General features: G+C 44.4%; 1 non-coding gene across 1 annotated transcript; it reads left to right on the top strand.

Moving 5' to 3' along the window:
- Nucleotides 1–42,121: 42,121 nt before the first annotated feature.
- Nucleotides 42,122–42,201, top strand: TRNAF-GAA (transfer RNA phenylalanine (anticodon GAA)). Its single transcript is given in 2 exon segments — nucleotides 42,122–42,158; nucleotides 42,166–42,201. It is a non-coding gene; the product is annotated as a tRNA-Phe (tRNA).
- Nucleotides 42,202–72,089: the final 29,888 nt, after the last annotated feature.

Below are 72,089 nucleotides of genomic sequence, written 5' to 3'. Positions count from 1 at the left end.
AAATGATTTTCAGGTTGACAGCTATTATACCCATTCTCTGAGATTCTGCCAGTTTAGGGATTTATTCCAGCTGACAGGGGTACTGTGGCAGCCAAAGTCCACATGACTGGTTCTAGAGTTTATACAAGTTTATTTTGTTGGGTAAGGGGAGGAATCACTGTTCTTACAGCACATTATTCTCTGGCTATTTATAGACATGCTAAACAAACATGAGAACATTTCCTTATATGAATGGTGCATATTTCTAGAACATAATTCCTGTTTATCTACCTAGTTATATGTTAATGGTTAACAAAAAGCATGTGCTGTAGATCTGTGCTCCTACAGGTGTGGTCAATGGAGGAAAGCCCTCTTTGAGCTTGATTCACACTAATGCGTTTTTTTTATGCATTTTGCAGAAATGCAGGGAATTTTTTGAACATGGGTTCCTATGGAACATGTTCACATCAATGCATTTTTGTGCCTCTGCGCTTTTGGAAAGGGTCGGGAAAAGGGTTGGGGACTTTTTTCCCGCAAAATGCAGCATTTTGCATGTAAAAGAATTCAATGGACCCGCATCCAAAACGCAAGTACCGCATTTTTACCGCAATCTTTTTATTTCTTTTTTTTACACTGTATATAGCTGGTTGCTAAGGAGGGGGCCGGGAAGCAGGCTGCCGCGTCCTTAACAACCGATGAGTCATCAGCTAGCTTTCCGCTCAATTTAAAAAAAAAAAAGGTGGCTAAAAAAAAATTGTGAAAAAATAACAACGTGGGGTCCCCCCCAGGTCCATACCAGGCCCTTTGGTCTAGTATGGATTCGGAGGGGACCCCCATGGCAAAATTTTTTTTTTAAAATGGCGTGGGGGTCACTCTAAAATCCATACCAGACCCTTATCTGAGCAGATCAGCTAGACACAGCATCGGAGGAGAGTCGTCGGTGGGAGCGGCGGCAGAGGAAGAGCGGAACAAGAAGACAGAAGAAGAGCAAAAGAGGAAGCAGGGGGAGATGGAGGAAGACCGATGGAAGAAGCAGAGAAAAAGAAGATTTTTAATAAAAAGACTTGTCAAAAACTGTTTACTGTATTTTTTAACACTACACTACTTTTTTTTAGTGAATGGGTAGGGGTACAATGTACCCCATACTTATTCACATAGAGGGGGGAGCTGGGATCTGGGGGCCCCCTTGTTAAGTGGGGCTTCCAGATTCCGATAAGCCCCCCGCCCGCAAACCCTGACAACCACCGGGTAAGGGTTGTCGGGAAGAGGCCCTTGTCCCCATCAACATGGGGGCAAGGTGCTTTGGGGTGGGGGGGCGCCGAGCCCCCCCCTGCCCCAAAGCATCCATCCCCTAATGTTGAGGGCATGCGGGCTGGTATGGTTCAGGAGGGGGGGTGCGCTCGCTCGTCCCCTCCCTTTCCTGACCTGCCGATCTGCATGCTCGGATAAGGGTCTGGTATGGATATTGGGGAGACCCCCATGCCATTTTTTTTTAAATTTTGGTGTGTGACGGTCCCCTCCAAATCCATACTAGACCCAAGGGCTTGGTATGGACCTTGGGGGGGGACCCCACGTCGTTTTTTGTCTCGATTTTTTTTTTTAGCCGGCAATTCATGCTCTGATAAGGGTCTGGTATGGATTTTGGGGAGACCCCCATGCCATTTTTTTTTTAAATTTTGGTGTGTGGTGGTCCCTTCCAAATCCATACTAGACCCAAGGGCCTGGTGTGGACCTTGGGGGGGGACCCCACGTCGTTTTTTGTCTCGATTTTTTTTTTTAGCCGGCAATTCTTTTTTTTTTCTTTTTTACATTGAGCAGGAAGCCCGCTGACAACTGATGACTCATCGGTTGTTAAGGACGCGGAGGCCGGCTTCCCGGCCCCTCCTTAGCAACCAGCTATAAAAAGTGTAAAAAACCGCAAATCGCTGCAAAATCGCAGTAAAAACGTGGCAAGCACTGCAAAAAGCACTGCAGAAACGCTCTAAAGCAACATGCATAGATGTGCATCGAGCCTAATAGTGGTGGTCAGAATTCCATCCTAAAGCCTCGTACACACGGTTTGATTGTTGTACAACCGAGCTTCTAATTTTTGTCAAAAGGGCATGTGCATTTTGTCTAGCATACTAACTATCCGCAAATTGTCTTTTTGTTTATAGCGCAAAAAATAGAAACCGCAGAGGTGATACCATCAAATACCATTAAATATTTGTGGGAAAAAAAGGACGTCAAGTTGAGTTCACATCCGAAAAAAAATGTATAGCCTGCACATCCAGCTTTTGTCCGACAAAAAAGTCAAATCAGCTGTTGAAAGCACCGTACTAACAATCCGAAAATCTGCAGACAGCTCGTCTTACGAATTTTCCCTTCTAATTTTCGTAAAATAAAGCCCCATACACACTATTCGATTTTCAGCAGATTTTTGTCTTCAGATTTACCAAAGCCATATAATATGAGGTCAAACCTTAGTTTCAATTTGTATGCAATCAGGCAGACCCTCGCACTACATGGTTTTGGTAAATCTGAAGACTAAAATCTGCAGAAAATCTAACAGTGTGTATGGGGCTTTACAGACAGCTAAAAAGATTATGGGTACAGTGCCTTGAAAAAGTATTCATAACCCTTGCAATTTTCCACAAGTTTTCAATCAAAAACATAAATGTATTTTATTGGGATTTTATGTGATAGACCAACACAAAGCGGCACATAATTGTTAAGTGGAAGGAAAATTATATATGGTTTTCAATTTTTTGAAATTTTTTGGCACTGTATATAGCTTCATTTTTTGTATAAGGCACAGACACAGGAGCAGATTACATGATTAAGCAGAGACCTCTGCAGTTTTTATTTTTTGCACTATAAACAAAAAAGACCAACAATTTTGAATAAAAAACAATATTATTTATTTCCTGCTATAAAACATTCTCAACAAAAAAATGTAAAAAATCTAATTTCTTCATCAATTCAGGCCAATATGTATTCTACTACATATTTTTTGGTAAAAAAAATCACAACAAAGCGTATATTGATTGGTTTGCGCAATAGTTTTGACGTCTACAAACTATGGGATAGATTTATGGCATTTTTATTTCTTTTTTTTTTTAACTTGTAATGGCAGTGACGGACAAATTGGACATTAAGTGACATTTTTTGGGGACCAGTGACACCAATACTGTGATCAGTGCTAACAAAACATGCACTGTCACTGTGTAAATGACATTGGCAAGGGGGGGTTAACACCTGGGGTGATCAAGGGCTTAAGTGTATCTCCAGGAGGTGCTTAGTGTGTGGGGACAGATACATGGAGAAAAAGAGAAGTCCGTGTTTCAGCTTAGCTGAAACACAAGGTCTCTATTTTGCCCCCGGGCAGATCAGCGGTTTGCCTTGTTTACTGAACGATCGGCGGGTCGCGGCGGCCATCGCGAGTATGTGATTTTTCACAGCTGGGCCGCCCTGCTGCAGTATATATGTGGTGGTCGGTCCAGAAGCGGTTAAAGGAACAGGACCTTTTTTTTTTTGGGCAACAAGCACTTTAAGGAGGGCCGCAGGAGCACTTTCAGTGCTCCTTGGAGAGTCTAATGCAGGTAATTGATGCTGCAGAGTGGAACAGGTATCATCGAATGGAGATACATTAAAGGGTAACTCCACTTTCATGGGGAAAAAAAATAGCAAACAGAAAAAGAAAAAAAATAATATAGCGTATACAATTGAGACTCAAGTCATAATGTAATTAATTGTTATTAAGACCCCTTTCACACTGGGCACTTTGCAGGCGCTATAACGCTCAAAATAGCGCCTGCAAAGTGCCCTGAATGAGCTGTTGCTGTCTCTCCAATGTGAAAGCCCCGAGGGCTTTCACACTGGAGCGGTGCGCTGGCAGGATGCTAAAAAAGGTCCTGCTAGCAGCATCTTTGGAGCGGTGAAGCAGCGGTGTATACACTGCTGCTTCACCGCTCCTGCCCATTGAAATTAATGGGGCAGCCCGGCTATACCGCCGACATAGTGCTGCTGCAGCAGCGCTTTTCGGTGGGTTTAACCCTTTCTCGGCCGCTAGCGGGGGGGTAAAAGCACCCGCACTAGCGGCCGAATAGCACCGCAAAATTGACGGTAAAGCCCTGCTAAAAATAACGGCGTTTTAGCGTTGACGCACCCACCGCCCGAGTGTGAAAGGGGTCTTAATATTACCTTTTCCTTTTCAATCTGCAGCTCTGTAACTTTCTGAAAATGCAAAATGGCTACCTGGAGGTGTTCTGTACATAGACATTACCAGACGTCTACACTAAGATACAAGTCAGATTTCAGGCATCCCCTGCAACAAAAATGTCATTTTTAGTGAGATACCCCCAAGAGGAAATCACTGGTAAAGGGATGCAAACCCTGCTACTTTCCTCAGTAGATTAGGCGCAGCAGCTGATTGATAATTATGAAACCACTCCCATTAGATTCACTTTCCCACAGGGACACAGACTAAGGCATACATGTTCAATTTTCTGTTAGATTTACCGAAAAACGTATAATATGAGGTCAAAAGTAAACAACGCTTTCAATTGTATCCAATTAGGCAGTCCCTTGAACTACATAGTTGAAGGTAAATCTAAAGAAAATTGTACAGGAAATTGTATGAAAATTGTAAAATGTATGGCCAGCCTAACACACAGTGATTTCTTCAGAATGACAAAAGGTAGGAATCTGCAACAAAGTTTGTTAAAATCCTTGTAATGTACATAGATCACCCAGAAGGGAATGTTTTTTTCTCAACAAAAGTGGAGTTACTCTTTAAGGGACTGGTGGCCAACACAGTGGGGAGAGGTGAGTCGGGCTGATTCTGGATCCTGCAGTTCAGGACTCACATACTCACTCAGCACTCCCACTTGGAGACTCTCAAAAGTTAGGACCACTAACTTCCATGGCTTCCACAAATATTTGAAAATGTTTGCAATTAAAACCTCTGTTTTTAAATTGTTAGTGCCAATTTAGGTTTTTTGTTTTGCAGGCTAGCTAGTAAGTGTGCTTGGAAATCTTTTGTACTCTGCAATGTGCACCTTACTTAAAAAGCTAGTTATAAATTGGGGTGGTTGTCATTTTTGTATAGCTTGCTTGCTGGATTTGGCATTGAGGCACATTGGACACCTTTAGCTACTATTGTACTCTTGCAGGTCATCCAATGTGTCCCTGTGCCTTTAACCGGTTCTGGACCAGCCGTGGCAGGTTGGTCCGGCTGCGCGGAGCGTCGTAGCCAAACGTTGCGCACGTGGCCGGCTGAGGGGCACGCGTGCGTCCCCCCTCCGGCCGCGACCATCAGATTTGTTCAGGAACTGATCAATCTCCAGGCCCAGGCCAATGATATCTGGCCTGGACCTGGTGTAAAAATAATAAATGTGCCTGCGCTGAAAAATGTACTAAAATAACGTGCATATATAGTAAATTAATCCACTATAAATGAGGTGTGAAATCATATATGTATACTATAAAAGTGCAAAATTAAGCCTCAAAGTGCATATAACATTGTGCAAAAAACAATATAACCCATTGAAAGTGCACCATGCATAAATAAAAACAACAACAAGTGCACAGGTAACCTGTGTATTGCAAGTGTCCAGCTCAATCCACGGGTTAAAATCCAAATAAATGTATGTAAACAGTGTCCATAAGAAAAAAGTTCCTCCAAGATCTTCTAAAAAGGTGCTCAAATCACAGCAAACAATACGTGCTCTCCCGTGACACCCCACATGTGCTTGCGCTCACCTCTACTCGTGTGACCCAGTATTTAAACTGTGTCAAACACGCAGTGGGGCCAATCCTGGGCTCCCTCAGGATGGAATAATAAGAATACAATCCTCACAGGTGCAGTCAGTATCCACATGTATAGGAGAGAAGTAAGAACTCCATAGTGTAATAAAGCAGGGATATTTTATTAAACCAAAAGAAAATCCTCCAGGAGGGTACTCACATTCAGTGGGTGCTTCAGTGCACCAAACTTAACAAGCGTATAAAACAAGCTGCGATCCAGATGGCGTGCGGTGTGGTGTGTAATGTCTCCTCCACTGCTGACAGCTCCGTCCTACCCCTCACCTGGTGATCGGTCCTGACGAATGAGATCCTTCCCCTGTCGTGTAAGTGTAAACACTGACAGGGGAAGTGATGTCATCTCTCCTCGTGATGGTCTTTTCCGTTCCAGACCGAGGAGAGAAGACAGTGAGTTGCACAGCACTACACTGACACCAGGTCACGTAGGCACACAATTCACCCCCCCGTTCACCCCCCCCCAGTTAAACCCCTTCACCACCTGTCACTGTGTCACCCAATAGTTATACTGGAAAGGGGTGGGACTTTGAGTGAGGCATGGGACTGTGCCTCCATCCCAAATACAAGAGAAAGAGGGGGGGCCGAGTGGGACTTTGAATGAGGCCGTAGACAGATTGGGGTGAGAAAAAAAAAAAAATGTCCAAATTTATTGTGTAAAAAACATCCTGGTATATGTCACATGTAAAGGGTTACGTGTGCATGTGCACAGAACATGACCTACATAATTACATGCATATACAGACAGCCATACCAATAAATGGCTGTTACAAATTGCAATGTACAAGAATTAACATGCATGCTGGGAAACACAAGACACATAATATAAAATGAGTATCAGGTATAAAAATGTGAGATGCATCAAAAGGTAGATCAGGGTAAAGTCCTATATTAAAACTCAGTGGCTGCATCCATGGTGTCCGACGCGTTTCTGTGAATACACTTCTTCAGGGGCGGATGCTACAGGACTTCTGAAATAACAAAGGTATAACACCATCAAAAAAATAAAAAATAAAATGAAAAAACCAGAAAAGACTAAATGTCAATTTCTGGGTACTCACAATATAACCAAGCTGTGGAGCATGGTAGGGACTGAGCATGGAGACGCGCCCCTTCTACGGCCTCATTCAAAGTCCCACTCGGCCCCCCCTCTTTCTCTGTGTCACCCAATACAGCATTCAGATTTTTTTTTATCGCTGTACTGGTGTCATTAGTGACACTAATCAGTGTTAGGTTAATTAGTATTAGGCCCAGATAGGTCTAGGGACCCCCCTAACCACCCAATAAAGGTTTAACCCCTTGATCACCCCCTGTCACCAAGTGTCACGGGTGACGCAGTTTAGCTAGATTTTTTTTTATAGCGTCAGAACCCCCCGATCGCCCAGCGGGTAATCAAAGTTATGTTTTAGCGTCAGTTAGGATCTACGTCGCCCCAGGCAGCATCAGATTAGTGCCAGTAGCGCTAACACCCACGCACACACCATACGCCTCCCTTAGTAGTATAGTGTCTGAACGGATCAATACCTGTTCTGATCAGATCTATACTGGCGTCCCCAGCAGTTTAGGGTTCCCAAAACCGCAGTGTTAGTGGGATCGGCCCAGATACCTGCTAGCACCTGCGTTTAGCCCCTCCGCCCAGTATCAATCGGTCACTGTCAATTACAAAATACTAAGCACATAACTGCAGCGCTCGCAGAGTCAGGCCTGATCCCTACGAACGCAAAGTTTTTTTTTGCAGCATTTGAATCAGTCGCTAACAGTCAGGAGCTTTTTTACCTGTGAGTCTCACTAGTGTACCACTACATTTAGAGACCAAAATGGCAAATCAAAGGTACAGTAGTGAAGAGGCCTACACATTTCTGAGCATGACAGATAGTGAAGAGGAAGTCACTCATCTGTCATATTCAGGCTCAGAATACGAACCTGTAGACAGCAGCGGCACCCTGGCAGATAGCTCTGACGATGGAGTTGTGGTCCCTGCCAAGGTCAGGCGTACCAGACCCCGATCTTCTTCTGCTGTCGTTGAGGTGCAAGAACCGCAGGTGCCTCGTATGGAGCAGAGAGCCAGTACTAGTGCTGCTATTTCTTCTGGTGAACTGGCAAGCACCAGCGGCCTAGTACATCCTGGTCATACATCCAGCACTGCAGTAACACTTGGTGACGTGGCGAGTTCCATAAGTGCAGTTCAAGCTGGCGAGGTGGCAAGCACTAGTAGTGTCCTGCTGCCACCAAGAAGACAAACACAGGCCCTTCGAGCCCATAGTGCCCTTCCTGCTGCATTCGCCAATCCTAATTGGGAGCCCACCACTTCTGCAGCACCCGTACTTCCCCCGTTCACTGGCGAACCCGGAATTCAGGTGGAAACAGTTGATTTTACGTCACTTGATTTTTATTCGCTGTTTTTCACCGAAGATCTCTATAGATCTATTGTGTACCAAAGCAATTTGTATGCTGGTCAATTCATCGTTGCTAATCCCCAGCTGACCCTTGCCAGAGATTGGAAACCAATTACGGTTTCCGAATTTAAGACCTTTCTGGGCCTATCCCTCCTCATGGGCATAACCAAAAAGAGTGAGTTGTGGTCATATTGGTCCACTGACCCAACTCACCAGAAGCCCCTGTTCTCTGCCTCCATGACCAGGACATGATATGAGCAGATCTTGCGGTTCATGCCCTTCAATGACAATGAACTCTGTTGTCCTCGGTGTGACCCTGGATTTGATCGGCTCTACAAAGTTCGGCCCCTCGTAAACCACTTGAACCAACGTTTTGCAGCCTTGTTTACTCCCAAACAAGTTGTCTGCGTTGATGAGTCCCCATAAGTTTTATGGCCGCTTGTCTATCAAACAGTATCTTCTCAGCAAGCGTGCCAGATACAGGGTCAAGATGTATAAGCTCTGTGACAGGCTATACATATAGTTTTATGGTTTACGAGGGAAGAGAAAGTCACGTAGAGCTACCGAACTGCCCTGACTACATAGGAAGCGCTGGTAAGCTTGTGTGGGACTTGGTGTCATCCTTATTCGGAAAGGGGTACCACTTGTACGTGGACAATTATTACATGAGCGTGCCACTTTTTGGTCACTTGTTTGATCATCAAATTGGCTCATGTGGTACAGTGCGATCTAATCGCCAGGGCTTCTCCCAACGGCTTGTAGAATCCCAACTTAGACGGGGGGAGAGAGCCTGCTTGAAGTGTAATAATTTGTTAGCAGTGAAGTGGAGGGATTAACGGAATGTTTTCGTTCTGTCCTCGCTTCACGCAGACACGACGGTCCAAATTCCTACGGCGACTGGTGTTGTGGAGAAACCCCTCTGTGTCCATGAATACAACCTTAACATGGGAGGGGTGGACCTCAATGACCAGTTGTTGGCGCCGTACCTAATTGCCCATAAGGCCAGACGCTGGTACAAAAAAGTGTCTGTTTATTTATTTCAATTGGCTTTGCTGAACGCTTTTGTGCTATACAAAGCTTCAGGATGGACTGGATCCTTCCTTAAATTCCAGGAAGAGATCGTCAGAGCCCTTCTGTTACCAGACGGTGCTCTTGCCCAACTTCCCATTCCAAATGCAGTGAGCCGGCTGCATGAGAGGCATTTTCTGCATTGGAACCCGTACCCAAAGAACACCCCACAGAAAATGTTGTGTCTGCAGAAAACGCGGATTTAGGCATGACACCAGCTATTATTGTCCCTCCTGTCCTGACCAACCTGGTCTTTGCATTGGTGACTGTTTCGAACGCTACCACACTTTAGTTGAGTATTAGTGTAGGGTACAGTACCACACAGTCCTAGGCACACTAACACAGGGTCTCGGGGTCTCGAAAGATGTGATGGCCATCACATTTTTAGAGACCCTCATCTGCAACGTTCAATTTAAAAAAATTTTTACAGTTTTTATAAAAGTGTAAAAAAAAAACCACACACACAAAAACACAAAAAAATATAAAATAAAAAATTCAAAAATAGTTGTGGTTGTATTTTTCTTCTATCTCTCTATTGTTCTCTCTCTTATGTTCGCTCTCTACTGTCAGCTCTACTGTTCGCTCACTATTGTTCTATATCTATCACTCTCTCTCTGTTTTATTTTTACTATGTTTTTTTGTATTTGCTTTGCAGGTATGGTATGTTATACTGTAATGTTTGTTTTATTGTTAACCATCATTTGCTTAGCAGGTACGCCATTCAGCTGCAGCATGGGTTTTTTTATCTTGACAGCAACAGCGTTTGCTCCCACGATACATAAAGCCACGACTCCAGCTCTGTCGGAGGTGATTTCACCACCACAGTTAAAAAAAAAAAAGAGCATATATGCCAAAGCATGGGGGCAGGGGTGGAGGAGCGATTTGTTCCTAACATTAGGGGCGGATTGCCCCCATGCTTCGGCATTTTTTTAGGCACAGATTGCAATGTTTTATTTTTACTATGTTTTATTGTATTTGCTTTGCAGGTATGGTAAGTCTTGCTGTTATACTGTAATGTTTGTTTTATTGTTAACCATTATTTGCTTAGCAGGTACACCATTCAGCTGCAGCGCGGGTTTAGTTATCTTGACAGAACCACTGGCTGCACGATACATAAAACTGTGACTCCAGCGCTGTAGGAGGTGATTTCACCACCACAGTTAAAAAAAAATGGTGCATGTATGCCCATCATTAGAAGTGGGTGGATGAAGGGCGGTATTCTAATGGTGGGGATACCCACCAATCAATCTCTTTTTTTCATTCAGCCCACAGGCTGCATAAAAAAAAGAACATTACAATGTATGCCCAACAAGGACCAGCAACCTTCTGGCATGTTGCTGGACTTTGAGTGGTTATACCAGAATGATGCCTGCAGGTTTAGGTATCATCTTGTTATCATTCTCTTCAGCCAGCGGTCGGCTTTCAAATAAAAGCAATCCTAGTGGCTAATTAGCCTGTAGACTGCTTTTATAAGCAGTGGGAGGGAAGCCCACCCCCCCAAACCATCTTCCATGGTTTTCTCGGGCTCTCCTGTCCCAACAGGGAACCCGAGAATGCAGCCAGTGGTTCTGCCAGCTGACCATAGAGCTGATCAGAGACCAGAATGGCTCCAATCAACTTTATGAGAAACCGGAAGCTACGAGCATTTCATGACTTAGGTTTCGCCGGATATAAACAGCGCAATTGGCAAATTGGCAAAGCATTTTATCACACCGATCTTGGTGTGGTCAGATGCTTTGAGGGCAGTGGAGAGAGGTCTAATAGACTCAAATTTTTTCTAAAAAGAGTACCTCTCACTACCTATTGCTATCATAGGGGATATTTACATTCCCTGAAATAACAATAAAAATGATTAAAAAAAAATAAAAATGAAAGGAACAGTTTAAAAATATAATAAAAAAGCAAAATAAATAACTAAAGAAAAAAAAAAAAAAGAAGCACCCCTATCCCACCGTGCTCACGTGCAAAGGCGAACGCAAGCGTCAGTCTGGTGGCAAATGTAAACAGCAATTGCACCATGCATGTGAGGTATCACCCTGAAGGTCAGATCGGGGGCAGTAATTTTAGCAGTAGACCTCCTCTGTAAATTTAAAATGATAACCTGTAAAGGATTTAAAAAGCTTTAAAAAATGTATGTAGTTTGTCGCCGCTGCACGTTTGTGTGCAATTTTAAAGCATGTCGTGTTTGGTATCCATGTACTCGGCATAAGATCATCTTTTTTATCTCATCAAACATTTGGGCAATATAGTGTGTTTTAGTGCATTAAATTTAAAAAAAGTGTGTTTTTTCCAAAAAAATTGCGTTTGAAATGCGTAAATACTGTGTGAAAAAAAAAAAAACCCGCCATTTTAATCTATAGGGCCTTTGCTTTAAAAAAATATATATAATGTTTGAGGGTTCAACCTAATTTTCTTGTAACAAAAAAAATATTTTTTCATGTTACCAAAAATTGTCAGAAAGGGCTTTGTCTTCAAGTTGTTAGAAGAGTGGGTGATGTGTAACATAAGCTTCTAAATGTTGTGCATAAAATGCCAGGACAGTTCAAAACCCCTCCAAATGACCCCTTTTTTGGAAAGTAGACACCCCAAGCTATTTGCTGATAGGCATGTTGAGTCCATGGAATATTTTATATTTTGTCACAAGTTTCGGGAAAATTGTCACTAAATGATGTATTGTTCAAACCAGGCCCGTCGCGACAGGATAGGCAAGACAAGCAATTGCTTGGGGCCCCAGCCGCGCCGCCGGCCACCGCTTCCTATAAGCTGCAGCCTGTAGCGTGGCCGACCTCCTCTTCCTTCCTCCTGCAGTCCACGTGGTACAGGAGATTCAGTTTCCTGTTCCCGGCCGGACTGACAGGAAGTGCACACACTGAGTGCTCACTTCCTTTCAGTCCGGCCGGCCGGGAACAGAAAACTGAATCTCCTGCCACGTGGTACGCGGTAAGGATAGGCGATTAAAAAGAACACGGGGGGGGGGAGTAGTAAGGGGGGGGGGGCAGTCATCAAGACCCATTTAGTAATAAAAATATGGTAGCTTGCTGACCATAAAATTTACAAAGCAGAGAAAAGACTCTACAAATGTTCAATTGTTGAAAATGTTCAAATTTTATGCACATTATATGCAACAGCAGTATTTGCACTGTAAACCTTTTTATTTATAAAAAAAAGTGTTGGTGAACTTAAACTGTATCGCTAAGCTGTGATTCCTGTAGGCTTTGCGTGCATGCGTGCGGGGGGGGGGGGTGTTGGGGGGCCTCCATGTCCATTTTGCTTGGAGCCCCCAAATTCCTTCAAATGGCCCTTGTTCAAACATGGCATGGTTATATGTGGAATTACACCCCAAAATGCATTCTGCTGCTTCTCCTGAGTACGATGATACCTCATGTGTGAGACTTTTTGGGAGACTAGCCTCGTACAGGACCCCGAAAACAAATCACCGCCTTTAGGATTTCGAAGGGTGTAAATTTTTGATTTCACTCCTCACTACCTATCACCGTTTTAAAGGCCATAACATTCCAATATAGCACAAAACTCCCAAATTACCCCATTTTGGAAAGTAGACACCCCAAGCTATTTGATGAGAGGCATGTTGAGTCCATGGAATATTTTATATTTTTCCACAAGTTGCGGGAAAATGAAAAATCTTTTTTTCTTGCACAAAGTTGTCACTAAATTATCATTTAGTGACAACTTTGTGTAATTTTTTTTTTTTTTTGTCATTTATCAATCACTTGTGACAAATATATAAAATATTCAATGGGCTCAACATGCCTATCAGCAATTTCCTTGGGGTGTCTACTTTCCAAAATGGGGTCATTTGGGGGGGTTTGTACTGCCCTGCCATTTTAGCACCTCCAGAAATGAGATAGGCAGTCATAAACTAAAAGCTGTGTAAATTCCAGAAAATGTACCCTAATTTGTAGACGCTATAACTTTTGCGCAAACCAATAAATATACGCATATTGACATTTTTTTTTTACCAAAGACTTGTGGCTGAATACATTTTGGCCTAAATGTATGACTAAAATTTAGTTTATTAAAATTTTTTTATAACAAAAAGTTGAAAATATCATTTTTTTTCAAAACTTTCGTTTTTTTTCCATTTATATCGCAAAAAATAAAAATCACAGAGGCAATCAAATACCATCAAAGGAAAGCTCTATTTGTGGGAAAAAAAGGACACAAATTTCGTTTGGGTACAACATTGCATGACCGCGCAATTATCAGTTAAAGCAGCGCAGTGCCAAATTGTAAAAAGTCCTCCAATCATTGAGCTGCCAAATCCTCCGGGGCTGAAGTGGTTAAAGTGAAGGTAAACCCAATGTCATCCTTTCTAAACTACTGCCATAGGGGTTATCTATAAGGATATACATGCCTCCTGCATGTATCTTTACCTGTCAAATCTCTCCCCTCTGTCTGTTATGAGACCCGAAAAACTGCAGATTCTGTGGGTGGGTCTGTTGTCTGGAGCTCGGTGGGTGGAGTCGTGATGTCAGTAGACTCCCGCCCACCTCTACACTCCCCTTGTCAATATGCATTTTTTCCTGTTTATTTCTAACACTGAACTTCTGCTATGATCTCTAACATCCAGTGAAAAGACAGGAAAGTAACCACATGACTTCAGCATGCCAAATCATGCTGAGGTGTGGAACAGCCAATCCTTGCAGAGCTGTGAAGAAAGGAGTGGGGGTGGGAATTAAAAAATAATGCATTTCTTAGGCTCAGGGCCGTCTTTAAGGCAGGGCAAAAGGGGCAGCTGCCCTGGGCCCTGTCATTGTTGTGGGGCCCAAAGCAGATGCCTCATACTTGCCAACTATCCCAGTTTAAATTCCCTTGTCCTTTGAAGTTTTAGTCCTGTGCTGTGCCCCTATATCTCAGTGTACTAATGCTGCCCAACTCTGCCTTATTGTGTACAGATGACTCACCTGCAGACCCTGTGTTTACATGTAAATAACCGTCATTCATATGTAAATAGCGGCGGCACTGCGGCCGGGGGCATTAATATGTAAATAAAGGTGGCATTCATATGTATATCATGCCCCCCTGCAGTGAGGACATGATGTGCTGTAACCTCTAGCAACCAATCAGTGAGCAGTAATACTGTACAGTAATCTCTAGCAACCAATTAACAAGCAGAAATCATTAATGTAACCTCTAGCAACTAATCAGTGAGCCGTAATGTGTGCTGTAACCTCTAGCAACCAGTCAGTAAACAGTAATGATATGCTGTAACCACTGGCAACCAATCGCAATTGCTGCCTGATCTGATACAGTAAACTGATTTTAAGTCTAGCTGTTATTTATCGTATGTCTCAGAGCAGGTGGAGAGTGAAATTGCATGGGGGGGGCCCCCAAGAAATTTTTTGCCCAGGGTCCTATCAATATTAAAGATGGCCCTGCTTAGGTTAGTGCACAAGATATGTAAATCACCTGTCACTCACAGCAGGGGAGGCTTGAATGGAGGAGAAGATTCGGATGCCGCACACCGGATGTAGTCAAAAAATTTTCACTTTATTGAAAAAATGGGATCATCAAAATAACAAGACTGTCATGCAGAAAGTACAGATAAGCTGACGCGTTTCGCACTCAGGACTGAGTGCTCACTCACAGCAGGGGGGAGGATTTGACAAAGTTTTTCTCTGTTTGTCAAGTTTTATCTCACTGAACAATAAAAGAGGATTGCTCAGAGCTGGAATAACTCTTTGTGGCAAGACTGGGCTCAAATGATAGGAAACCTTATACTCTACATTATGACATCAAAAAAGAAAAAACATTTTTTCGGGTTTACATCCACTTTAAGGAGGAATGGAATCCCTCCATGCACTCATGCCCTAATTTATCCACTGCAATATATGCTCCAACTTGGAGACTTTCAAATTCAAGAGTTAGGATCACACTTTGCAGAAGAACCTTGGCGAGGCAGTGCGACTTCCACATATATATTTGCAAATGTCTAAAACTTGTTTTTAACATAAAATGTTAGTGTCAATTTGTTTTATTCAGGTTAGTTTGTAAGCATGCTGGGAAATCTTTGCACTCAGCACTCATGATCTGTGTCCTATCTTCACTCCAAATTGTAGAAGGTAGCATTCGTTCTCAAGAGAGAGCATTTCACTCCAGTGGGAAAGAAAAATTGCAAGTAAAGAAAATGCCCAGCATTAGTGTCCGTGGAAAGAAAAACTGTGGTAGGGGTTGCATCAGTACACTGGAGGTCAGTGAAGACTGGAGGGGTACATTAAAGGGCAGTTGGGGGTCAGAGGAATACAGTGGCGATCAGTAGGGGCTGGAGGGGCACATTGGAGATCAGTGGGGGCTGAAGGGATAGACTGGAGTTTAGTGGGGTCTGGAGGGGTTCAGTGGGGTCTAGAGAGGCACAGTGGAAGCCGGTGAGGGGGAACACTGGAGGTCATTAGGGGCTGAAGGGATAGACTGGAGTTTAGTGGGGTCTGGAGGGGTTCAGTGGGGTCTGGAGAGGTACAGTGGAAGCCAGTGAGGGGGAACACTGGAGGTCAGTAGAGGCTGAAGGAGTATACTGGTCATTAATAGGGGCTGAGTGATTACATTGGTGGTCAGTAGGGGGCAAGGATACTTTGATGGTTATTGGGGGCCAGAGGACTACATTGGTGGTCATTAAGCACTTACCTTGTAGTAGTCTCTCAGTCTCTCTCTGCCAGGAATATGCAGAGTCTGCCAGGCAAGAGATCACTGGGCTCACAGTTGGCACACAGAGTAGGAGCCTAGTGTTGGAACAAGTGTTCCAGCATACGGCTCAAGGACATGATTCTAATTCACAATGATTGTGTTTAAATCCTATATGGTTGGGCGGTATGATCACATGTAAGCACTGGTATGCTGCAACATTGTATATTTTTGTTCTTGAGTTTAGATATACATTAACGTGTATGTATAGCCCAAACTTTTTTAGTTTTAGTGGTGAGTGGTTAGAATCTCTGTCGGGTTTGTACTGATGTATGTGTCCCGCTAGAGAAATTCACCTTCTCTAATTGCCATGGAAGCCATTTTTGCCAAGACAGAAAGTGATTTGCAGAAAGTGATGGGAAATCCATGTCACCAGAACAAAAAGGTTGGAAAGAGGACACCTGGACACCTGTGAAGGTGACAACTAGGAGTTTAACTCCACCACATTGTAGTGGAAGAAAATTCCCAATAGAGCACAGATAACGAAAAAAAAAATACCGTTTTTTTTTTTTCTATAAACAGAATACAGTTTTAGCTATACAGATGCTGTAACTATTTTTTTTTTGTATTCTAATGACCCCTAGCAGTCAGAATAGGTACTGCAAACACATAATTCCTTTAGATTTCTTAGAAAACTGGACATCCTATTGCTATACTAATGCCGCGTACACATGGCCAGAATTCCCGACAGAAAAAGTCCGATGGGAGCTTTTGGTCGGATATTCCAACCGTGTGTATGCCGCATCGGACTTTTTCTGTCAACATTTCTGACGGACTTAGATAGAGAAATTGTTCTAAATCTTTCCATCGGAAATGCCTACGGAGTTATCCCGTTGGCAAGTCCGACCGCGTGTACGGGGCATCAGAAAAGTTTTCTGTACATAGCTTATTGGTCTTACCCGTGTTCTAAGAATTATTTTTATCTACCTGTCTGGTTGTCTTACTATCTACCAGTGGGGTTTGCTGCCAAGTCTAAGGATTGTAATGTTAAAGTGATACTATACAGAGAAGTGTTAATTGCCATAATGCATTCATATAAATCATATACACTATATTACCAAAAGTATTGGAACACCTGCCTTTACATGGACTTTGAGCTGGAACTTCAGTAATTTTTTTTCAACTTTCCATCTATTAAATCCTCTGCCCTTGTTGTTCTAACTTTGGATAGTAAACCATTTTTCTTCTGCCAGTAAATACCTTATACCCTGTTTCTCCGAAAATAAGACCTAGCGTGGTTGTCAGTGATGGCTGCAATATAAGCCCTACCCCCCAAATAAGCCCTACCCTGTTTTCCCGAAAATAAGCCCTACCCTGAAAACAAGACCTACAAGGACTTTAACTAGGGCTTATTTGGGGGGTAGGGCTTATATTGCAGCCATCACCGACAATCACGCTAGGTCTTATTTTTGGGGGAAACAGGGTACAGACCACTTCCTGTTTCCTGTCTGGAAAAAAGCCTAGGCTTTTTGACATCATGCACAGCTTTCTCTATCACTCTCATGAGAGTTTGCCAGGAAGGGAGAGGGGGATGAGTCATAAGAGGACCAATGACAGCTGCAGAGCTTCAGCTGCCCACAGTTAAAATGATTGCAGCCAGACTCAGTGGAGGGAGATTTCTGCAGCATATTTGGTAAGTACAGAATCACAGTATATACAGTGGGGACGGAAAGTATTCAGACCCCCTTAAATTTTTCACTCTTTGTTATATTGCAGCCATTTGCTAAAATCATTTAAGTTCATTTTTTTCCTCATTAATGTACACACAGCACCCCATATTGACAGAAAACACAGAATTGTTGACATTTTTGCAGTTTTATTAAAAAAAAAAAACTGAAATATCACATGGTCCTAAGTATTCAGACCCTTTGCTGTGACACTCATATATTTAACTCAGGTGCTGTTCATTTCTTCTGATCATCCTTGAGCTGGTTCTACACCTTCATTTGAGTCCAGCTGTGTTTGATTATACTGATTGGACTTGATTAGGAAAGCCACACACCTGTCTATATAAGACCTTACAGCTCACAGTGCATGTCAGAGCAAATGAGAATCATTAGGTCAAAGGAACTGCCTGAAGAGCTCAGGGAATTGTGGCAAGGCACAGAGCTGGCCAAGGTTACAAAAAAATTTCTGCTGCATTTAAGGTTCCTAAAAGCACAGTGGCCTCCATAATCCTTAAATGGAAGACGTTTGGGACGACCAGAACCCTTCCTAGAGCTGGCCATCCGGCCAAACTGAGCTATCAGGGGAGAAGAGCCTTGGTGAGAGAGGTAAAGAAGAACCCAAAGATCACTGTGGCTGAGCTCCAGAGATGCAGTCGGAAAAGATGGGAGAAAGTTGTAGAAAGTCAACCATCACTGCAGCCCTCCACCAGTCGGGGCTTTATGGCAGAGTGGCCCGACGGAAGCCTCTCCTCAGTGCAAGACACATGAAAGCCCTCATGGAGTTTGCTAAAAAACACCCGAAGGACTCCAAGATGGTGAGAAATAAGATTCTCTGGTCTGATGAGACCAAGATAGAACTTTTTGGCCTTAATTCTAAGCGGTATGTGTGGAGAAAACCAGGCACTGCTCATCACCTGTCCAATACAGTCCCAACAGTGAAGCATGGTGGTGGCAGCATCATGCTGTGGGGGTGTTTTTCAGCTGCAGGGACAGGACAACTAGTTGCAATCGAGGGAAAGATGAATGCGGCCAAGTACAGGGATATTCTGGACGAAAACCTTCTCCAGAGTGCTCAGGACCTCAGACTGGGCCGAAGGTTTACCTTCAAGCAAGACAATGACCCTAAGCACACAGCTAAAATAACGAAGGAGTGGCTTCACAACAACTCCGTGACTGTTCTTGAATGGCCCAGCCAGAGCCCTGACTTAAACCCAATTGAGCATCTCTGGAGAGACCCAGAACGGCAAAGATGTTTTTATTACAGATTATGTGAGCAGACTGCAGTTTCTCTTTAATGACATCCCAGTCTTAGTTTGTAGGGTTCAATATTGATTTGGTCCACCCTTTGCAGCTATAACAGCTTCAACTCTTATAGGAAGGCTGCCCACAAGGTTTAGGAGTGTGTCTATGGGAATGTTTGACAATTCTTCCAGAAGAGCATTTGTGAGGTCAGGCACTGATGTTGGAGAAGAAGACCTGGCTCGCAGTCTTCACTCTAATTCATCCCAAAGGTGTTCTATCAGGTTGAGGTCAGGACTCTGTGCAGGCCAGTCAAGTTGCTCCACTCCAAACTCACTCATCCATGTCTTTATGGACCTTGCTTTGTGAACTGGTGTACAATCATGTTGGAACAGGAAGGGGCCATCCCCAAACTGTTCCCACAAAATTGGGAGCATGAAATTGTCCAAAATGTCTTGGTATGCTGACGCCTTAAGACAGGGGGCCTTCTTCACTTTGAGGGCCACATTGTGCATTTTTCACATATTCGCGGGTCAAAAAAAGAAATCCATTATTTATAAATGAATCTGTAGCAGAATAGAATAGAATTTGACAGGCTGCCGGCAGTAGAGCTAGATGGCACATCTGTATCCTCCACCCCCACCTAAAAGTCGTAACCTCATGCACTGGGGCTAAACTTCCAGTGTGCACAGGGCCTTACATCTGTGTTATTGTCACACACGCACCTCTGTACATTTGGTCCCCATCAGAACCCCCGATGCACATTTGTGTCCTCACCCAAGCCCTGCTGCATATTTGTGTCCCTCTTAGAGCCCCCTTTCATATTTGTGTTCCCATCAGAGCCCCCCTGCATATTTGTGTCCCCCTTAGAGCCCCCCGCCACATTTGTGTCCCCATCAGAGCCCCCCGCCACATTTGTGTCCTCATCAGAGCCTGCCCCCCCACATATTTGTGTCCCCATCAGAGCCCCCCTGCATATTTGTGCCCCCATCAGAGCCCCCTTCCATATTTGTGTCCCCATCAGAGTCCCCCTGCATAATTGTGCCCCCATCAGAGCCCCCTTCCATATTTGTATCCCCATCAGAGCCCCCCTGCAAATTTGTGTCCTCATCAGAGCCCCCCCCCCCACATATTTGTGTCCTTATCAGAGCCCCCCCACACACACACGCAAACACATTTGTGTCCTCATCAGAGCCCCCCCCCCATATTTGTGTCCCCACCAGAGCCATATATGTGTCCCCATAAAACCCCCTACATATTTATGTCCCCATCAGAGACCCCCCCAGACGCTGTCTCCCCATCAGACCCCTGCCACACATTTGTGTCCCCATCAGACCCCCGAGGCACATTTATGTCCTCATCAGAGCCCCCTCACATATTTGTGTCCCCATCAGAGACCACTTGAATATTTGTGTCACCATCAGAGCCTACCCCCACACATTTGGGTCCCCATCAGAGCCCCCGCCACACATTTACAGTGCCTTGAAAAAGTATTCATACCCCTTGAAATTTTCCACATTTTCTCATGTTACAACCAAAACATAAATGTATTTTATTGAGATTTTATCTGATAGACCAACACAAAGTGGCACATGATTGTGAAGTGAAAGGAAAATGATAAATGGTTTTCAAAATTTTTTTTACAAATAAATATGTGAAAAGTGTGGCATGTATTTGTATTCAGCCCCCCGAGTCAATTCTTTGTAGAAGCACCTTTCACTACAGTTACAGCTTTTTGTGGATGTCTTTTTGTGGATGTCTCTACATGCTTTGCACATCTATATAGTGACATTTTTGCCCATTCTTTGCAAAATAGCTCAAGCTCTGTCAGATTGGATGGAGAGCGTCTGTGAACAGCAATTTAAGTCTTGCCACAGTGCTACCCACTACACCACTGTGCCGCCCCAAATTAGGCATTGCAAAACTCTGACATTCACAGACATGACTAGGCATGATGGGAATTGTAGTTCCTGAACAAGTGGAGGGCCGTAGTTTGAGGACCCCTGATCTAACTGTTCAGGTGTTTGCTCTGTTGTGAAGAGCAGGGGAGACACTGGTGTCTATTAGACCCCTAATGTCTCCCTAAAGAGTACCTGTCACCTGCCCAGTGCTATCACATGGGCGTTTATTAACCCCTTGTGATAGCAATAAAAAAACAAAAGTTAAGAAAAAAAAAAAATTATAATAAAACATATTTTTACAAAATTGCCAAAGCTCCCGATGCCTCACACACACCAGCAGGTTGTCCATGTGTATGTAAGCCACAGTCACACCACTTGTGTGATGTATCGCCGCAAACATTAGAGGGAGAGCAATAATTCTAGCACAAGAGCTCCTGGTAAAGTGGTTGTAAAGTCAGATTTTTTTTTATCTTTCTATTCTATGCATTAAGAAGGAGTGTCCTGGATGGCTGAGGGGATCATGGACATCACTGGAGATAGATGCATTCTATGCATTAAGATAAAAAAACTTCTGTGTGCAGCAGCCCCCCTCAGCCCCCCTAGTACTTACCTGAGCCCAACCTCCCTCGGCTGTCCGGGACTCTCCTCCTGATTGGCTGAGACACAGCAGTGGCGCCACTGGCTCCCACTGCTGTCCATCAAAGCCGGTTAGTCAATCAGGAGAGAGAGGGGGCTGTGCAGAAATGGGGCTCCATGTCTGAATGGACACAGGGAGCTGTGACTCGGCTCCGGTGCCCCCATAGCAAGCTGCTTGCTGTGGGGGCACTCGACAGAAAGGAGAGGCCAGGAGAGCCGAAGAGGGACCTGAGAAGAGGAGGATCTGGGCTGCATGTTTTTTATTTTTTAAAAATCACTTCAGAGTGATTGTAAAGGCTTGTTTTTTTTAAATAATAAACATGTTATACTTACCTCCTCTGTGCAGTTGGTTTTGCACAGAGCAGCCAGGATCCTCCTCTTCTCGGGTCCCTCTTTGCTGCTCCTAGTCCCTCCCTCCTTTAAAGGCCCCTCAGCCAGCAGCTTGCTACAGGGGGCACCCAAGCCAAATCAGAGCTCAGTGTACCCATTCAGTCACAGAGCCCCGACCTGGCCCCGCCCCCTCTCTCCCCTGATTGGCTGACTGACTTTGACAGCCGCGGGAGCCAATGGTGTCGCTGCTCTACCTCAGCCAATCAGGAGGAGTGTCCTGGATGGCTGAGGGGATCATGAACATCAATTGAGACAGATGAGGCTCAGGTAATTAGGGGGGTACTGCTAACAGAAGGTTTTTTATCTTAATGCATAGAATGCATTAAGATAAAAAACCTTCTGCCTTTACTACTCCTTTAACTCTAAACTCATGAGCTGTAAAGGCTTTTAAAATGTCACCTATGGATATTTGTGAGAAACATAGCTTTTTGCAATATGCATTTGATAAACAATTACATAAATATCATGTAACATACAAATTGCAACTATCCTCTTTTTATTCTACAAGGCCTAATGTTCTGGGGGTTTAAGTGATTTTTTGGCCAAAAATTAAGATTTTTACATGTGTGAAAAAAACGATTACATTGCTTCACAAGTGGATTATTGTTTGGAGGCACTTCTCTATGACACAGGCTTTCCTTTTGAACAGAACAAAAGGAATATTTTTTGCAGGAAAACAAGATCTGTATACCATGCTTATAATCCTGAAAGTCATGTAAGTTTGCCTTAGCCTATCCCTAGATAGAACTGATACTGCTGGTTAGTGCCTGTTCTTGAATATTGAATGGCATTTGAAAAACTGTCTCTTAATGCACTGGACCGCCTTTTGGTTCATTTTGGTGAGGGTTTCCCTTCATTTGGGTTGATCTGCCTGCCTGTTTGATGTTGGATGGAAACCTGTATCACATATAGCATTGTCGCAACAGTTTTCCAAGATGGAGAAGGTTCCTGCAATACCTCCCGATCGTATTTTGGCTACTGTTCGTACTAGTCTCACCATTGGGTGACAGAATTCTTGTCGCTCAGATGCATTCTCCTCCCGAGAAACCTGGTGACCGCTGCTTTGTCCCTGAGAATCTCTGCACTGTTTTGTTCCAGACTTACCATATTCATAAGGTAGCTGGCAACCCAGGGAAGAATTAACTAATTTGGGCTATTTCTCAAGAATTTTGGTGGCCTAGTCTCCACGCTCTTGTGACAGCCTTTTGTAGCTGCTTGTTCTGTTTATGCTCAGAGTAAGACACCACAACACCTTCCAGTGGGCCTCCTACAGCCTATACCCAGTAGAGATAGGCATTGGACCCACCTGTTCATGGATTATATTGTGGAGTTACCCAACTCCCAGGGCAACACGATTATTCTTATGGTGGTTGACCGGTTCTAGAAAATGTCACATTGTATTTCACTAAAGAAGTTGCCCATATCCAAAGAACTGGCATCCATTTTTGCTCAAGAGATCTTTCGATTACATGGGCTACCCAAGGTTACCATCTTGGACAGGGTTAGTCAGTTTGTCTCCAGGTTCTGGCGAGCCTTTTGTGCACAATTGAAAAATCAGCTTTCCTTCTCCTCTCCAGTCCAATGGGGCTTCAGAACGAGACAACCAAGTCTTGGAGCAGTTTCTACGCTGCTATTTTTCGGACCACCACAACTGGTTAGACCTCTTAACTTGAGCGGAGTTTGCTCACAAGAGTGCCGTCAATACTGCTTCCCAATTGTCTCCGTTTATGACGAATTATCGTTTCCAACCATCCATGTTGCCTGACTCATTTGTTCCTCAAAGAATTCCTGCGTTAGAGGAGCATCTCTGTGATCTTCGTTCCACTTGGGTGCAGGTACAAGAGTCCTTGTGATGTGCCAGTGATAGGTACAGACTCCATGCTGACCGCAGATGCCTACCTGCACCTTCCTACCAGGTTGGGGAGTGGGTTTGGCTGTCATCTCGTAACCTCAGACTGCATGTTCCCTCACTGAAACTGGCACCACGATTTATTGGGTCTTTCCGTATTCTCCGTAGGATCCACCCAGTGGCTTACGCATTAGACCTTCCTTCTAACATGCATATTTCGAATGTATTTCATGTCTCCTTATTAAAACCTTTGGTGTGCAACCGCTTCACCACCTTGGTACCACGTCCTCACCCGGTTCAGGTGGAAAACCATGACGAGTATGAGATACAATCATTCATTGATTCCCGTAGCCTCTGTCGGTGCATTCAGTACCTGGTTCATTGGAAAGGGTACAGTCTGGAGGAGCGCTTTTGGGTCTCACCCTCGGACGTACATGCCACTGTCCTCCTCCATGCTTTCCTAGACATTTTCACCTTAAACATGGTTGCCCTCTGAGGGGGAGGGGTAGTTGAGGAGGGGGTACTGTCAGGGCTGGGCTTTCAGCCCTCCCTTCTCAGCTGTCAGGTTGCTCAGTTGTTGGTTAATTGCCAGCACTCATCATTCCACTGTGGCTCACCTGGTGATCATTTCCTGCTCGTCACTTCAGCCTACAGCCAACCCCTTCTGGCTACTTAAACTGCCTGGTTCATTTCTCCTGTGCCTTCGCCTTGGTCAAACATATCAAAAGACTCTCTGCTGTGTTTCTGCTGAAGACTTACCTGGCTGACGTCCCTTCTGGTTTCTGATCCTATATGCTGCCTCCGACTATGCTGATCTCTGGCTTCCTGATTTACAGGCTTGTTCTGACTACCCGCTTTGGCTCCCGTACCCTGGCTATCTTTTGACTACATTTTCTATTTGTACCATTTTTTACCATTATATTAAAAGGTGTTATTTTAACTGCATTTTCTGTCTCCATCTGATTTGTGGTTCCTGACAAGAATACATATTGGCCTAAATTTATGAAGAAGTTAGATTTTTTTATTTTTTATTTATTGGATATGTTTTATAGGAGTCTTCTCTTTATAGCGCAAAAAATAAAAAACCCAGTGGTGATCAAATACCACCAAAAGAAAGCTCAATTTATGGGAAAAAAAGGACACACATTTCACTTGGATACAGTGTCACACGACCGCACAATTGTCAGTAAAGTAACGCAGTGCCTCAAAAAATGGCCTGGTCATGAAGGGGGGTAAATCTTCCAGGGGTCAAGTGGGTATGGGACTGCACTGGTGGAGGGGGTAAAACACTTGCAGCATTGTGCAGGACATGTCAATACTTGCTACGTCGAACAGATCTACCCGTAGTTTGCCTCCAGGTAAAATGTCAGAGGAATCACTTTATCAAACAACTACTTTCATGGTCAGCTACAAAATATATATTTGTCCTATAAGGGCTTCGAAATACTTTAAAGGACCAAAAAGTCCTCCATTAAACATTGTAAAGTAGATCTTTCTTATAAACAGAATATATTTGTATGTCTCTCTTTATTACAAACCCAAAAACGGGTTACATAGTAAGTAAGGTTGAATAAAGACAACAGTCCATCCAGTTTAACCTGTGTAGCTGTAGAAAAATAATTGCCCATACCCCTTAAATTGTTTTCGTAAGATGCACGTCCAAGAGTCTTTTAAAGCTATCCATTACTTCCCACCAACACCACCGATTGTGGAAAGAGAGTTCCACATTCTTACCGCCCTGACAGTGAAAAACCCCCTACGCAGCTTAAAGTGGATGTAAACTCCATTCATGAAATTTGAGCTGGACACATATATCTGTAGTGTTTTCTTATCTCTCTTCAAAGCCCTAAGTCCTGTGGCTTTCTTCTGCTCCGTTCTTCTGTTATCAGCATGATCATTTCTGACAAGTTCTCTGTCAACTGTGATAAAACCAGGCTGAATTTTTGTGTCAGGGTGGGTGCTATAAATAGATTAGAAGAGAGGGGGTGTAATTTCTTCAGTGTTTGTCACATGAAAAGATATAATAAAATATTTACATAAATGTGAGGGGTGTACTCACTTTTGTGAGACACTGCAGTCCCCCCCCCCCCCCTTTTTTTTTGTTTCAAACTGTTTTTATTGAACAATGTACATCTTAAAACATAATTTTGCATGTTATAAGGCAATACAGGCAATTATGCATTAAAGCTTTGATATCTTATAAACACAGACTGGTATCCTTGGCTCACAGTCAACACATTTCAAAAGGGGGGGGAACCTTCTAGCAAAAAGATAGAGACAACAATTCCTATTAGACATGTGCACACTGAAATATTTCGTTCAGAATTCGTTTTTGTCCGAAAAAATAAATTTATTTAGTTACTACTGAAATTCGTTTTTATTTATTTCCTTTTTCGTTACAAAATTGCATTCGTCCGAAAATCCAAATTAAGGTCGAATCTGTCATTGAAGGCTTATGGTGTCTGTCGAATGTTCAAAGAAGATTCGACGGAGCAGCTAAACCTGTACAACGCCGTATAGTTTACCTGCTCCGTCAAATCTTCTTAGAACTTTCAACAGACACCATAAGCCAAAGTATGTGGTGTACTTAGTTCTAGCTATTTTACTGCTCCTCCTCTATGGTTACACTCAGTTAATAACATTCATCATCATCATTATTTTTATTTATCTTTTCTCCTCTATGTCGAATCTTTTCTCCCCTACGTCGAATCTTTTCTCCCCTACGTCAAATCTTTTCTCCCCTACGTCGAATCTTTTCTCTCTATGTCGAATCTTTTCTCTCCATGTAGAATAATCTTGGACTAATAGAGTTATGCCGCGTACACACGGTCGGACTTTTTGTCTACAAAAGTCCAACGGACGCCGACGGACTAAAGCTGGCTGGTAATCCGATCGTGTGTGGGCTTCTCCGGACTTTCAGCGGACTTTTTTCAGCCTCAAATCCGACGGACTTTAGATTTGAAACATGCTTCAAATCTTTACGTCGTAACTACGACGGACCCCGAAATCCGCTCGTCTGTGTGCTAGTCCGACGGACAAAAACCGACGCTAGAGCAGCTATTGGCTACTGGCTATGAACTTCCTTATTTTAGTCCGGTGTACGTCATCACGTACGAATCCGTCGGACTTTTGTGTGGTCGTGTGTAGGCAAGTCCGTTCGTTAGAAAGTCTGCCGCAAGTCCGCCGAAAGTCCGCCGGAAGTCTGTCGGACAGGCTGTCGGACTTTTGTAGACGAAAAGTCCGACCGTGTGTACGCGGCATCAAGGTTAGGCGCATTCGGCCACAGGTTTAATGGACACAGATTGTTATTGTCATCATCATGTCGAATCTCCTATCTATATCGAACTGTTGTAGCAACGAAAACGAAAATAAAGCATTTGTTTATGTCGGATCTTTCGTTTTTCGGATTCTGCACTTTCGTTATCGTTTGTTAAAACGATAACGAAAATACCTGAAATTCGGACGAAAATGCATTCGGACGAAAACGAATGCACATGTCTAATTCCTATGGGTTGATGAGCATCTGTTTTGGGTTGGGTCGTTAGGTTGCATTAATCTACGGTCTCAAGGCTGATTCTACCATTTTTATTACATTAATGCATCCCCATACACCTAGTGGAAGTCGGGCCTATACTTGAATTTTGTATTTGATTAGGGAAAATAGAGGTTCTATGTTAAGGGATATATAATCAGCCAGTTCCTGAGACACAGATGTTCCTAAATATTTAATAGTGTTTACTCGCTGTAACGGTAGCTGTTCCTGTATTCTGGGAGGGGGAAAGCTATCAATGGGTAGGATTTGGGATTTTTCCCAATTAATTTTGAGTCCAGAGAGGGAACCGAATCGCTCTATCGTTTGCAGTGCAGCTTGGAGAGAGGTGTCCGAGTCAGCTAGGTAAAACAATGTGTCGTCTGCATATAGACTAATTTTTTCTGTTAGAGATCAAAGGCAAAGACCGTGAATCTCAGGGTTTTCCCTGATGGATATGGCGAGAGGTTCAGCTGCCAGAGCATACAGCAGCGGGGATAGCGGGCAGCCCTGTCTCGTGCCTCTGGTTAGGCCAAACATCTGAGAGGGCCAGCTGTTAGCCACCACTTTAACCGTCAGTGACAGATACAGCAATTGAATCCATTTAATGAAGTTAGGACCGAATCCAAACCCTGTCAGACATTTCAAAAGATACCGCCACTCCACCGAGTCAAATGCTTGGCCGTATCTAAAGTCACCACAACTCGCGAACCAACATTTTCGTGTATAGTTTGCAGGTTGATATATAACTTTCTGAGATGAAAGGAGGAATTACGACCCGGCATAAAACCTGCTTGGTCTGCATGAATTAGGCTTAGTATCACCTGGTTGAGACGAAGGGCGAGAACCTTGGCTAATATCATAATATTGAATTGTAATAGTGAAATAGGTTGGTATGATTCTGGATAACCTGTCTTTTCCTGGCTTAGGTATAAGGACTCCTCACTCATGGAAGGGGGCAATGTGAAAGTCTCAAAGAGATGGTTATATAGTGTTAACAATTTAGGGGTGAGTACCCCTAAATTGTGAGTAAAATTCTACGGGTAACCCATCTGAGCCCGGAGAATTAGATTTGGCAAAACTAGCAATCGCCGTTGTTAACTCATCAGTCGTAAGGCGTGCCTCTAGCATGTCCACTTGGTCCTCCTTTAGTTGTAGGAAAGTGATTCCCTTCAACAGATGTTTTAACGGTTCTTCATCGGTAGAGACCTGTGATGTGTATAACTTTGCAAAGAAATCCCTATATCTGGCGGTGACGGCAGAATGTTCTGCAATCTGTTCCCTGTTGGGACCGTATAATGAGATAACAATTGGGGGCCTATCCTCACTGTGGACCAAGTACACCAGCAGTTTACCCGCACTCTCTCCATGCTCGAACATCTTTTGCCTAGCAAAAGCAAGCTTTCGTCTGGCCGTCTTGTACTGCAGCTGATTCACCACTCTGGTTTGCAATTTGAGTAGGTCAGCTCGAGCAGGAGAGGGGTCAGATGTATAAAGTAGTTCAGAGGAGGATAGTTCACGTACTGCCCTGTCAAGTGCAGTAGCCGAATCAGCCTTAAGTCTGTTGATGCGTGAGGTCAGGGTCGTATGAACGAACATACAATTTGAAGGATTCCCAGACTATGGTTGGGGAGGCAGAACTATTATTTTCTAAAAAAAAAAAAGTATCCACTTATTCATGAGCTCGTCATCCTCCGGTAACAGTGAGAGCCAGAATGGGTTCAATCGCCAGGTGCGGAGCGGTTTTTCAATCGGGATGCTCAGGGTAATCCAATAAGGGCTGTGATCCGAAAGAAGTCTGGGGGAGAAAGCGGATTCCATTAACAGTGGTGTAAGCGTTTGAGTTATTAGTATGTGAATGGGAACTTATACCGCCATGTGGCAGTCAAATTGAAATTGAAAATGAGTCTAGAGAATCTGGTAGTGGTTATGGCCGCTGCGGGTGGTTGTAACGGCTGGGGTCTATCTAAGCTGGGATTTAGTGTGGCGTTAAAGCACCCTAGCCATATGGCCTGGATCAAGGGATGACGAGCCATGAACATGAATCCCTCCTTAATAATAGTAGAGCAAAATGGAGGAGGTATATAAAAGGCTAACAGCAAAAACGGCTCTCCATATAGTTTAACATACAGTAAAATATACCGTCCCTGCGGGTCAGATGTAATGTCACACAGCTCAAAATGCATGGACTTGGCAACAAGAACCGAGGCTCCGCGTGCATGGGAAGTGTGGGTCGAATGAAGGGCCCACCCGATCCACAGACGTTGGAGTGACAGCTGCAGCCAGCCCTCCACGTGCGTTTCTACCAGTACCACAATGTCGGCATGTTGTTTCTTAAGGAATGAAAAGACAGCTGATCTTTTCACCTTGTCACCCAGGCCACGGACATTCCAGGTAAGAAGTTTTTTCGAGGCCATAGTGCAAGAAACATTTCATGGATTAGCACAGTAAAAACCCGAAGCCACTCATCATAGGTAGTTAAAGCTAAGCTATAATATCCGTGTTTTAGTATTAGCAGCAAGCCTAGAGATAATTTACATGAGTCAAGATACCTCCATCTCTGTGACATCTGTATTAACATAAATTCAATCGTATTACATCTCATCATGGTGATAAAAACTCCCTCCCCCCTCCCCACCCTGCACCTTTCCCAACTGATGTGGGCATATACCCAAAACATGTTGTTAGTGTCAACTTGAAAAAAACAGAGCACCCTGCTGTAAAGAAAAGGATGTAAAATAGTTGGCATGTTCATGAGAAGTTGATAATGCAAGATCCACAGTAGCGCAACGGGTGTCAACTCTACTGTGAACCAGAAATGCAACGTGGGGCAAATAGGAGCCAAGTTACTGCAGTCATGCCAACTAATCAGGGTGTATTTTCTAGTTTCTGATGGGGCGAAAATTCGCTGCACTTTGCATGTATTTTGTAGGACTGCAATGACCCCGTGGTCATATCCCCAGGAGTATAGGAGTCAGTATCAGAAAATACTATTGGGACCCTGTAAGGTGTAAAAAACAAAAACATATTTGGGGGGCACACCCTAAAATAGGTTTAAATTCAAGATGGTGCTTTTATATGACCAACAAATAGTACAAAACAGTTTACAGCGCACACATTCAAGAATGATATTTATCCTGCAAGGCAAGTTAAAAACACCTGAACATATTCAAAAAAATACGGAGGTTTGGTCACACTATATGGTCATATAGTGCTAATCCCACTTACTGCGACAAAGTACCATGAATTCGTGGGCCCTACCCTAGTAATAGAATGAAAGATCCTGCGTCTCAACTATGGGAGCCAAACTCCTCTATGTGGGAGAACTGAAGGGATTCCTCCTATGCACTGGTGACCACTAATAAAGAAGTAATGAGGAGGGGGAGGGGTTCTCCAGCCCAGCCCAGCCCATTTTTTTTAATATGTTCAGGTGTTTTTAACTAGCCTTGCAGGATAAGGCCGGGTTCACACTAGTGCGACAAACGCTCCGACATTGGGAGCTCATGTCGCATGACTTGTGAAAATCAATGTTTCCCTATGGGAGCCTTCCTAACTGGTCCGACACAAGTCGGTCCGACTTTGAAAATGCTCCCTGTACTACTTTGGTTCGACTTTGATCCTTCAGTCCATTGACTATCATTAAAGTCGGATCAAAGTCGGATCGCCGTCTTGCATGATCCGACTTTGGCACGTGACTTGTGCTCAGATGATCTTGAGGGGGAACTCCGCACCAAATTTTAAATAAAAAAACCGGCATGGGTTCCCCCTCCAAGAGCCAAGGGCCTGGAATGGATTTTAAGGGGAACCCCCTACACCAAAAAAACGGTGTGGGGCCCCCCCCAGATCCATACCAGACCCTTATCCCAGCATGCAGCCCGGCCAATCAGGAAAAGGGCGCCCCCCCTCCTGAACCATACCAGGCCGTATGCCCTCAACATGGAGGGTGGGTGCTTTGGGGCAGGGGGGCGGCCCCCCCACCCCAAAGCACCTTGTCCCCATGTTGATGAGGACAAGGGCCTCTTCCCGACAACCCTGGCCGTTGGTTGTCGGGGTCTGCGGGCGGGGGGCTTATCGGAACCCGGGAGCCCCCTTTAATAAGGGGGCTCCCAGATCCCGACCCCCACCCTATGTGGATGAGTATGGGGTACATCGTACCCCTACTCATTCACCTAGGAAAAAAGTGTCAATAAAAAAACACACTAGACAGGTTTTTAAAGTAATTTATTAGGCAGCTCCGGGGGTCTTCTTCTTCTGACTCCGGGGGTCTCTTCCTTTTTCTCCGTGCTCTCCGGCCTTTTCTCCGTGCTCTCCGGTTCTTCTCCCGCTCTCCGGTGCCTTCTGCTGGCTCCTCCGCTATCTTCTGCTCTTTTGCTAGCGGTGGCCCAGTCTTCACCGTCGTCTTCTTCCCTCTTCTTCCGATGTTGACACGACGATCTCTCCCGCTGTAATGCCGTGTGCGCGGTGCACAACGACTTATATAGGCATGGGGCGTGGTCACCGGGTGATGTCATGCCAACTATATTAAACGTCTGTCAAGGCAGTATGCCGTGACATTGATTTAAAATGAAACCAACAAGCTTAGATTTTAACATATGTTGTCATATGTTGAGAGATATAGATTAACTCCTCCATCTCTGAGACACTGTCCAGTTTTATCAACTACTCTCTAATAGATGATACCGTCTTATATCTGCAGTGTGTCGAATGCACATTTTAGTTGCATTGACCATGTGTATAGCAAGGGAGCAGTGCCGGATTAACATAGGGGCTATTGGAGCTGCAGCTCCAGGCCCCTGCCTTAAAATCGGCCCGCCCAGCCAGCAGTACAAGCCCAGTTTCTACTGTCCATAAACGTCTATGGGACAAAAGAAGCTGTGTGTAAATGTAGGGGTGTCTGGCTGCATCTGTGTTGACTCACTGTGGTTATTACAATGTCACAGTGTACAGTTCCCCCCTGCACAGATGGGAGAGGAGAGAGCCAGGGTCTGCCCTTCCCCCTCCCCCCTCTCTCCCCTCTCCCTCTGTGAAGTCCGTGCAGTGAAGGAGCCCTGTGGGTGGGAAATTATGAACAGAGCAGCTGGCAGAGAAGGTGAACAGGATATCTGAGTGATAAGCTTCCAACCATCCATGTGTGAGCTCAGTGACCTTCCTTCTCAATCCCTCTTTTTTTTACCTTTTCTTTCAGAAATAGCTGTTATAAGTGCAGCCAATATGTTTAGACTTGGTTCCTTGTGCTTTTAGGTGGGTTCACACTGGTTTGCTTTGTTTTGGCCCATTGCTGGTGTATCTGTAGTTTTCCTGCGTTTTACCCACAGTCCTATTATTTCTGTTAGGTTGCATGTTTTTTTCTGAAAGCGCACCAAAATTCCTGCATGCTGCATCTTATCTTTGGCCCACTGTCAGAAAATGCATCAAAAACCTGCAACCTGATATCAATCAATAGGACTGCAGCTAAAACTGCAGATACACAAGCAGAGCGCCCAAACTGCAGCACACCAGTGTGAGCTCAAAGGCTTGTAACACCCCCCTCTGTAGAACTTGGTCTGATCAATACTGCTGGCATTCATTTTACACACAGCCATACCATCCCAGCTCAGAAGGGGTGGGGGCTCCAGGGATTTGTTTGACTATGCAGGCCCTGTCCCTTCTACCCATCCGGACAGAGTCCTAGCGGGAGTGGCAGGCTGCTGGTGGCAAGTGGCACACTATCTGGTGGCAGGCTACTGGTGGCAAGTGGCACACTGTATCTGGTGACAGGCTGGTGGTGGCAAGTGGCACACTATATGGTGGCAAGTGGCACACTGTATCCAGTGGCAGGCTGCTGGTGGCAAGTGGCACACTGTATCTAGTGGCAGGCTGCTGGTGGCAAGTGGCACACTGTATCTGGTGGCAGGTGGCGCACTGTATCTGGTGGCAGGCTGCTGGTGGCAAGTGGCACACTGTATCTGGTGGCAGGCTGCTGGTGGCAAGTGGCACACTGTATCTGGTGGCAGGCTGCTGGTGGCAAGTGGCACATGATATGGTGGCAAGTGACACACTGTATCTGGTGGCAGGCTCCTGGGGGAAAGTGGCACACTGTATCTGGTGGCAGGCTCCTGGGGGAAAGTGGCACACTGTATTTGGTGGCAGGCTGCTGGTGGCAAGTGACACACTGTATCTAGTGGCAGGCTGTGGGTGGAAAGTGGCACACTGTATCTGGTGGCAGGCTGCTGGTGGCAAGTGGCACACTATATGGTGGCAAATGGCACACTGTGCTGGTGGCAAGTAGCACATTGTATCTGGTGGCAGGCTGCTGGTGGCAAGTGACATGCTGTATCTGGCAGCAGGCGATGGTGGCAAGTGACACGCTGCATCTGGCGGCAGGCAACTGTGGAAAGTGATACGTTGCATCTGGTGGCAGGCTATGGGTGGCAAGTGACATGCTGCATCTGTTGGCAAGCGACAATGGCAAGTAACAAGCTGCATCTGGTGGCAAGTGACGGTGGCAAGTAACAAACTGCGTCTGGTGGCAAGTGACAAGCTCAGGTTCCCACTAATTCTGCATTATGGTGAGTTGAACTATTTCACTATATATTACAATGTACAGTGCCTTCCAAAAGTATTCATCCCCCTTGGCATTTTTCGTGTTTTGTTGCCTCACAACCAGGAATTAACATGGATTGTTAGAGGATATGCATCATTTAATTTACAGAACATGCCCACAACTTTGAAGTTTTTTTTTTTTTTTTTTTTGTGAAGCAAACAACAAATATAACAAAATAACAGAAAAAGTCAATGTGCTATTCACCCCCCCCAATAAGTCAATACTTTGTAGAGCCACCTTTTGCGGCTATCACAGCTCCAAGTCACTTTGGATAAGTCTCTATGAGCTTGTCACATCTTACCACCAGGATTTTTGCCCATTCCTCTTAGCAAAACTGCTCCAGCTCCTATAAGTTGGATGGTTTGCGCTTGTGAACAGATTTTCTATTGGATTGAGGTCTAGGCTTTGACTAGGCCATTCCAACACATTTACATGTTTCCCCTTAAACCACTCAAGTGTTGCTTTAGTAGTGTGTTTGAGGTCATTGTCCTGCTGGAAGGTGAACCTCGGTCCTAGCCTCAAATCACACACAGAGTGGTTTTGCTCAAGAATATCCCTGTATTTAGCACCATCCATCTTTCCCTCAACTCTGACCAGTTTCCCAGTCCCGGCTGCTGAAAAACATCCCCACAGCATGATGCTGCCACCACCATGTCTCACTGTGGGGATGGTGTTCTTTGGGTGAAGTGATGTGTTGGGTTTGCGCCAGACATAGCGTTTTCTTTGATGGCCAAAAAGTTCAATTTTAGTCTCATCAGACCAGAGCACCTTCCTCCATACATTTTGGGAGTCTTCCACATGCCTTTTCACAAACTCAAAACGTGCCATTTTGTTTTTTGCTGAAAGTAATGGCTTTCTTCTGGCCACTCTGCCATAATGCCCAACTCTTATTGTCGTCCTATGTACAGATACTCCAGTCTCTGCTGTGGAACTCTGCAGCTCCTCCAGGGTTACCTTAGGTCTCTGTGCTGCCTCTCTGATTAATGCCCTCCTTGCCCGGTCCGTGAGTTTTGGTCGTCTCTTGGCAGGTTTGCTGTTGTGCCATGTTCTTTCCATTTGGTTATGATAGATTTGATGGTGCTTCTAGGGATCATCAAAGATTTGGATATTTTTTTATAGCCTAACCCTGACTTGTACTTCTCAACATTGTCCCTTACTTGTTTGGAGAGTTCCTTGGTCTTCATGGCAGTGTTTGGTTAGTGGTGCCTCTTGCTTAGATGTTGCAGCCTCTGGGGCCTTTCAAAAAGGTGTGTATATGTAATGACAGATCATGTGACACTTAGATTGCACACAGGTGGACATCATTTCAATAATTATGTGACTTCTGAAGGTAATTGGTTGCACCAGAGCTTTTTTATGGTCTTCATAACAAAGGGGGTGAATACATACGCACATGCCAATTATCAGTTTTTTTATTTCTGAAAAATATTTTTATCTATATATTTTTCTAATTTTACTTCACCAACTTAGACTATTGTGTTTTGATCCATCAAATATAATTCAGATTAAAAAAACAACATTGAACTAAAGGCTGTAATGTAACAAAATAGGTAAAAAGCCAAAGGGGTGAATACTTTTGCAAGGCACTGTAGTAATTGAAGTAATGGAATTTGATCATCCTGACACCATATCAAGCATGGTGTCAGGATGATTTTAAGTGCTAACACCAGCCATTTGCCCGACAAATCACCCCCGCCGCCAATTTCCCCATCAACCCTGAGACTACATCCCCCACCCTCATCTTTTTTTGGGAAAGGGGGGGGGGGTTGTCCCTGAATGTCAGTTTGGAAATGTGGTCTCCCTATGTTGCTGCTAGTGAGAGACCACATAGCAGGTGATATTGGTGGTGTTGCTGCTGCTCAGATGTTGCACGGCTGGTATTACTGGTAAAAGTATATTTAATTTGCTTTAGCAAAAAATGTTTGCATTTTCATTTTGTTTCCATAAAAAGGCCCACCAGAATTCACACCACCAAACCCATGATGCTATTAATCCGGCCCTGGTAATCACTACTGATAGCTACAGCCGCCGACAGCTTGTCATTGCATTGCACTGACTCAGCAGCTATTCACATACATCTGTCAATTCAAGCTGCAGGAATCCACCGATTTTTGTGTGCCCAAGTAGTGGAGCTGCACACAAAATACAAGAGAAGAGAAGAAAGGGAACAGCAATCAACACACAATATAGATTGCTTTCCATTGATGAGTTTGGCCAGAAGAGGGCAGTAGAATACAGAACTAAGACCCAGCACAAAGCTCTACAGCAACCTAGATGAATAAGTCACATACTGCATTGAACCTGGGCCCTATATATATCCTGTCAGGATAGAAGTGCATTTATGTAAAGCACAATGGAAGTCTCCTTTGCTTATTACTGTAATGCAGTCATACTGTATAAACAGTCACAGACATGGAAGTCTGCAAGCACAGCTACAGTATGTATACTTTCTAGAGAACAATGCAAACATCCAGATACGTTTATTTTATTTCAGACTAGCCATTGGATGTCTCTGCTGCAATAAAAAGCCCGCACAATCGTTAGCATTTCATATTTGACTTTAATTCCACTTTAAACCTCGCTGCAGCACAATAGTACGTTAAAAAACAAGATGAAAAAAATGCCCATATCTATTACAGTTTATGCAGCCTGTCATTACAGTATAAAAGAAGGCTTCAATCACGCTTTAATTTTCCACATAGAAATGTCACCAATTTTCATCACCCCGGCATTCAACCTATTAAACACATAAAACTTTCCAAGATCGTACAACCTAATAGATGTTTTGTAGTAATAATGAGCAGCCATTGGGACCAGCGCCCCCTAGTACCATGGAACTGAACAATGTCCTAATATTTTGGGCTGCACATACGCAGTGTGTACTCTCTTCTGCCACAGCTGAGCTCATCATAGGCAACAGGAGAGAGTACACACTACACATGTGTGGCCCGAAAAACAGGACAACATTCCCTCCTGTGGCAATAGGGGGCGCTAGTTGCAATGGTTACTCCAGTTTCTACAATAACTCAAAAAAGCTAAACATCAGAAAACAGTTAAAAGAGAAGTATGGGTTTTTGTTTTTTTTTTAGATTCATACTTAACTAGGTGGATGCAGCATCAGGCCGCCGATGGCTCGGTTCGCACTCCTCCCCAAGCGGAGAGCTGCTGACTGTCAGTCAGCATCTCTCCTGTTCTGTTTCTCCATGCTCACTGGAGCGCTGAGCTGTGGAGGGGCGGGAAGCGGCCAGCTCAGTGGCTCGCTAAGACGCTGAGACTGGCATCAGTCAAGGCAGCTGATAGATCCAGACTTGCTAAGTCAGGATGACGCGCTGCCTCGACTGATTGCAGTGACGTCGCAGAAAGCCCAGCCTAAAAACCTCAGGCTGGACTTCTCCTTTAACAAAAGCCCAACTGGAAAAGGGATGACCTGGCAAATTCCCTGGTGAAGAAAATCATTGATCAGACTTTTATAAATCAGACATTAAAACAAAAAAAAGTCACCATAAAGTGTCCCATGCAGTACTTCTTGTACTACATATGATATCAATAAATGGAGATGTGTGCTGTACCTGTATCCAGCCTTGTATTCCCTCCTGTGCAGTCTTCTATAGATAGAGCACCTCGTCATAGACTTTGGAGATCTTCAGAATGATGGAGATTCTGTAAAATCAACGCAACAGGAGACACTGTGTTTTAAAGATGCATTTTTACAACATGTTATAGAGGAAAAGATTAAAGTAGTGATAAAGCCAACACTTCCCCTTCTCTAATGACCTGTACACACTATCGGACATTGATCGGACATTCCGACAACAAAATCCATGGATTTTTTTCCGATGGATGTTGGCTCAAACTTGTCTTGCATACACATGGTCATCCTGAACGTGGTGACGTAAAACACGTACGTCAGGACAATAAACTGGGCAGTAGCCAATAGCTTTCATCTCTTAATTTATTCTGAGCATGCGTGGTACTTTGTGTGTCGGATTTGTGTGTCGGATCGGAATTTCCGACAACGGATTTTGTCGTCGGAAAATTTTATAGCCAGCTCTCAAACTTTGTGTGTCGGAAATTCCTATGAAAAATGTGTGATGGAGCCTACACACGGTCGGAATTTCCGACAACAAGGTCCTATCACACATTTTCCATCGGAAAATCCGACCGTGTGTACAGGGCATTAGTGTTATGGGGACTTCTGTAAAAGGTTGAACTTTCTTTCACTTTTCTGTCCTGGTGTTGATGGTCACAATACAGAGGGTGAAACTCTATTCTGATCAGATATGTCTGCCTATCCTTGTCCCTCTTACATATTTATCCTCACTTCCTGTCTGGGGAACACATTGTCACTGCAAAATTATTTAAGGGCACAGACCAGTCGTGGACAACCAGAAAATTACAGAGGGCCTCAAGTGCCGCCCCCGACACCTTCAGAGGGCCGCACAATAGCAGCGCATTTTTGTACCTCAGCACCCCCAGCATTGGTGTGAATGAGTGCAATAATATGCCCCAGGTGTCAATACAATACACCCCCCCCCACCCACATTGTTAGTTATTGGCAGTGCAACGTAACCTTCCCTGCACTGGTGGTCAGTGGCAGTAATCTTTAACCCCCCCTTCTGCATTGTGGATTAGCAGTAAATGTTAACCCCCCCTCCTCTCCCTGGTTTATGGATTGGCAGTGGAACTTACCCCCCCCCCCCCCATCACAAGCTTCCGCACCACTCTCTCTCTCCCCAGGTAGGGATTTTGCTTGTACTGGAAGCAGAGATAACTCACAGTATAGTCTCTCTCATTCAGTCTTGGGTACTGGAATATAGTACACTTTACTTATTCTATTATTTTATGCTGACACTTTACTTTCTTTATGGTGCCCAATAGCCTGCGGGCCGCACACAGATGGATGAAGGGCCACTTTTTGGACACCAGGGGCATAAACTGTTCACACCACATGCATCAAGCTGCACTAAGCATCCTTGCCCAATGCAGTTCTAAGGCATAGACAGGACGATTTGTCCCAAGTTCAGTTCCCACATGCTGAAAAAAGCAGGACATGCAATACTTTTTTACTTTTATTTTTTGAATAAAAATCTATGAAATGTCACTTTGTGACATTTCAATCAAGTTAAAAAAAGAAAAATGTGAACAGTGCGATGCATCATTTATGATGTATCAGCATCACTCCCTTGGCAGTGCATATCAGCAGCCGCGGTATAATGTAGTCTCCGGTGTGAAGTAACTTCTTTAACAGAGCTCTGTCTAGATAGAAGTAAAAAACCAGACTGAGGTTCCGACCCCTCTAAAATGATAAAAAGAAAACTATACATACTATACTATACGTACATTTTAGGGTTCATTCACACCTTTTTATAGGTGTTTTATGCACCTAATGTAAATTTCTGGGTGCTTACCTTCCGTGCACCATGCAGCCAGTCATACAAGTAATTGGCTGTACACAGCCACACTCATGTAAACACCAATACCTCCTTGTGTTGGGAAAACACATCGGACATGCATGCGTGGATAAGCATTGATGCAAAGAAGTATTATCATTTAAAAATGTATTCACTCGTATGTCAGGTTATACAGTGAGGGGAAAAAGGTATTTGATCCCCTACTGATTATGTACATTTGCCCACTGACAAAGAAATGATCAGCCTATAATTTTAATGGTAGGTTTATTTTAACAGTGAGAGACAGAACAACAACAAAAATATCCAGAAAAACACATTTCAAAAAAGTTATAAATTGACCTGCATTTTAACCACTTGCTCCCTTCCTTCCCAGGCCAATTTTCAGCTTTCAGCGCTGTCGCACTTTAACCCCCCTGGCGGTATTCCCGAGTCCCGGGGTGGATTTTCAGTACCAAAAGCGGTAACCCTGAGCCAGACTCGGGATCGCATCGCAGGATCCATGTAGAGGTTACTTACCTTTTCCACTGGATCCTGAGATATCTCCCCGCTGTGATCTGCGAGCCGCCGTGTCTCGCTCGATTCACAGTGCTGAGCTCCGTTCCCTGCGAGCGTAGCGACGCACGGGGACGGAGTTCGGCACCAAATTCAAAAAGTAAAACACACAGTACAGATACAGTATACTCTAATCTTACAGATTACAGTACTGTATCAAATAATTACACATCCCCTTTGTTCCTAGTGGTTTGTCCAGTGTCCTGCATGCAGTTTTATATTATAAAAACTGTTCTTTCTGCCTGGAAACTGGAGATTGTCCATAGCAACCAAAACCATCCCTTTACATCAAAAGTGGTTTTAGACCAGCTAGAAAACAGCGATAATAAATTAGAATCACTTGCAGAATTGAGAGATAGTCATTTGTGGGGAAATTCGTCATCAGACACTGAAAGTAATAACAGCGATAATTCTGCAACTGAGCAAATTTCAGTGTTTTTGATTTGATTACATTACTGAATAATTTTTATTATGATATTATTTTTTGGTATAATTATTTATAGTTATTTATTATATTATAATTTATGATTTAGTTTTTCAAACTTTATCATACCTAGGATGTCTACTAAACTAGAATCTGGTTTGGACAGATTTAAGTGAATTATTCCTAAGAATTACAGGCCTACAATATAAAACGCCAAATTTCCATGCAAAATAATGGTGCCGCTTTCAGTACCTAAAATCTGAAATAATCATAATGCCAGGGAGGTTAACTGACAATTGCGTGGTCATGCTACACTGTACCTATATGACATTTTTATCTTTTTTTTTTCACACAAATAGAGCTTTCTTTCGGTGGTATTTAATCACTACTGGGTTTTTTTATTTTTTGCTAAACAAACAAAAAAAAGACCCAAAAACAAAACAGTTTTCATAGGTGGCAGCTCATGCATGGGAGAACGTACATGGACGCCCTCCCGGCAATTTAGGCCTGTGCTGTAGCCGTCTTTCGGCTATAGCGCAGGCAGGAAGAGGTTATGAGTGAAATAAGTATTTGACCCCTTTGCAAAACTTGACTTAGTACTTGGTGGCAAAACCCTTGTTGGCAATCACAGAGGTCAGACGTTTCTTGTAGTTGGCCATCAGGTTTGCAGGATCCAGGAGGGATTTTGTCCCAATCCCCTCTGCAGATCCTCTCCAAGTACGTAAGGTTTCAAGACTGACGTTGGCTAACTCAAACTTTCAGCTCATTCCCATTTATTTTCTATGGGATTAAGGTTTGGAGATTGGCTAGGCCACTCCAGGACCTTAATGTGCTTCTTCTTGAGCCACTCCTTTGTTGCCTTGGGTCATTGTCATGCTGAAATACCCATCCATGCCCTGGCTGAGGGAAGGAGGCTCTCGCCCAAGATTTGACGGTACATGGCCCTGTCAATCGTCCCATTGATGCGGTGAAGTTGTCCTGACCCCCAAAGCATATTAACGGTGAGTTGATGACAAAGAGCTAGATTTTGGTCTCACCTGACCACAACACTTTCACCCAGTTCACTCGGAATCATTCAGATGTTCATTAGCAATTGACAGACTGGCCTGTACATTTGCTTTCTTGAGCAGGGGGATCTTGCGGGCTCTGCAGGATTTCAGTCCTTCATGGCATAGTGTGTTACCAATTGTTTTCTTGGGGACTATGGTCCCAGCTGCCTTGAGATCATTGACAAGATTCTTCTGTGTAGTCCTGGGCTGATTCCTCACCGTTCTCATTATCATTGTGGTGAGATCGTGCATGGAGCCCCAAATCGAGGGAGATTGACAGTTATTTTGTGTTTCTTCCATTTGCGAATAATTGCACCAGCTGTTGTCACCCTCTCACCAAGATGCTTGGCGATGGTCTTGTAGCCTGTTCCTGCCTTGTGTAGGTCTGCAATTTTGTCCCTGACATCCTTGGACAGCTCTTTGGTCTTGGCCACGGTGAAGAGATTGGAATCTGTTTGATTACTTCTGTGGACAGGTGTCTTTTATACAAGTAACAAGCTGAGATTAGGAGCACTCCATTTAAGAGTGCTCCTATATCTCAGCTTGTTACCTGTATAGAAGACACCTGGGAGCCAGAAATCTTGCTGATTGATAGGGGATCAAATACTTATTTCACTCATTAAAATGCAAATCTATGTATAACTTTTTTTAATGCGTTTTTCTGGATATTTTTGTTGTTCTGTCTCTCATTGTTAACATAAATTTACCATTAAAATTATAGACTGATCACTTTTTTGTCAGTGGGCAAACATACAAAATCAGCAGGGGATCAAATACGTTTTTCCTTCAATGTATGCAGCACCTGCAGCTCCTTCGGCACAGCAAAGCGCCCAGAAATGTATTGCCAAGTTCATGAAACAAATTAATAAAGTGCAGCGCTCCAAAATCCACCATACCCCACCTCTAAGCAAACTCAATGTCTAATTATTAAAATATATGCCCTTTAACTTGCCAAAATAGCTCAGTTGGGAGAGCGTTAGATTGAAGATTGAAGATCTAAAGGTCCCTGGTTCAATCCCAGGTTTTGGCAGCTGTTGAAGCATTCCCAGGCATTTGAGGAAGTAGAATCAATCTGTATTAGTCATATAGATTAGAGAGTGATATATGGAGACCTGATGAGCGATCCATTTGCCTATGAAACCATGAGCATTTCTAATCTTTTATTGTAATAAACATGTTTGTTATGGAAAACACGATGATGTATGTTTTTGGCCCCTTTTTACAAGGTGTGAAGTCGGCAGTGTTTTGCAATCTGTCCACCGGGCAGAAACTATAGGAGCACAGGAGAGGACCCCTGTCAGCTCTATGGGCAGCCGGGTGTAAACAAACTCTGCTGTCCGGTATTGCGGAATTTGGAGCGTTACACTTTATTCATTTATTGGATTATCTAGATGTGAATCTGTCAGAGAACCATGGCAAAAAAATGCTCGTTCCCGTGCGCAAGCCAGCAGTCTTCGCTCTTCTAATTCAAACGTGCCCCGGACCAGACACGCACGTTGGCGCACCCACACAAATGAGTGCACGTCAGCGCGGGCACGTTCGCATGCCAACGAAATCACGGTGCAAGGCGCCCTATTTAAATGATCAGCGTACTAGTGTCAGTGCTGGATTGTCTCAGCTCGTTCCTGTATCCTTGCTGCTGTCTTGTTTGAGTTACCTTGATCCTGAACTTCTGGCTTCCTCGACTATTCTCTCGGATTACCCCTGCATCTCTGCCTGCCTCTGCTTCCTGTACCGACCCCGGCTTGGACTTCTGACTATGGCTCTGTCTCCTGATCCTGTACTTTCCTGCCAGCCTGTTTCCAACCACCGCCAGTCCCCGACTACGAGCCTGCCTGCCGATTGTGTACCTTACTGCCAGCACGTTGCCAACTTCTGCCTGCCCCTGACTCTGCAAGTGTTCCTGTTGGACTTTCCTGAACCAATCCAGTGATCAGCATCCCACCTCCTCCACAAAGGCTCTGGTGTTCCTGATCCTGCCAGCAGGCACCTGCACCCTTCCGCCGCCCTAGCAGCCGTGTCTCAACCTCCAGGGGTGCTAGGACCGGGACCGTGCAAGAGGCCACCCTCGTCATTTCGGACTACGCTGTAAGGTACGTGACAGAATCACTGTACGGCAGGGGTAGACAACCTTAGAGACAAGGAGATCTACCTCAACAACATGGGAGAAGTCAGAGATCACAGGGTGCAATGTCGCCCCTTCACCGCCTGATTTAAACCTAGAACTGTTGTACTAAAGCATCACAATCACCAATCACTTTGGCCACCTCACTAGCTGTAAAACATACTCGGATTGATTTTCAGAGGAACAACAGTGCCTGCTGCATTTGTGAATGAGCCCTTAGTTGTATTCGGTGGCGATCACGTCACGCGTGCGGTCGGTGGGCAGTAAAATCCTGCATTTGAGCTGCAGTTTTACTGCCTCAATCTCTACCCCCTTCGGCTGCACAGGCAAAAGCCTAGGGTGTACACATGCTACAGCAGGAATTATACCCCTCTCTTTCAGTGGGCACTACCGCCTGCCAAAAGCAACCCATTCAAGTAAATAAGGCCACTCTACAAGCGCCCTGCAACTGCATACTTGTGCAGGGTCCAAGGGGTTAAAGCAGGTGGTGAGGAGGTGATGCAACACCTTCTCACCTCCCACTTTAACCCCTTGGTCACTGGACTGTACAAGATTGCAGGGCGCTTGCAGAGTTGCCTCATACACTTGAATAGGTCACGCTTGGCTTGCTATACCTGCCAAGTGTGGCAGGGCATATAATTCCTGCAGCAGCCACAACAGGTGTACACCCCTGGCCACTACAGCTAAAGAGGGTGCAGTTATGGGGTAGTAACCGCTCTGGATAATACTAGCAGGGATAAGAGGCGGAGTGCAGTTGATATCACTCTGCCTTATACTACAGCTGGAACTACAGAAGAGATATGAGCAGATGCGGCCACCAGCTCGCTCCATAGCACAGCTGAAGCTACAAAAGTAGTCCCTCTGCTTAGGCTTCATTCTCAGGAAGCGGATTCGCTGCCACGGAGTCCACCAGCTCAGCGGGAGATCTCTCCGTTGATCTCCGCTGAGCCAGCGGATGACAGGTCCGTCTCCGCTCACTGAGCAGGGAGGGGCTTGTCGAGCGCCGCTGGTTGCTATGGAGAGATCCGATGAAAACGGACAGCATTTCCTTTTTCATCAGATCTCACCCGATCCGATCTGCCAGGGACAGATGCGAACGTAGGGGCATCCGTCTGATTTTAGCAGGTCGGATGTCAGCGGACATGTCACAGTTGACATCCGTCGCTCCATAGACTAGCATGGAGCGCTCATTCAGGTCTGCCGACAAAACTGACAGGCGGACCTGAACGGTCCGACAGTGTGAAAGGGGCCTTATATAGCACTGCAATGCATTTGATGCTGTAAGGATGGTGGGTCGGCAAGCCAAGGGCATGATCTACCAGTCATCTGGCTGCGATCAACTGGAAGATCATGATCAACAGGTTGCTGACCCACGCTATAAGGCTGGATTCACACCTATGCAGTTTTAGTGCTTTTTGCATTTTGCAGATTTGCACTACAGTCCATTTAACAAGGTTTCCTATGGAACACGTTCTGTAGTGCAAATCTGCAAAATGCAAAAAGCACTAAAACTGCATAGGTGTGAATCCAGCCTAAGACCTCATGCACACAGAGCGTCTGTTTAACCCCTCTGAATGCCATTGCTCCTGGTAGAAGAATAGCTGCTTAAAAAAACACGGTAAAAGCATTTAGGTGCGTCAAGCATGTTAATGGATTCCATTGGCCAGAATATTTAACTATTCTAACAATGGGAATGCATTAATGCCCAAATGCTAGATGCACCTAGCGTTTAGGCGCGTTTACACAAGCTTAGGTGCGTCTAGCGTTTTTGTTCTGCTCTTTAGCTCCTCTCCTTAACACACCTTTGATGGGGAATTTTTTCAGCCTGTAAACAATCCTTTTTTTATTACGCCTGTTAATGCCTACGTGTGCATGGAGACATTGACTTACATAGAGGTGCTTTTAGAGGCTGAAAAAAAAAATGCCTAACACCTGTAAAAGCAGCATTTTGTAAGCCGTGTGTGATTGAGGCCTACGTGTTCAGCTGTTCTTAGTTGTTTGTTTCTGGTTGATTTTTTTTTTGTTTGCTGCTTGACTGCCGGTTCACATATATGCGATGTGGAAACCAGCGCGATTCCAGTGCAGGTTTCCGCATCGCATGTCACCTGACAGCGGTTCACACTGATATCTGCGAACCGCTGCGGGTGTCAACGCAAAGTTAATGACACCTCCATATCGGTTCACAGATCGCCGTGCGAACTGCCAAATTGTGTAGGAATTGAATCACATAGGCATGAACACCCCATGCGATCCAGTGTGGACCAAAAAAGGGTCCTGCACCATTTTGGTGCAAATGCTATGCGAATTTAGCCATACAATCTGTATGGCTGAACTCACATCTCACAGACATCGCATGTGATCTGCACAGCAGTGCGGTGCGAATCACTTGCAACGTCTAACATCGCACAAGCGTGAACTCAGCCTAGGATCAGAGTGTTTTTTAATTGTTTCAGTACATAAAACGCATGCATTTAACTCTATGACTGCCAAACAAAGCACCACGGGAATAGACTTTGGGAGATGGATCACACAGATGGAGGGAATTTGCCAGACAGAGGAATAAGAACACCTTATACCTGTACCCTTTAATGAGCATTTAACCCTTGCAGCGTTGGGCACCACTTCAGCTAAATACTCCTGTTGCTAGGTTACCAGCCACCATCTCCTCAGAGGCCCAGTGCAACCAAAATATCTCCTCTGAGATCCCAATATGATAAATATATACATATGTACACAATGAAATCTATCATTCTATATATGTACATTAGAAGAACGTCACATAAATAAAGGGATAGGCTCAGTACATAACAGTGGATTAATATTATGTCACACTCAGATAAAACAGTGGGCCCAACTGAGACAACAACATCTTCAAGGGGTGTGCTGCATATTCATTGCAATGAATGGGCAGCACTTCGAAAGTGCCTGAAAAGCGCTTCGGAAGCGCCGCAACACGGGAATTTTCAACCCCTTCTTTGTGGTTAAAAGCGCCCTGCTAGCGGCCGAAAAGCGCAGCTTAAACAGTGGTAAAGGGCCACTAAAAAGAGCGGCGCTTGACTAGTGTAGTCCAGATGTACCCCAATTTTACCCATACTGTTAGCCACCATACTCCACCCTCTTACCAACTTAAATAACGAGACCACACCTTTCATCTGGAGTATAAATGGCCATAACAGCCTTTTATTAAACAACTGTATAAAATTACCTCCAATATTAACTTCAATATGAATAACATATAAACTCAGATAAAACAACATGTTTTAAACAATCTGTTGGTCAATGACGGAGCTACCCCAGTTTACCACATATCCACAAGAGGGCACTGCAGGAACATGTTTCAAAACTGATAAGGCCTCCAGCTGTACCGCTCGGAGACAACCCCCTCCCGCAGTGCAACATACCGGTATTCCTTTCAGGAATACACAGGAGGGGCCATACTATTGCTGACCCCCCACCCCTTTTAACCTTTTATTTACCGCTACCGTCACCGACCAACAACAACAAACCAGCCAACCATCCAGCTGTCATGACGACCAAATGCTTCCAAACCTGAAAATTAAACACACACATTAACAACACCAACAACATATTACACAGGGAGGGAGGGTGGGAAATTCTGCCTCCTCGTGTCTCCTTCCCAGCACACTGTTCCGTTTTTGCTCCTCCCCTCTTTTATAAGGCCACTCCTCCTTACTTTCCTGTTATCTCCTCCCACACTTTTCCTTGAAACATTAACCCTATGTGTGTCACTAGACACACTGTCATGCCCGGCCCTGCACTATTCCTCTTCTTTCCATCATTCCGGGCCTCACTTGACTAGTGTAGTCCAGATGTACCCCAATTTTACCCATACTGTTAGCCACCATACTCCACCCTCTTACCAACTTAAATAACGAGACCACACCTTTCATCTGGAGTATAAATGGCCATAACAGCCTTTTATTAAACAACTGTATAAAATTACCTCCAATATTAACTTCAATATGAATAACATATAAACTCAGATAAAACAACATGTTTTAAACAATCTGTTGGTCAATGACGGAGCTACCCCAGTTTACCACATATCCACAAGAGGGCACTGCAGGAACATGTTTCAAAACTGATAAGGCCTCCAGCTGTACCGCTCGGAGACAACCCCCTCCCGCAGTGCAACATACCGGTATTCCTTTCAGGAATACACAGGAGGGGCCATACTATTGCTGACCCCCCACCCCTTTTAACCTTTTATTTACCGCTACCGTCACCGACCAACAACAACAAACCAGCCACAGCCCGAAAGGATGAAACCTTATCCTTAAGGGCCCCTCCACACCCTCAAGGCCCGTTCTATTCCTTCCTGCAAACCCATGGTCCAAAGATCCGTCCCCACATCTGTGAGGTGGACCCCATCCCTCCTCAAATAGAGGCCTACATTTATCTCGAGCTCTCTGTGCCGAATCACCATGCCCCCTTGTTGAACCAAAAACCTCCCCACCACCCTGTTGACACGTATACGAGCCTTGTTAATCCTTACCACAGACCTAGCATTGCGCCACGAAGTTCGTGCCACAATATCAGACCATAGTAACAAAGTGTTCGGATAATTAGTGTGCAAGTGCAACAAATCTGCTTTTACATCCTCTATCAGGTCCCGGACCGTCCTCACCCCCAAATCGTTACCTCCAGCGTGTATGACCAACACATCCGGAGGTCTATCTAGCCAGGCAAATCGTTCCACCTCTGAAACCACTCTGCCCCACATCATTCCTGGTCTCCCCAGCCACTTGATAAAAGCCTCCCTTCTCGATATGCCTAACTGGCGCCCATCTGGTCTCGCATCACCTCTCCTTGCCCCCCAACAAACGTAGGAGTGTCCCAGTATCCAGACGAGGCGTGGAGACACTCCATCTGAAACGAAAAGACAACAAGGCAGGGTGATATCACCAACGCAACAGACCAAAAACACCCACTACCTATATGTGAAAACCCAACTTATACAACATACGGGTTTCATTTATTTTTCATTTATTTTTCATTTATTTATTTATATATATTATTATTTATTTATTTATTTTTTTTATTATTCCACTACTAATTGAGGGCGAATGTATGAACGGAATCTCTTTGATTCCCATCTACCGATCCTCCGCACCGCTGCTTCATCCAACCCGCATCTGGCAGCTTCTGTGGCCGCCCCAATGCGGAAGGAGTGTGAGGCGTATGCTTTCTCATCCAAACCTATCATCGATAAGCATTTTCGAAACACTGCCACAAATTGAAACTTTGAAAGGTAAGCACCATTCTCATGACATAAAAATGGACCCTCACCTACCGGTCTAATCTTCCCAAATTCATTAACCGTCCTCACCGGACATACTGGCGATCCCGGTAATGCATGCAGCCACACATCTATGCCCTTTCCCAATTGGTCTGTTTTCGACCTCCTCAGCCGTAAACACACACTTCCCGTGCGTGCCCGCACGTCTTGCACCAAAATACCCCCCGCTTCCTTTTTGGATGGGCTGAACAACTCCCCTACCCGAAACGCCCCAAAAAACGCCAGCGAAAAAGCCGCTGTAAAAAGTAAACATTCATAACTTGAGCTGCACACCAACCCTAGCTGATCACAAATTGCCAACAGGTTGGCAAAAGTGACCGGTCTACGGTTATCTTTTTTCTTGTGCCCTTTCCGGTACCCTTTTAATGCCTGCCGTACCCAAAATTCCTTCATCCAATCCTCCATCCCCTGTAACTTAAACAGAAACGACAGCGCCGCCAATTTCTTACCAATAGACGATACCCCCACCCCATTTTTCATATTCCTGGACACAAAATAAATGACCAATAATCTCAACTCTCCCCCGTCATCCTTTGCTCCGGATTCCCGTACAAGTCTCAACCATTCACCCCATACCTTCACATAGGCCGACCATGTGGACTCACTCACAGACTGTTGTATCCATCCTGCGATGACTCCAATGCCAGCTCCCAGATCCAATCCGGGCAAGGAATCCCTTCCTTCTCTGCAGCCGGAGCTAATTCCCTGAACTTGTCCCACTGAAAGCGAGACAGTGAATCAGCCAGCGTATTTTCAATCCCAGGTATATGCACAGCATATATAAAAATATTCAATTGCAAGCACCATAATACCAACTGTCGCAATAGTCTTATGACAGGTTGAGAAGACGCTGACAAGCGATTGACTACCTGCACCACTCCCATATTATCACAGTTCAACCGCAACTTTAAATTCTGACAAGCCTTGCCCCATAATTCCATAGCCAGAACTACTGGAAACAATTCCAATAGTACCAAGTTACAAAGGAAACCTGCTTCAACCCAGGATTTTGGCCATGGCTCTGCACTCCATTGACCCTTAAAGAACGCCCCATATCCAGTAGATCCCGCCGCGTCAGTAACTAATTCTACATCGAAGTTGCTTACCGGACCAGACATCCACACTGACCTCCCGTTGTATTCCGACAAAAATTGATACCATACCTTTAAATCCTCACGATGATCCTTAGTAAGCCTAATGAAATGGGCCGGTGCTTTTACCCCAGCCATAGCTGCAGACAGCCGTCGGCAAAAAACCCTACCCATGGGTATGATTCTACAAGCAAAGTTCAACTTACCAAGCAAAGATTGGAGATCCCTCAGCTGTATTTTTTTTTTTTTTTTTTATCCCATGGACCCGCCTTATTTCCGTCTGCAGATCCAGTAACTTTCCTTGCGGTAACCTACATTCCATTGCCATTGAATCAATAACAATGCCCAAAAAGCTAATCTCCGTGGTGGGGCCCTCAGTTTTGTCAGCAGCCAGGGGAACACCAAACCGTTCTGCAGTGTGTTGCAACGTTGACAATAAAATCGCACACACACTGGAAGACGGTGGGCCTATGCATAGGAAATCATCTAAATAGTGTATCATAGATTCAAGGCCGGACAAATCTCTTACCACCCACTCCAAAAAGGAACTGAAAACTTCAAACATGGCGCAGGAAATGGAGCAACCCATAGGCAAGCATTTGTCCACATAAAATTGTTCCTGCCAATGGCAACCCAGCAGCCAAAAACTGTCCGGGTGTACTGGCAGCAGCCTAAACGCTGCCTCAATATCAGCTTTTGCCATCAGTGCCCCTTTTCCATAGCGCCTGACCCATCGAACCGCCGCATCAAACGAAGTGTATGACACGGTGCAGACGTCCGGGTCAATGAAATCGTTAACCGAACCCCCTTTTGGAAATGATAAGTGGTGAATGAGCCGAAACTTATTCGGCTCTTTCTTGGGCACCACCCCCAGAGGGGACACCACCAAGTCATTCAATGGTTTTGCCTCAAATGGCCCCCCCATCCGTCCTAAAGCCACTTCCTTTTCCAATTTCTCCCCCACCACCCCCGGGTGTTGCAACGCAGATTTTAAATTCCGTGCTACTGGAGGAACCACCGCCAATGAACATGGAATTTTGAACCCCTCTCTAAAACCCTCAGTGATCAGTAACGCCGCTTTCCTATCCGGATACTTACTTAGGAAAGGTTGCATCCTTTCCACCTTCACCGGCGTCATCCCTCTTGTGAGCAAACTCCCCGGTACGTTTACCTTTTTTGAAACACCGAGACAGGGTGTGGGCTCCCCCACAGCCTGAACACTCGTGCTTGAATTTGCAGGACCCCCCAAATTTACAGGATCCTTCATTATACTGCCAGCATACCCCCCATTTTCTGCCGGCCGGTAGTCCTGAGGAGTTAGTACCCCCGGCCCCCCCTTGAAATAACTGAGGCGGGGTCCTAGCCGACGACATCAGCTTCATCCATAGGCTAATATCCTTATGGTCCCAACGCAGAGCCGGACGCACCGCTCTGCGTTGACGAAACTGCTCATCGTAACGTAACCACGCAGTTCCCCCGTACACTCTATGTGCCTCACCTATAGCATCCATATAACAAAACAACCCCGAACAATGTTCAGGGTTCTTTTCGCCAATGACACTAGCCATGATAGCGAACGCTTGCAACCAATTCACAAACGTCCGCGGTATCAATCTATATCTCCTCTTCTCCTCATCCTCCTTCTTGGAATCGTCGGGTTTAACCCTATCCAGGTTAAACTTTTCCAATGGCAACAAGGAGAAAATTTCCACGTACTCACCTTTATGAATTTTTTCTCTCACTTCAGGTTTCAAGTGTGCCCCTAACGGGCCTTCAAAACAAACATATATCTCACATTTTGCAGCATCTGCCAGCCTAACCACATCAGTCCTGCCTTTTGTTTCTGCAGCCCCCTTCTCACCTGCTGTTTCCTTGTCTGCCACCTTCTCTGGCGTTGTGGTAGCTGGCACCTCTGTAACCGCAGCCCCTGTCGCCCTTTGTGCATCCCCTTGCGGAGCCTGCCCTGGTCCTTCTCCAAAGCGACCAACCAGGGCCCTTAAACCCTCCAATAGCTCCTGGAGCTGTCCCCCTGACCCCGAACTGGCGGGTGCAGTACTCGCCAGTTGTTGGTCAGTAACCTGACCCACCCCGCTCTGCAAAGGTGTCACCATCCCTCCTGCAGTTGTTGCTATCCCCCCCAGCAAGCCCTGCAAAGCATTGGTAAAGGAAAAGTTATCACTAGACTTACCGGGCTGACCAGGATTCCTCCCAACAGCCGCTGTGCTGCTCTCTCTTGCTGGTTCCGGCTGCTGTAGCCCATCTTCCTCATCGGACACCTCGTCTTCGGACTGTTCCCCTTGCACTGGGACTGGCGTCAGAGGTAGCCCCACAGGAGAAGCCCTCCTGGAGGCCGGAAGCCCACGCTGGTGTGAGGCCTGCACCGTGCGACGAGTCACTGCTGCTCCCTGCTGCCCTGAACTTCCAGCTACCGGGCCAGCCTGGGCACTGTTTCCATCGCCATCTTGGGACACGTCCCCCTCGCCCGGTAAGCTCCGCCCACCCGCGGTGCCGCTCGATCCACGCGACCCGGACGCTGCTGCTCTTGGCGCCGTTCTCCCCCTTCTGTCCACCCGCTCACACTCGTGCAGAGGTACTGAGGGGCTGTTCGAAATCCTCCGTGCAGTGCCAGCGTGCGGGGAAGTGGTGCCATGTTGGCCCGTGGCCCCGCCTACCGCTCCGTGACCGCGGCGTGTAACCCGCCCGGGCCCCACCGAATCACCCGTGTGGCTCCTCTTGGCCGGCGGTGCCGATTGTTCCCCCCTTGGGCTCCGTGTCAGACGACCCTGTCCATGTCCTGGCCCAGGTGAATAGCGCGCCGGAGGCCGCGATCTCCGCGCACGCACAGACGGCTCACCTTCACCCCCTGCATGGCTTGCTTCTCCCCCGAGCATCGCTGTGACCTGGCTGCGAAGCCAGTCGGATCCATTCGCCGCCGCCGCCTGCCGCAACCGCGCCAAAGTTGCCTCAACGTCCGCCATTGTGTCTGAGGAGCAGAGAAATTCTGCCTCCTCGTGTCTCCTTCCCAGCACACTGTTCCGTTTTTGCTCCTCCCCTCTTTTATAAGGCCACTCCTCCTTACTTTCCTGTTATCTCCTCCCACACTTTTCCTTGAAACATTAACCCTATGTGTGTCACTAGACACACTGTCATGCCCGGCCCTGCACTATTCCTCTTCTTTCCATCATTCCGGGCCTCACTTTACCGCTAACACACGGACAGCCCCAGTGTGAAAGGGGTCAAAGGAAAATACGCCAGTTTTGTGGTGTTAATATAAGTGATGCGCTGAAATATCGGGTGCTTAAAATTATTGACTGAAAATAGGGTTTTCAGCGTTGTGGTGAAAGAAAAAAAAAGGTGTCAAAAATGGCTGCTGAAAATGCCTGCGATTTTACCTTGCTTATGGTGTGTTATTCATAGGTTATATGACTGAAAAAATGCATCAAAAACTAAACACGTGTGCATTTTTTAATGCATTCTTCCTGCCTTTTCATTTTTCATCCATGTCAACGGGGAGGTATTATTCATTTAAATTCATAATATTAATTAAAAAGTTGAATATAATACAGTTATATATAAAAGTATGTGTGTGTATGTATATGTGTATATATATATATATATATATATATATATATATATATATATATATATATATATATATATAATTTTGTTTTTGTTTTTTAAACGTCAACTTTGATTTTGGCCAAGTGCATCCTGAATTTTAGGTTTCGCCACCGAAATGATTATTATAGTAAATATTGATGCTTTGTACAGAATGGAATCTATCATTGTATAATTAGTAGAATGTCACATAAATAATAAAGGGACATCTGGATAGTCTAGGACAGGCATGTTATGCTCAGATAAAACAGTGGGCCCCATCAAGACAACAACATCTCCTTGGGGCCACATTATGTAGTTAGTTCAATGAAATACAGGCAAAGGGTGACCCCCAGTGTGTTCAAAAACACTGTGCAGCTTTGACCTATTGTGATTAGTTATAAAGCCTTACCTGTAGGCCTCAGCTGTGCCCCATCCTGTCCTGTTGCTAGGACGCTCCAACCAATAGATGCTCGCCCCCAGAGTCACAAGAGAGCGCGTTCTCCTCACTGAAACCCCTGAGTGTACACTGCGCTCTCTCACAACATTGCTGAGCTCACTGGGGCCCCTCAGAGGCATGGCTGAGACAAAACCCTGTTAGCAGCCCCCACATTCATGAAAACTGTTGGTCTTTGCTCCTGTACTGCTGTGGCAGTTATCATCCAACAGTTTTCACATCCTAGCAACAGACAGGACATAGGGGTTGCTAACTGAGGCTGGGTTCACACTATCACCGCATGTGGCTCACAGCAACAGTCCGGTGCGTCCTGGTTCACCATTTCAGGTCCGATTTCAGCCCGAATTTTTGGCTAAATTCAGACCTGAAGCGGACCAAAAGACGCACAGGACTCCTGTGCAAATTCACACCAGAGCCACAGCGGAGATATGTGATCCGGCTCAATAGAGAGCCGATTAAAATCTCCTGCTATTGCGAATTGGATGCGGGTTCTCCAGGATTCATAGGTGTGAACCCAGCCATTTTCAGCCAAGGTTTCTGAGGGAGCCCAAATGGCCTACCAGTATGACAATAAAATGAATGAACATTTTACATTGCTGTAGTTTTTTTAATATCTACTAAAGCCCGCTGACTTCACTGGCTATTTTTTGGAAAAGGTAACCAGCATATACCACACCATGCCTGGCCTAGGGCCAAATGGAAACCTACATATACTGTATATCCAGCATATTCCAAGTCATGAAAGGTCAATTCACCTTTACCAAAAAACTGCCTATGCAGATAAAGAGCGTCTGCAGATGAAAATAACTTTGCAGTTTTGACCAATAAATAATAATGCCTTGCTATAGGTGTAGGCCATTTATGTACCTTATAAAGCCTGACTGGAATATTCCCAGGACATTACTAGGATGTTGCTAAGTGAGGCCTAGTCATTACTATTAACCTCCACCATCACAGGAGTGAGCTCTCGAATGCTGAGCTCAGAGCTATTGCGGCAGAGGAGAGAAACTGCATGTGAGGAGGTTTGGATCAGAGAAAGAGCTCACTCCTGTGATGGTGAACACTAATGGCTAGGCCTCACTTGGGAATGTTCTGGGAGTATTCCAGCCAGGTTTCATGAGGTACATAGATGGCCTAAATCTACAGCAAGGGCAATATTCAGAGCTGCACAGTTTGTTTTTATCTACAGGCGCCCCTTATCTGCATAGGCAGTTCTTTTGTAAAGGTGAACAATGCCTTTAAGCTCACTGGGAAGGTTATACTTCAAACCAGGATGTATAATGCATGTCACCGCAAATATTAACCATGCAGTGAATGTTTACCTGACCTCCAGAACATCTCCTAAATCTACTTGGGTCGGAGGAAACTCTTACTGGCCTTTATCCCCCCAGATGCTTTTTACTGCATATAATGCAGGCCATTGAGTGCATTCTGTACTTCCTTCATAACAACATACATTATGATGAATCATTGTATAGCAGAAAAAGATTGTAAACCTTGGGGCTCATTCATACAGGCACGCATGAAGAGACATTTGTTTACTTTTTGTACTAGGGCTGAGCGGCATGGAAGCAGCCTATACAAAGTGAATGGACATGCGTTTGCTGTACGGACTCACGCGCACAGCCAAGTTTGACAGGTGAACGGACCCAGACGCACAGTGCTGCACCTGCCCCTGCTGGTGAGTCCATACAGATAATGTGTGTCCATTCACTTTATATAGAGTGCCTTCACGCAGCTCAGCATTAGGGCAAAAAACTTAACAATGGCTCTTAGACCTCTTTCGCACTGAGGCGGTTTTCAGGCATTTTAGTGCTATAAATAGCGCCTGAAAACCGCCTCCCATTCATTTCAGTGTGTCTTTTCACACTGGGGCGGTGCGCTTGTGGGACGTTAGGAAGGGTCCTGCAAGCAGCACCTTTGAAGCGGTTTGGGAGTGCTGTAAACAGAGCACCCAAAATACCCTGTCCATTGAATTGAATTGGCAGCGCTTCCAAAGCGCCTGAAAAGCACTTCGGAAGTGCCACAACATGGGCGCTTTTAACCCCTTCTTCGACCGCTAGCGGGGATTAAAAGTGCCCCTCTAGTGGGAATAAAAAGCACCCTGAAAAGCGCTGCTTAAACAGCGCTAAAATGATTGGCGCTTTAGCGATAACGCGGCCGCGGGTCAGTGTGAAAGAGGTCTTAATGATGTATGGTGCCCAAGTAAATCAACCCTTATTGTTGGACTGTAGTAGGGTTAAAACCACTCCTGTCAGTTTTTTTTTTTTCGCATTTGTGCTCGTTATCGAGACTTCCTTTCACATCCTATCCCATAGCCAAATACAGGAAGTGAGAGGAAATCCCTCCTAAGTGAGGTAATCCCTGGGTGTCACCCGAACTAGTGCCCCCATTGGAAGATTTCTCCACTCTTCCTGTTTTGGTGTCAACCCAAAATTTGTGATTTCCTTTTACCTTTCGATGATAACGCATAAAAATGAAAGCGTAGAGGGTGAATCTTCCTAATGGGGTCACAGATCTGATCTCTCTCCACACTATCCAAAACAAAAAACAAAAAAAGCCTTTAATTATACATCAAGGCTGTATTCACACCTGAGCAGAACGTATTTTAAGTGATTTGCCATTGTTTTTTTAGCATGTTTTGTCGCATGTTTTTGAAGTGTTTTTTATGTGTTTTATAAGCTTCAGGAGGAGGAGAAGGAGCCTAGTTGTTAGGCAGAGAAATGCTTGAAAAATGCACATAAATACTTGTGTCGCGCATATACAGACACACCCATTGAATTCTAATAGGCTAAATCTGCATGAATCTACTTGCTCCGATTTGATTGGGGCCTTAACAAAGAATACATAAAAAAAAGAGCACAGAAAACAATTTGTTGTTCAGACTTCCTGCTTAAAGGACAACTTTAGAACCCAGGGGTCCTATTCATTACTATGGATGATTCCTACCAGGGTGGATTTGAATTAAATCAAGTCGAATTAAATCACGATTTAAATCATGATTTAAATCACTAGTAAAACGGCTTGATTTAAATCAACTCAATTTAAATCATAATTTTTAAAGAGCAACTGTCATCTCTATGCCGCAGTGGCTCCTCTTCTGACCCGCTGTTGACTCACCGACAGTCCCATTCACTTTAACACGGTGAGGGACGTGGTGGCAGCAGGTGAGCGATTGCCCGCTAACATGCGCTGCCATGATGGATCTGAAATGACAGGTGCTCTTTAAATGTAAGGACTTATTCTTACTGGTAGTTAGAATCTTTAATATTTGCAAACAAAATGAAGGTTTCCTATTTAGAATAATAAGCTATCAGGTTAGTAAAAAAGCGATATCTGAACCTATTCAATCATACAGTTTGTAGTGTACATTATGGCAAAACAATGGGATAAAGGAATATTCCTGAACTTTGTTTTATCTCATGGTTACTGTGAAATTGTGTGAATGCAGCAATGCAGTGCATGTTTTCTCAGCTTGCAGAGCTTGGATTCATTGAATGAGTTTACCAAAAATGTAAATATTTCAGAATTGCCTCATGCTACATAACTAAGCTCCATTTCATGCTGAATAAACTAATGAATCCTAAATAGAAAATTATCTTTAGATTTTTACCCCAAAAGCATTTTATTAAAATAAATTTGATTAAAAAAAATCGATTTAAATTAAAAAAAATCTGATTTAACCAAAAAAAAATCAGATTTTTTTAAAAAAATCATTGATTTATATCCACCCTGATTCCTACTCTGCTGGATGACTGGTGGCTACCAAGAGTACTGTACAGATCATCTATAGGAATTAATAGAGTGATGACATGTATGCTCCTTAGGGAGAGAGAACCCAGTCAGAATGTTTTCCTTGTAAAAGCTATGAATGAAACTATGACTGAGATAAAAAAATGCTAAATATGATACAGTCTGTTTCTAGAATTAACAGCAGTTTTTTTCTGAGTTCCCAGAATAAACTGTGTGTAAAGGCATTGTGACACCTGCCTTAACACACACATGAACTTTAATGGCATCCCAGTCTTAGTCCATAGGATTCAATATTGAGTCCACCCTTTGCACCAATAATAGCTTCAACTCTTCTGGGAAGGCTCTCCACAAGGTTTAGGAGTGTGTCTATGGGAATGTTTGACCATTCTTCCAGAAGCGTATTTGTGAGGTCAGGCACTGATGTTGATGAGAAGGCCTGGCTCACAGTCTCCACTCTAATTCATCCCAAAGGTGTTCTATCGGGTTGAGGTCAGGACTCTGTGCAGGCCAGTCAAGTTTGTGCACTGGTGTACAGTCATGTTAGAACAGTAAGGGGCCATCCTCAAACTGTTCCCACAAAGTTGGGAGCATGAAATTGTACAAAATGTCTTGGTATGCTAATGCCTTAAGAGTTCCCTTCACTGGAACTAAGGGGCCAAACCCAACCCCTGAAAAACAACCCCACACCATAATCCCCCCTCCACCAAATGATTTGTACCAGTGCACAAAGCAAGGTCCATAAAGACAAGGATGAGCGAGTTTGGGGTGGAGGAACTTGACTGGCCTGCACCTCAACCAGATAGAACACCTTTGAGATGTATTAGAGTTGAGACTGTGAGGGGGGCGTGGCCGGATGGTGAAGAGAGCAGTCGCATAGACACACAGCTCCGGCTCTCAATGACCATCCTGCATCTATCCTTGGTCCTAAATCCTCGTGGAAGGTATCATTCTGTTCCCCACAGCTGTGGGCACCCACCAGACTGGCTGACATGGTGAAATACGGGCCACCGTGGCCCTCACAAACAGCAACTGGCGCGGTTCCGGAGGCAAAATGGCGCCAAGACACATTCAGGGCACTCAGACACGCTGCAGCCCTCCTCCTCAGCCATCCAGGACTCTGTAACAGGGGTGAGTGCATCAATTCCTGCTATATTCCGCACACATACAGAACCCCTGCAGACACAAGAATCACAGCAATCTGCTGAGTTTAGCCAGGCTGTGGATTCTCCTCCTGCTGAGCCTACATTATCTACTATTATGCTGGCTATCCAGGATTGCAAGGCCTCCCTCTCCACTCAAATAGCTTCTATCCGTATGGGCTTTTCTTTATTGAAACAAGATGTCCAGAACCTCAGAGACCGCACAGGAGATGCTGAGGAACGGATCAGTACATTAGAAGATACTGTACACCCCATGTCTGTTACCATACGTGATACTACAAGCGAGATGGCGGCACTGCACGCTAAAATCGATGATTTGGAAAATCGCTCTCGCAGGAATAATCTTAGATTTGTGGGATTTCCAGAATGCGCGGAAGGTTCCTATCCTGAAAAGTTTCTTTATTCATGGCTGCGGGACATTTTTGGTAAAGACGCACCCTCATTCTTACATGTTATAGAGCGGGCGCATCGCACTCCTCCTCGTCCCTCTCCAGTGGGTGCCCCACCACGCTCCATCATTGCACGTATCCTCAATTTTCAAGATAAAGTGGCCATCCTACGTCTGGCACGAGAAAAAGGCCCGCTCACATTTAATGGCAATAATATTTCTGTTTATCCGGACTTTTCTGCTGAAGGTTAACGCCAGCGGACCTCCTTCTCAGCAGTGAAGTCTAGATTGCACATGGAAGGCCTCTCCTACACTATGCTCTTCCCTGCTAAATTGCGCATTATCCATGATGGTAAGGCTCATTTCTACACCAATCCCAAGGAGGCCATGAAGTGGCTGATTGATCACTATGGTGCAGCACACAGAAGCAGAGGAGACTGAAGTCACCCTTAACCTGCAAGGAAAGATATACACCCTGCTATGCAAGCTACAGTGTCAACATTCTGCATGTCTCTTCATTATTAATTTTTTTCTTTTTTTTTCCTGACCTTCATCTTTACATTCCACCCTGCATTGGTACGGTTTACAACTCATGGTAACCTGCATACCAGAACAATCATCCGGACAACTTTTTCCACGTGAACAAACAGCTCATCTACCCTTCAATAGGACATGTCTACTGGGGGGGAAAAATTTTTGTTTTTTTTTCCCTCTTTCCTCGGTCATTAGTTGGGAGCCTCACCAGACCCCACGTTACCCCCTTACCAGCTTGTGGCGAGGCCACGGTACAGTTTTTGACTTCCGTATGTTTTCTAGTTAGGAAGGACTTTTAGTTTAGGGATCCAAAGCTTGCTATGTTTGGGATGGCTGAGCGGGGTGGGGGGCACACAGGTTTAAAGAAAAAGGTGGTTGGGTTTTTTTTTCATGTTTTCTGTTTTTTGTTTTTTCCTTCTTTTTTTACTGTTTATGTCCTTTTCAACACACTTATACCATTTGCTAATGGAGAGTCATCAAAAGCATACCGGGTCACCACTTATAGTGGTTCATTAATACCTCTGTTGTCATTTATATGTCTTATTTTTTTTTTCTAAAACAAAAAAAAAAAATGTTCTGGTCCATGCTACCTTACAGGCAGACCCACGCACTTTTTTGTCATGTGCTTGTGTGTGCTTCAGGTGGCACGGCCTACCCACTCATACTGATACTAATTCAGAGGTTTACTTATGCATCTTTATTATTACATGTTTTATTATGGCACAACCCCTTAGGATAGTCTCCTGGAACACTAGATTCCTGAATGCACCTCAGAAAAGATCATTGGTTTTTGCTGTGTTAAAAAAATGTCACCCTCACATTATTTGCCTCCAGGAGACTCACCTGACAAGGGCCCTAAAACGCCCATGACTATCTAAGCTATACCATGCTACTCACACTAATTACTCAAAAGGGGGTATCTATACTCCTGGCTAAATCCCTTCCAGCTGAATTGATCAGCGTTAAAACAGACCCAGAGGGGAGGTTTATTGTTCTTATATTACGAATTTCTACTATAATGTTCACGTTGGTGAACATCTATATTCCCCCTCCATTCTCAGTAGAAGTACTCTCTAAATTATCCCTTCAACTACTGAATAGGCCTCCTGGCCCTTTGCTTTATGTAGGGGATTTTAATGCAGTCCTGGACCCAACGGTGGACCGCCTGGGTGGGGGAGGCAGATCTTTCCCCTCCTTTGTAGACTGGGCCCAGGTCCATGGTCTGACCGAGGTATGGCGATGGAAACATCCGGATGAACGCCAATTTTCCTGCCATTCGGATTCCTTCCATACTATGTCTAGGCTGGATATGGCATTTGCGTCGACGGAGACCCTTTCCGTTGTCTCCGCCGTCTCATATCTACCCAGGGGAGTTTCAGATCATGCCCCTTTGTCTGTGTCTCTCCTCCTCCTTCCAGGTTCGGGACCTGCTTTATGGCGCCTGAACTCATACTGGCTGGAAGACGAGATGGTACAGGGTGAGTGTAGGATGAGTATTTCTAACTACTGGAAGCATAATTTAGATAAAGTAGACCCCTCCACGGAATGGGACGCATTTAAGTCTACATTGAGAGGTACCTTTATGTCTATTACAGGGATTTTACATAAAAATAACAAAATGCGCACTGAGGAATTAGAAAATGCTATGGTATGTGCGGAATCTGCTTATGCCTCTAACCCTGTCTCTGACACTAGGGAGACATGGTTACAGAGCCGTAGGGAATATGAAATCCGTCTGCTAGATCTCACACAAAAACGCATGTTGTATGTTTCACAAAAGTCGTTTGAATATGGTAATAAAGCAGGACGTCTCTTGGCATATCTGACCAAACCTGACCATACCCCCATTTCTATACCACGAATCCTTACTACTCAAGGTACTATTAGTGACAACCCAGGAGATATCCTAGACTCCTTTCTAAGCTTCTACAGAAAACTGTACATTTCCAGGGTTGACTATGATGATTCCCAGTTGTCTGACTATCTGGCTGACATATCTCTTCCCTCCTTGTCAGATGAGGTGACGGGACATGTTGGAGGAACCTATCAAGGTCGAGGAGATTGCAGCAGCGGTCTCCCAAATGCCTGCACATAAAACCCCTGGACCTGATGGTTTCCCGACTGAATGGTATGCTAAGTTCAAGGACCTTCTATCCCCCTTCCTTCTCCGAACCTATAACAAAGCCCTAGAGACTGGGATCCTTCCCCCATCGATGAGGGAAGCTTTGATAGTACTTCTGTTAAAACCCCGAAAGGACCCACTTCACTGTGAATCTTATCGTCCAATTTCTCTTATAAATGCGGACGTTAAGATTCTAGCCAAAATATTAGCAAACCGTTTAAATACTGTGGTTACATCCTTGGTTAACAGTGACCAGGGTGGATTTATCCCTGGCAGGTCTACTAGAATGAACATACGCAGACTGTTCCACAACTTGCAATATCCACATGACTGCCCCTCTACACGTGTCATTGTGTCCTTAGACACCTGTAAAGCATTTGACAGTGTGGAATGGCCATACCTTTTTCGGGTGCTACAGAAGTATGGTTTTGGTCCCCGTGTGATAGCATGGATAAAACTTCTGTACACCTCCCCAACGGCTAGGATAAGGGTTAATTCATCTATTACTGATCTTTTCCCAATCACTAGGGGCACTCGACAGGGGTGCCCATTGTCACCCCCTGTTGTTTGCCCTGGCCATGGAGCCGCTTGCAGTTCGCATTCGCTCCTCCCCTACAATTAAAGGCCTCCCAATTGCAAATATAGAGGAGCGCATTTCTCTTTACGCAGATGATACACTGGTGTACCTGGCAGATGCTAATGAGTCTCTGCAGGCTTTACTGGAGGAGGTCAACACCTTTGGGGACTACTCTGGATTCCGGGTTAACTGGGACAAGTCCAGCCTTTTTCCCTTGGATGTGAATGACCCTCCTCAGGTGCACCCGGACTCCAAGCTTCAGGTGGTGTCTTCTTTTAGATATCTTGGAGTGTTGGTTCAGGCTCCCTTATCTTTATATGCTATTTATAATCTTGACCCTTTGCTGACCCGCCTCTAGGAACAAACTAAACAATGGATGGATTTGCCGTTAGACCTCATGGGGAGGGCCAATATTCTTAAAATGATTTATTTACCCAGATTGCTTTATATCCTCTCTAACTCCCCATGTAAAATATCAAAAGCTACTTTCAAACGCATAGATGTGATATGTACTTCTTTCCTGTGGAAGGGTGGATCCCCCAAAGTGGCACTTGAGACCTTGAGACTACCAGCCCATCTGGCAGGTCTAGCATTCCCTAACTTCTAACTTTTTCCTTTACTATATGGCATCTCAACTGGTGCACATACATGACTGGATGAACCCAGATCCAGCTAATGCCTGTACAGCCACAGAGGGGGCTATCGCATCTTCCCATGAAACCTTGCATAACATAATATATAGAGGCCAGGTCCCAGACCGCCCTGGAACTTCTTTGCTCTCAGTCTCCCTCTCACTGTTTAAATACATTACCACAAAAATATCGAAACATTCCTGGCTGAAATCCCCTAACAACCCCTTGTGGTTTAATCCCAATCTGCAAGAATTATACTCTTTTCCAGATGCCAATCGTTGGTATTCAAAGGGAGTTAAATATCTATGTCACTTATATACTACACAGGGCTTTAAAACGTTCTCTCAGTTGAGTAGGGACTTTGATTTACCAAGATCACACTTATTTTATTATTATCAGCTTAGACATGCCATACATGCCCAATTTGGTACCTTAGATGATATCACTGATCTGCCTCCACTGGAAAGACTACTTAGGCAACCAGAACCCTCTAAATTAGTTTCCACTTACTATGCAGCCTTAATGACTGATTTTAACCCTAGGTTTCACAGAGCACAGGAGAAGTGGGATTCATTGGATATTGATATGGTAAACGACGACTGGACAGAATTTAGTGACACAAATAAAACCTCTGTCATTTCCTCCCGAGACCGTATCATACAAGTTAAAATTTTTCATCAGACCCACCTTACTCCGGCCAGACTGCATAAAATGGGTCTCTTGCCATCAGCTGTCTGTTTCCGAGGCTGCGGCCAGGAGGCAGACTTCTTACATTGCTTTTGGTCGTGCCCGATAGTTAGTGACTTCTGGGAGGAAGTGGGTGCCTTTATTTCGACTGTGCTGGGCCTTCCTAACATAATCCACCCTAAGAACTGCTTGTTGGGAGTATTTGGAGATTTACATATACCATCACATGCCAAGAGATTGCTCCGTATTCTTTATTTTTATGTTAAAAAATCTATTCTACTGTCCTGGAAAGGTGCACAGGCCTCTTTGAAGTCCCTCTGGTTAAAACTTATCAATGACTCCATTCCATTATAAAAAACTAACCTTTGAAATTCGCAAAAGAAATAAAACCTTTCATAAAATTTGGGGAAAGTGGTTGGCTAGTCCGCTAACTCTTTCTAAAGATTAAATACAATTAAACATTGATGGGCCGTGCCACAGGGACCTTCAATACCAGGTCCATTAATATGGTTATGTCGTGTAAAAGTGCCTATATCTGACTGTTATTATGACCAATATCTCAACTCTCTTGAAATGAAATGACATGCTTATAATGACTTGTGTGATCTAACTACTAATTGGACACCACTTTTGTATACTTAATGGATCAGATACTCATGTGTGTTTTGTTTTTGTTTTTGTTTTTATTTTATTTGTGACTGTTTTGTGTCTGTTGGTTTGTGCTGAACCTAAAATCAATAAAAATATCTTTAAAAAAAAAAAGAGTTGAGACTGTGAGCCAGGACTTCTTGTCCACATCAGTGCCTGACCTCACAAATGCACTTCTGGAAGAATGGTCAAACATTCCCATAGACACACTCCTAAACCTTGTGGAGAGCCTTCCCAGAAGAGTTGAAGCTGTTATTGGTGCAAAGGGTGAACTCAATACAGTATTGAACCCTACGGACTTATGCTGCATACAAACCAGCGGACTTTTCGACCACACTGGTCCGATGGACTTTCTGACGGACTTTCAACGGGCTTTTGAACGAACGGACTTGCCTACACACGTTCACACCAAAGTCCGACGGATTCATATGTGATGACGTACATCGGACTAAAATAAGGAAGTTGATAGCCAGTAGCCAATAGCTGCCCTAGCGTGGGTTTTCGTCCGTCGGACTAGCATACAGACGAGCGGATTTCTCGATAGGCACTGGGTCCGGCGGAGTTACGAAGTAAAGATTTGAAGCATGTTTCAAATCTAAAGTCTGCCAGATTTTTGACTGGAAAAGTCCGCTGAAGGTCCGATGAAGTCCACACACGGTCGAATTGTCCGCCGGACTCGGTCCATCGGACCAGTCCGGTCGAAAAGTCTGCTTGTGTGTACACGGCAGAAGACTGGGATGCCATTACAGTTCATGTGCGTTAAAATTTTCGGTAGTATCAATGACTATGGTTGTTGTATTTTGCTCCTACCTTAAATGGACTTCTATTGTGTACATTTTGCTTTTGCTCTTGTACGTTCACATATTAAGTTTTTTGCCTTTGTTGAAAATCAATGAAAACTAATAAAAATTGCTATTTGAAAAAAAAAAAAAAAAGTTCATGTGTGTGTAAAGGCAGGCGTCACAATACTTTTGACAATATATTGCAGCCGTGTACTGCAGCCGGTCCAGCAGAAGGCGGCCAGCTTCTGTTGAAGGGACACGACCAAAACAGGTCTGCCGATCAGCGCTCTCAGCCATTGACCAGGGTGTCCTGGGGGAGGAGGCAGCCCCCCTATCAGGAACACAATAGCACAGCAGGGGATATTGCTGTACTAACATCTCATACTTAGTACAGCGGTGTGTACTAGACATTCGATGGACATGTCGTTTTGAGTTGATGGGGGGCCTATTTACCCCTGCTTTCAATGCAAATTTACACTTTCAGTTTAGGGGACTGTAAAAACACACAACTGAGCAGCGTCTCTACCGCCCCCAATTACCTGCAAAGGCAATGGATTGGGGTGTACATATGCTGTGGCCACAGTGCTTTCCACTGCGGTGCGACCAAATTTATCCCCACTGTCGCTCATGGCGGCCAATAGCGCCTGCCAAATACGACTCAACCAACTGAATGGGGTGGTGGGGGTTTTAGGGGGTAAAACAGGCAACATAATGCCTCCTCAACACCTGTTAAACACCCTCCAAAGATCAATGCAATACTGATCGCTCTTCAGAGAGCAACACGAGTGTAAACAAGCCCTGATTCTGCTAGTTCAGATCTGTGCAGTGCCATGACATGCATTGGCTGAAAACGTTCAGAGTTTTGAATCCACTGATGCTTGCTTTCAATGCTTTTGATGAGCTTTTCATGGGAGTTTCAGCACACGTCAATGCATGACAAACATACCTGTCCAAAGTACCGTATATACTCGAGTATATATATAAGCTGAGTTTTTCAGCACTTTTTTTGTGCTGAAAATGCCCCCCTGGGCCACTTGGTGCTAGGAACCCCAAATTTGGTGTGCAACCCCAGTGATATTAGCACTACAACATATCCAAAGCTGGGGTTCCTAGCCCCAAGTGGCCCCAAGATATGGGGCCCAAAAGTCGGTTTGGAAAATGTCATTCTCTGCTGCAGAAAAGTGCTTGACATTTTCCGAACCGACTTTTGGGGCCCCGTATCTCGGGGCCACGTGGTGCTAGGAACCCTTGGATATGTTGTAGTGCTAGTTCCACTGGGTTTGCTCACCAAATTAGGGGTTAGCACCAAGTGTCCCCCAGATACGGGGCCCCATAGTCGGTCAACTGTGTCCATCTGCAGCAATGTCATTTCGGGACCCTTTGGGTCCAGAGACCCCAAATTTTGGCTGCAGCTAGGGGGCATCTAGGAACCCTTAACTACCGAGTTTGAAGTTCGGGGGACCTATGGCTGCAAATGGGCAGATTGAGACTGCACATGGGCATTGTTGACCCTCTTTTCCACTTACAGTAGCTGTGCATTTCTCACCCTAGGCTTATACTCGAGTCAATAAGTTTTACCAGTTTTTGTGGTAAAATTAGGTGCCTCGGCTTATATTCGGGTCGGCTTATTAGACTTAATAACAAAAGAACACAGAAAACCACAGACACGCAAATGTGAAGTCAGCCTAAGTGATACTCAAATTAAAACTGGAACTGAAGTCTAAATTAAAGTGAAGCTCCACCCAAAAGTGGAAGCTTTGCTTGTTCACACCACAAGCTGGAACTCCTCTTTAAAAAAAAAATATGAGCAGGCCGAATTTTTATTGCAGACACACACAATGAGGTTGATTTATTAAAGGCAAATATACTATGCACTGCAAGTCCACTTGCTCTAGATCTGAGGGGAAGCTCTGAAATGAGAGGATGCTCTGCTGATTTCTTTCATTTAATCTCTTTTTGTTTATAGCGCAAAAAATAAAAACTGGTGATCAAATCCCACCAAAAGAAAGCTCTATTTGTGGCAAAAAAAGGACATACATTTTATTTGCGTACAGCGTTGTACGACCGCGCAAATGTCAGTTAAAATAACGCAGTGCCTTATCGTAAAACATGTTATGGTCATGAAAGGGAGTAAATCTCCCTTTCATGACCGTATATATTTTGTTTCTTTTTTAATAAGGGTACAGGGGTGCTCTGAGGGGGGAGAGGGGATCCAAGTTCGGAATAGGGCTTTACAATTAATGCCAGCTAACACTTTTCGTCAGTTTTTAATATTTTAGAAAAATGTGTTTAAACCACATGAATTAAAGCTGACTGCCGTATACACCCTGCCAGTGTTATATTGTTTGTTTGACATACATGGAGATCTGGGGAAAAATAGAAGTACAGCATGTAAAATAAAAAATAGGAATTCAAATACTGAATACCATCATTACAGGTATTAGGGCTGGTTCACACCACAAAAACACACTCCAGATCCATTCCGCGCAGTTTTTAATGTTTTTTTGGTGCGTTCCAGTGCGTTTTTTATATGTTTCCGCTTTCCGGATGCATTCCAGATGCTTTTTTCTTTTCATTGTACTGGGGGCCCGTGTGTTTTTGATTTGTTCCAGTGCATTCCTGTGCGTTTTTGATGCGTTTTACTGCGTTCCAGTACAGTCCCATGCAGGAAAAATGCAGCATGTTCTACTGATTGCACTGGTGTGAACTATGCCATTGGAGACCATTTAACCTACTATTCATGCTCTTTTGATGCAGAAAAAAATGCACTGGGCTGCATGTGGTGTGAACTGGCCCTGAACACCTACCCCAACACGAACGTGTATAAACAATTCTAAACTTTTTTTTTAATAACCCTTTCTTATTATTTTTTTTTTTTGCCTTTAGTTCTATTTTGACAACAAAACTCTTTGATCTAGGTGGCATTTCATTTTCCCAGTGCTGAACGTCTCTGCCTGATTCACATCTATGCAGGTTGCAGTTTGCATATTGCAGGTGCATTTTTCCTTTTTCAATACATGCTTTTGATCCATTGAAGTCTATGGAACCGAAAACCAGAAAAAAGTCCCTGGCCCTTTCCATAAAATGCACAGATGTGAACATAGGAAACCATGTTAAATGGACTGTAGTGTGTTTCTGCAAAACTGAAAACGCACTAAAAAATGCATAGGTGTGATTCAGGCCTAAAAGACTGTAGTACATCAGCATCAGGTGAAATGGACAGCTTTACATTCCACAATGCCAGTGAAAGGAGTAATTGCTTGGCATGAATTCTGTACATAGTCCCCAATTTTCTGCCTATTAGCAATTTCTGAGTAATTTAAAATTGGCATCGTCTTCTTGTCTAGAATTGACATCAACTTCTTGTCTTTTTTTTCTTTCTAGTGTAAAGCTTGCTTGTGGGCTAATGAATCTAACAGATTCCACAATCCATGCTAAACAGCGTGGATGAAGGAATATGCCTTGCCGGCTATTGTATATAGCAGCCATCAGGATCCGTAGATCCTGATGGCTGATTGGATGCAGGATCCATGGATTCACCTGATTGGATGCAGTTACTGTTGGGCCTACAATTTTCCACCTTGCTTCAACAAAAGTCAATTTAAAAACACAAAAATATTTTGGTTGTGCAAGATGGTAAGTTCAAAAAAATTAGGGGGGAGGTTAGCACCAAAAAGGAGACACAACATACAAAAGTACCAACATTCCTGTAAGTAGTGAAACGAGGAAATTGAGAGGATAGGACTTTAAAGGTACATCATATACAAGGCAAGACAAATATGATAATATAAAAATATAAATAATTTATTTAGGAAAGGCTAGATAAAAGTAGGGACTGCAGTTACAATCATAGTCCTGGGTATACACACATATCCTAACCCTAACCAGTGAGAGAACTGGAGTCACATACAAAATATGCCCTCGAATTTCGACATGTTTTGCCATGACGGCTTCATCAGGAAAAGGACGAGGGTATTCAATTAATAAATATAAAACAGCGAAATATGCACAACCGTAGGTGTGTAAAAGGAAAAAGAAAACACAAAAATTAATACATTGCAATACAAGAAGGTTAACGCAATATAACACTGCACATACATGACCACACATCGTCCACAAAACAGAACAAAAGAAATGCCCCCACCCACCACTCGGGAGGGGGAAAAAACAAAAAACAAACCCACCCCGGTCCCACAAAAGAAGCCCAAACTCCATACCTCAAATGGAAGTCTTGGAGTGAGCTCAATTGGGAAGATGAAAACATCCCCAAAACCAGTCCAAAATGTCAGATCTCCCGTAGGGAGGGATGTGATTTTTGTGGTTAAGACAGTCAAATGAGAGTGCAGCAATACCTGCAATATATTAGAATAAGATTACATCATTTTAGGGGTGGAGGGGGCAAAAGTCCATATAGAGCTCATAAATGAACTGTACTCACCTCAAACCTATTTCTTTATTGGTATAGTAATATCTATACTGGGAGCTCATATGGACGAGAAAGCCAAGCAAAGCAATGGTGTATCCTTTATGTATAAACCAGACACACCCATCTAAGGAATCTAGAAAGACATGTAAATACCTATCAAGTAATCTGTAATGTGAGAAAATTCTCAAACCCATCCTTATAGTTTCAAAGTAAACTTCTCACCTCGGTATGTCTTACTATTAGACTACTCCAGTCTCCCCCAGACGCCAAGGCTAAGAAGATACGTGGTAGTAGCAGAGGGCCAAAGAGCTAAATTCCCAGAGGGGGAAAGATGGCTGGGATCGATCTATACAACAAAAAAAACAATATATATATATATATAGGGCATCATCATTCATAAGTTCATCAAAGTCCCAAACAGGAATATAGCCAGTCTTACTTCAAATAAATAAATACCTTAAACCTCGTCTATGTGACTCATGAGCTCCCAGCTTGTTCAAAAGCATCTGCACCAAGTGGGATTTAAATATCCCTCCCAAAATACGGCGTGTGATGACAACATCCGGTTCACAGTTTGACACGGCCAATTCAGGCTGTGCAGACAGTACCAAACAAGGAACATGGACTGCAATCTGATAGAGATGTAATCTATTGCCGGAAAGCCGTGAAAGACTGGGTACCTCAACGCGGGCCTGCAGCGGGACAGCACCACACATAGGGGCAGATTGCTAGTCCTAGTGCACACCCTTGGGTGTCCATACAGGAATCTATAGACAAGAACCAGGATGGATGTAGGTGAAGCAGATGTAAAAATTGGAAAATGTATAAATGTGAGAAAAGAAAAAAAGAAACGGGGGGGAGGGAGGAGCTTGGTGAACGTGAATGTGGTCAAACATTTGTCAAGTTTCGATTAACATTAATAATAAATTATCATGAGTACCAAATATAAATGAGATATAGTACTTACTATACAATTTCTTCCCTTATTGGGAGGTCATGCAGCTGGCAACACCCACCCAAAGACAGCCACCAGACACAGACCAAAATGCACACATATGTGGTCACTGGATGACCCCGAGGGGCAAAGAGAGTGGTATGAAAAATGACGGTGAGAAAATAAATAAAAAAATCAATAATGAAAAAGTCTGATACAGTATATCAAAACAACTGCCCACAGGTAAAGTAAACACTCATCAAAGAGGGGTACCAATCACAAGAAGGGCTTGTAGCTGATCCCCTCATTAAGGCCCCGAAGCTGGGTTGCCTATAGCGTATAAATCCATCTTGTCTTTGACTGGAGAAGCTTGTTATCAATGCCCCCCCCCACGTTCGTGTTGGGGTAGGTGTTCAAGGCTAAAGAAGCCAATGGACTTGAGATTAAAGTTATGATACAACCCCACGTGTCGGCTTATGGGTGTTTCCATCTTATGTTTAGAGATCAGAGGTACATGATCTCTGATTCTACAGAAGAGTGGGCGCTTCGTCTTCCCCACATAAAACGCTCCACAGCAACATTTCATTAGATACACAGAACCAACTGACTGACAGTTGGTCCTATGCTTTGGAGTCCAAATGTTATTGTTGGGAAGCTCAATACTTTTCCCGCAATAATGAAGGGACAAAAGCTGCATTTACCACATGGGTAAGGGCCCGGTGACTTGGTTTTGGTTATATACATGCTCCTATGATGGCTAGTGACCAGAGTGTCTCTAAGTGAGCGGGATCTTTTATAAGTAATCTCTGGATAGGGTTTGATGAATTTACAAACTCTTTGGTCGGCTGCCAATAAATGCCAAAATTTGTTGTAGATGTTTCGTACTTTGGCGTGTTGTCGGCTATATTTAGTAATGATGCGTGTCGATGTAGATGATTTGTCCCACCTAGGCTTATTTAATAAACTATGTCTGTTGAGGTTTTTTACTCTATTAAATGCTTTTTTTAGACAAGTTCTACTGTAGCCTCTGGCTAAGAGACGATCACGCAGCAAATTTGCCTCATTCTGAAAGTCCACATCCTGTGTACAGTTGCATTTTAATCTTAAAAATTGACTGTAAGGAATACTTTTGATCAACTTTTCCGGGTGCGAACTGCTGGCATGTAGTAAGCTGTTTCCCGCCGAGGGTTTTCTGTATAAAGTAGAGAAGATTATCCCTGTTTCATTGGTAAAAAATTTCTACGTCCAAAAAAGTTATCCTTGATTGGTCAAAGGTGTATGTAAATTTTAGATTGTATGTATTCACCTGTAAACCATCCAAGAACTTTATCAAGTTTTCTTTTGATCCTGCCCACACACATCATATATATAACGATGCCATGATACAATCTGACAAATATCCATTGATCTTGACTCATCAGAAAAAAGATCTCGTTCCCACCCCCCCAGGTACAGGTTTGCATAAGAGGGGGCACACTTGGCCCCCATAGCAACACCCTGCACCTGGAGGAGGTGGGAACCTTTGAAAACAAAGATAATGTGTGTTAGTATGAAGTCTAACATTTCGATAACAAACTCGTTATATTTCCATGAGTCAAGATCACGTTCGCTCAGGAAATCCCGTTTAACACCAACACCCCTTCCATGTGAATGGAGTTATACAGGGCTTCTATGTCGATCACAAC

The sequence above is a fragment of the Aquarana catesbeiana genome, linkage group LG04 (assembly GCF_042186555.1).
Source record: "Aquarana catesbeiana isolate 2022-GZ linkage group LG04, ASM4218655v1, whole genome shotgun sequence".
NCBI classification, from domain to species: Eukaryota; Metazoa; Chordata; class Amphibia; order Anura; family Ranidae; genus Aquarana; species Aquarana catesbeiana.
Note: the sequence above shows the minus strand (reverse complement) of the source record. Positions and strands in the feature narration are given on the sequence as shown.